Raw genomic sequence first — 72,089 nt, forward strand, 5'->3', positions numbered from 1 at the left:
AAGCAAAGGGACAAAAAATAACTGGAAGCAACTCAAAACACAACCGAGCATAAAGACCACAACAGGGTAACTGGCTAGAGCACTTCCTGACTTTTAAATCTGGCGCCAGAACCTAACCCCGCCCCAAGATGACGTCACCGCTGAAGCTCCAGTCGGCCATCCAAACCACGCCTCCAATTGCGCGGCAATGAAATGCTCCTGCCGCGAGGAAGGGACCGAGTACGGGTAAGTCTCTGACTCCGGGGGTCTCCACTGCTGCAGACAGGCTGCTGCAGCTTGGTAGGATGATCCCCGGAGGACGCCCTATATGCCCCGGAGCTCGGTGGATCACAGGCATCAGCTTGCCTGTGTCTGCCGGGATCCGAGTCTGTGTCACTTGACTTCGGCGCCCGGCGTTCACAGGCATCGGCTTGCCTGTGTTTGCCGGGATCCGAGTCTGTGTCACTTCACTTCGGCGCCCGGCGTTCACAGGCATCGGCTTGCCTGTGTCTGCCGGGATCCGAGTCTGTGTCACTTGACTTCGGCGCCCGGCGTTCACAGGCATCGGCTTGCCTGTGTCTGCCGGGATCCGAGTCTGTGTCACTTGACTTCGGCGCCCGGCGTTCACAGGCATCGGCTTGCCTGTGTTTGCCGGGATCCGAGACCGTGACCCGCGACCCCGGAACCCGGCATTCACAGGCATCAACTTGCCTGTGTCCGCCGGGACCTGAGGGTGCAGCCCGGGATCCCGGAGTTTGCCGCGTACGGGCAAAGGCTTTTATGGGTTTGCTTGGGCAGCAGGTCTTAAAGGAGGCTGCCGGTTGTTCTGCCCTTAATAGACTCCCTTGCATCCTCTTAACCCATGCCAGGCAAACAATCTAGGTCATGTGACCATGCGTAGATTTATGAAGGACACACAATATGATTTGTTGCTGCTGTAGGAGCTATTTCCAGTTGTTGTTGTGTGATCAAAAGTTGTCTGCCCTTAGCGAAGAGGAGTGCCCCCTCCTATTTTGGACTTAACCCCTTAATGACAAAGGCCGTACATGTAAGGGCTCAAAATGCATTATTTTCAATGGGTTTAGGGACCGCCCATTGACCTTAAGGGGTTAATAGGGCCAGGACAAAGGTTCATAAAGTGGTTTTGAGATTTGTAAATGAGGGAGGTTTGATCATGAATCGCCAGGAGCTAGAAAGAGATTCTGCGGGTCTGTTTCCGGTTGATGGCGTTCACCTGTCCGATGTTGTGGTGGAGATTAAGGATGTGGTGTCAAGGGGGCTACATTGTTAAGGTCATCAAGCTCGTAGCCTGTGGTGCCGGGGGATAAGTTGTGAAGGATTTGTTTTGTTTAGTTGGGGCTAGCCTGTTGAGAGATAGCCTGTGTCCACTCATACATCTGACTGGACACAGATAGGACACCCCGATCATTTCCAAAACGCAACTAAAAGCATCTGTCTTCATGCATTACCAAAGAACCTGGATTATCAGGGCCGCCTCATACATCTGGCTGGACACACGTAGGACACCCCGATCACTTCCAAAGACACAGACAATCCATCACAATTTTTATCTGTTTTAGAGTACCAAACCGCCAGGGATAAGCTTGTTTCTGCCATAACAACATCATTAAACTGCAAGCCTCCTGAAACCACTTGACTCACACTGACCAGTTTGCCCACCCAGAACTACCCTGATGTTATTGTTATATGCATCATCTTGAGGGGTGAGGAGATAACCCTACCTGGTTGGTGGTCTATGAGCCAAATCAAGGGGATCTTCTCTGACCCACTGTGTTGATGATAATGCCTCATGAAAGGAGTTGGTGAAAAAAGATTTTCTTAGGCCAAGAGGCCTCCTGGAGTTGCATGGAAGTAATGAGAGGCAGTTCTGGCATCTGGAAGGGGAAAGATAGAAGCTAGGTTTTGACAAGAAAAGGTGGTCTTGGGTTATTTAAGCTAGGTGTTGCCTACTTCAAGTTATTGCTGCTAAAGGTGCTTCTACAAGCTATTCAATAATAAGGTATACTTAGTTTTTCACACATGGCTTCTCCATTTTGCCTTTATTTCTGTTGAATAAATCATGTAATACATAATATGTCAATATGTTAAGGGACGATTGCTATTATGTTCTGATATGTAAAACCATAGAATTCAAATAGGGTGTAAGTTCTTTTTCACACAACTGTATGAATAATACACAGGTACAAATTTATCTTAAGTTTTTAGGGGGGGAAAAGTACGTGTGTATAATACGTATTGATAAGTTCGGCTACACAGGTAGCTTCATATAAAAACGTTTACAAATACTCACACTCACATATATTGACATTTGTACACACGCATACAAACTCACTTCATAGATCACACACGCAGACTGGATGGGCTGAATGGTTCTATGTCGCTTTCTATGTTAACCAACTGTCACAATTTTCAGAAAAGAGATAAGGAAAATATGGGCAGAAGGAGAAAGGAAAACATTACCTCTAACTAATTGATACAAATTTAAGGCTAGCCATTGCCTCTGTGCTCCATTTGAACTTCAACCCAATTGCTTATTGAAAAAACCCAGATAACAATTATGTATATTAAAGTACCATTAATAAATAGGGACATTACACATTCATATTATTCACCCCTCTGAAGCTGAAAGGTGAAACATGTTAGGGTAACTGTTTTATTTAAGAAATCTTGATAATAACAAAAATAGGATTTCTATAGTGTTTTTCATTTATCCTATTTATTGTATCATATTTATTGCAAAATTGCAATTTTATAACCTGTGTTTGACGCTGACACATACTGTACCAACTCAAACTAACACAACCAGACACTCAACGTTATCACAGATGTACACACTGAGGCACACACACTAATATACTCTGACACTAACGCACACACATCCAGAAACTCATACTTGCAGAACTAGACATTCAAAACTAACACACTCACAACCAGACACTCATGCTAATATGCCTAGATAATCACACAAACACACACATCCAGACACTAACACAATCAAATCTTAACACAACTAGACACACATGCACATTGACACTCACACTAACATATACAGGCACACATACACTTAGATACCCAGATGCACACAAATGCAAAAGGTAACATCCCTAGACAAACACTAACATACCCAGACACACTAACATAACCAATCACACACACACTAACATAACTAGACACATGCAGGTGCTGAAATACCCAGAGACACAAACATACCAAGACACACTTGACAACATAAACAGACACACACCCAGACACACACACAGACGTATAGGATAAATCCCAAAAAAGGACACCTGGCTATTGAAAGCCCTCAAGTAGGGCTGTGTGGGCCTCTTGTTGGTGAACTATATTGGCCTATCCAAAGCATTTTTTTTAAAGCATATCTTCGGCTCTGCCATTATGCCTTGTATTTTCTCTTCGGTACACCACGGATTCTTATATTTTGATTTCATACCCCAGATTCATGAGGGAGACAAGGTTAGAAATCCATAGCCTTCTTTTTTAAACGTTCATGAGTGGCATCTATCTACAATGAAAGCCTTAGATGTACATTTTTATAAAATATATACAATATATACAAGGATTAAGTGCTGCACAGCCAGCTAAATAATCCAACCATGCTACGGAAAAGTAACACTTATAATTTTTGGGGGCTTAGAGTGTCATCACATATGAGAAATGTTATTTGTATTTTGAGTCCAATTTGCTCACCATGTCTTATAAGTCATTGGTGCTCTTAGGGTTAATTGTCCACTAGCAACATCTCCATAATGTACATTCCCCTGTCTATGTGTCCATGATTACCTTGTGTTTCTGTATGTTGTCTTGTTCTTTTTGTATCCAGCCTCCACCAGGCATGCTTATCTCTGGTCTTTTTCTACTCCTGCACTTTATTTATTGCAAGACTGTAGAGCAGGTGAAATTGTGCTGTTAGCATTTTGCTTCCTGCTGCAAACATGGTCCCATACAGGCTACAAACCTTAAGAACAACCTTTGTGTGAATGCTGTGATGGGGCTAAATACAACCAAAGTGCGACCATATACCTACATCTCCAAGCACTCCAAGTCGAATCTAACCATTCTGCTCCGCAGCTCAGGAATAATTTGGTGTTCAGCAGGGAAAAGCTTTCATGGGTATGCATCCAGCTTCAGAAAACCATATATAGTAGATAGTTTGTGGGTGAAACTACAAAGAAACTCATGCCCCCAATTGTCCTGATTTAGGCTGGACAGTCCCAATTGTGGGTCTCTGTCCCGCTGTCCCGTCTATCCCTTCCTCTGTCCCTCTAGTCGGCTCAACATTAGGGAGCACGAGGTCTGTCACATCATCTCGTGAGTCTGAAGTGACAGACCTTGCGCTCCCACCACAGGATGCAGGATACAGGATGGAGGCAGAAGGATAGAGGAAGAGGTAAGAGATGGGGAGAAAGGGATGTAACGGCAGTGTATGTGTATGTAGGTGTTTGTAAGCTTGTGTGTGTGTGTATGGGCCGGTGTGTGTAAAAGCAGTGTAGGTATTTGTTAGCTGGTGTGTAAGGGCAGTGTATGTGTATAAGTGCGTGTGAGGGTACTGTATGTGTATATGTGTGTGTAAGAGCAGTGTACATGTATGTGTGTGTAAGCACAGTGTACATGTATATGTGTGTGTAAGGGCAGTGTATGTGTAAAGGCAGTGTGTAAGGGTCCTGGGAGGGAGGCTAACATTAGCCTTTTTTAATAAAAAAAAATCTCTGCTGCTGTGGACTACTCTTCCCGTGATTCTCAGCCAGCATCATGGAAGTAGTATGTCTGGCTGAGCCTCATGGGAATTCAATTCAATGTGTTGCTTATTTTTAATATGCATGACTGTGCTGACAAAAATGAAGCGTGTTTAAAGTGCAATTGCTTGTATCGGTGAGTTCCGCGAGATTTAAAAAAAAAGTGTTCCTCCTTCACATTTTGAAATGTGGGGAGGTATGGAAACTTCATGAAAACTTAAACCACAAGTCAGATATTTGATCATATGAAGTGTATTAATAGCCTAAACACTTTTAATACATTGGCAGACAAGGCAGATTTAACCACTTTACCATTAAAACAAGATGTTAACATAGGCTCCAGTCCTATGTTTAACATAAAAGTTTTAAAAATACATAAGTAGAAAAAAAGACAGAAGAAATCATTGACAGTGCCAGTTACTTCATGTATCCATTAAATTTGGCTCTTCTAAATCAAGGTGTGGCTTTGCCATGTAACCTCACTAATACATATCTTCCTCAGACAACAAAAGAGTTCAAAATATAATGTAAACAGTGTTTTAAAACAAATTTTACACTAGAAGTATAATTGAAGAGGAAACAATAGGTTTTAATACACAAGATTATCCTTTTAAATTCAAGATTTTAGCTAATCTGCAACAAAATGATCATGACCAGATGCAATGGGCTTTTGCACATGAGATTGGCTGCATCCTTGGTTATATTAAAAGATTAATTGTAGTATTGCTATACATTTCAGTTATACATCCATTTCTTGCAAAGTTTCATTTACAATCTATACATAGTTTTCCCTGCCTTACTTAATTTTATCTAGTCCAAAATTATAAAATGGGAATACATACCATACTAAATAAATTAACAGAGATGTAATGTCCTGTGCAGCTATAGGATAAACACTGCTATGGCTCCCTCTCTGCAGCTCCAATAATCCAATGAGGGAAACACAAAGAATCCAAGCTCGATAATGTGCAATGGTGAGACACTCACCTATTTATTGTAAAGTGAGCAAGAGCTGCAAACAACACAAATGTTAAGGGGGAAGGATCCTTAACACCATTGTACATTATCATGTTTGTGCTTGGATTATTTTCATTTTTTCCCTTATTGGATTTAACTTTGTGTTCTCTGTTTGCAACAAAGCCAGACACATTGTGACTTCTGACTACTGCATACCTAGTTGATCATAACTTCATTATAACATACAGGAAAAACATGGATGTTGTATCTAAGCATTCTTTTACAGTCATGGAAAGGGCAAGGTGGGCAGTAATTCCCAATTCAGTTTTCTGAGGACTGAATTCTGTTTCTTGGCAGTGGTCTTGGTGGTGGCATCTTCAAAGATAAATCGTTGTCAACTGCAGTTGCACTGGCACCCTTGTCTGGCAGTGGTGGTTGCGGTGGAGCAACATTTGGTACTCTGACACTACCCCCTATATTTCTTCGTGGGGTAGGTTTGGGGCTTTGATAGTCTTCTATATTATCAGTGGTAGAGGGAGCTCGAGGCTGTATAGGGGGTGGGCCACTCGGTCTCTGAGGAGCTGGTCTCTTGACTACATGAGAAGAAATAGAGAATGATTCAAAATATTTCTTAAAATGTCACTTAAACTCTAGTTTGGGCATCCTAGTATTCACCTGACCTCTTTGTCCTGAATGGATACCAAGTTTCAGTGGTGTCCTAGGTTAACTCAGAATGTGCCTGTTTCTGCTTGTGTATAATTCATAAACACCCTTATAAATCACATGACATTTTACTTTTTGCATTTGTTATTGATTTCACAGAGTTACTGAGGAAACAAGTGACAAAGCCACTTATTGATGCAATCTCCCATCTCTGTTCCCTATTCATACAGTTTTTGTTTTTTTTGTTTTTTTTTCAATTCTCAGTTTATTGCACGTATGTTAACATAGACATGGCACAAAGTATCGAGTACAGAGTCGCATCATCTGACCAGTTTACAAATACAGCATAGGAGGATACTGCACATGAAAAAATAAAATACAGAGAATAACATATCATACCGCCATGGGCCGGTAAGTGGGTAAACCGGGATCATATCAAGACCATAACCAGTGGGCGACGCGAGGCCAGCCTATTCATACAGTTTTTGACTAATGTACTTATTCTTGTGGTTAAGGGGCAGCTAATTTTTATTAGAAATAAGTGACCCAAATTATAGTTCCTTAGGTTATGCGCATGCAATGTTTGATCTGCTGCCTGCCAAAATAATACTGCTAGAAAATGAATATTGTTACTGGCTGTTTTAATGTTGAAATCTTCCCAGACAATTGAAAGCCAATTCACTGATTGAACTGGTGTGGGGAAGCTTACAGTATTATGTGATGTATTCAGATACTTTCCATTAAAAAAAAGAAATAAAGATTCATTGCAACCTTTTTATGTTCCTCATTACTCTTTTTAATATTCAAGATTTGTTTTAGGGATACCATCTTTCAGAGTAATAAACATTTGAGGTCCACTAATTGTTAAAGTGTGATGCACATAATGTGCAATGTAAATGTATTGTTGGTGCTCTTAAATACATACATGTTGCTTAACATGTTCAATTAATTTGTTAGTTTCAAAAAGAGTGGTGCCCTTCCTGGAATGCAAAGGTGTGATGCAACTTACTATCCACTTACAGTGTGTTTATTCCAGATTTAGTAGTTGATTAAGTTCCTTGGTTGCCTAAGGGTCCCTTTGGGGGACAAAGAGGACACAGAGATCTTTAAACCCGAAATATTATACTCTACTTAATGATTATTTTTATTAATTGACTATAGTCAATTATATTACCATTGGGTCATGATACATCTTTTTACTTAGGGTCTGTATAAAGATAGAGCCACCCCTGGTTTACCCTTACTTTATCGTTAGAAAAAGCTCTAGAAAATGTACAATTCTCATTTATTATTTTGTGGATGCTAATATAGTGTTCTCACCTTTGCGTGAAGTGTTGGGGCTGGCTTCTGCAGGGCTACCAAAGGGACTGATCTCTTCAATTGATGCAAGAGGCTTTAGTGGTGCTGGTTTTTCTGGAGCTAACACTGCAGGTCCAATTACACAATCAGCCTCTCTGAAGTAGATGGTATAAGAAATAAAAAATGTTATATAAATGGTGTCATAAGTTATACATTTAGTCAATTGCCAGCTCCTGACATATCCTATAGAACATATTATTGTTATTTCTAAAACTTATTATCGCATGATGTCTTAGATTTTCCTGCTGTCAGTAGACATATATATTTGAAAAGCTGAACAGCAATACAACTCTTAAGAATGCTGGCTACATGTACATTGTAAATTAAACTATTCACAGATGACAGATGATCTTTTCTGTTTTTTTGCTAGTATCTAGTAAAATATATATTTTTATCTAAATATGATGACTATGATTTTAATGCTACCTCATATATTGGTTTTTAAATGATTTAAACAGACAAAACCATTATATAGTGGTAAGAAAAAGGCCATTCTACCGATGCATCACCCAACTTCTACTGAACTTCATCTGGTGCACAGCCACCCTTACATTATCTTGTATGATACCTTGATAAACTTGTGAATTCATTGTCCCCATGATAATGGGATGCTGTCCAGGACTCCAGGCAGCAAAAGGAAACCCAAATCATGATCCTCCCTCCACCATTGGGATGACATTTTCATGTTGGTACGTGGTACCCATTTTAAATTCCTAAACATTTTTTTTTTTTTTTTTTTTTCGTTTGTAACCAACATTTATTTTGATCATTTATTTCATCAATATTGAGCAACTTCAAAATTGTTTGATACACTATTTGAGATTGTTCCCTCTGTAATGGCACACGAGATACAATTTTAGACTTTCCCAAGAAGGGTTTACCATAGGTCAAACTATATACATGTCTATAATATGAAATATAATTATGTTAATTATTATTATTATTATTATTATTTTTTTTTTATCAATCTTTATTAAGAGTATTTTTCAAAAAAAAATTAAACAAATAACAAATAACCATGTTGGAAGAGTCAAATTTCTCCAACTCCTAGCTAAGCAGATTTTAACTGCCACTAGGATATTTAGCCAGAGAGTTAGGTCATTTCTGTTCATATCGGGTAGATCTAAATGGAGAAGAAACCCCTGAGGAGAAAGTATTAAATTAAATCCAAATAACGTTAAAAAGAGATTAGTTAATTGAGTTTTAGTCTGAATTAAACCCGAGCACTCCCACCAAATATGTTTATGAGTACCTGTTTCAGTATGACATCGCCAACAAAGAGCACTTTTGGATGGTTGAAATTTAACAAGGCGGACTGGTACCATATACCATCTATGCATGAGTTTATAAAACTGTTCGTGGAGGTTCAAACAGTGGGACGCTTTTCGAGTAACTTGCCATGCTTTGTTCCAGTTAGATAAGGAAATAGGTAAATCAAAATCCTTCTCCCATTGTTTTTGTGCCTTACTCTTCTCGTAATTTTTGTTAACCTTAAAGATTTTCAAAATTTTAGAAATTAAATTCTTAGGGGTGCTAGAAGTAACAAATTTAAACCAAGGGGTAGACTCAACTGGCAAATGAATAGTAAGGAAATGCTTGAGTCTAATATACTTGAAAATGTCTTTAGCTGGTATATCATATACATCAATCAATGAAGGGAAAGGGGCCATTTGGGATCCAATAAAAAGATCGCCTATCTTTTCCACACCCAATAATCTCCAGCTCTCCAGCAAGAGTTCAGGGATGAAAAAAGACAGTACATCAATCGGACAACACTTAGTAAATATAATCCCATCTTCCAAGCGTTTCTTAATTTTAAAGAAAGTAGATAATACATCATTGATAATAAGACTAGAAATTTTTTCCTTTTTGAATTGAGTTTGAGGCATCCAAAAAAATAGGAAAGGATCAGATTTTTTGCACACATGGTTCTCTATATCGTACCAACCTGGGACATTTTTCTCATTTGTCAAGTTCCAGGCTAACATGAAAGATATTTGTGAGGCTTCGTATAACTCGTTTAAGTCCGGGTAGCCAACACCACCAAAATCCGTACTCCTTTTAAGGAGATCTGTTGGGAGTCTGGTCAATTTGGCTGCCCATACAAATCGCGAAAACAAATTATCCCAATCTGTTATAATCTGCTTCAGGAATTAATCTAAAAAGATAAAGAATTTTTGGTACAATGTAGGCCTTAAGAATGTTTATGCGCCCCATCCATGAAGTCTCTAATTTTGCCAAAATTCGATACTCCCTCTAGCAGAGCAGGAATAGATACCAAAGGGAAAGAGAATGTTAAGAGAACGTCGTCGACATAAAGAGTAATCCGATATTCAAAATCCCCGATTTTTATGCCTTCGATATTTCTAGAGCATCTAATATACGCCGCGAGAGGTTCAATTGAAAAGGCATAAAGCAGAGGAGCCAATGGGCATCCTTGTCGAGTGCCGTTCTTAATAGAAAAATAATCTGACTCTAGCGCAGGGCCCTTTATTTTGGCCGTAGGAACTGTATAAAGAGCCATAGTTAAATTGGAAAAGGGCCCATAAATACCAAAAGCACGAAGAGTTTCAGCCATAAATCTCCAATTCACCCTATCAAATGCTTTTTGAGCATCTAGGGCCATTAACACTGAGGGGATTTTGTTTTTATGGATAAATTCAATTATATTAAAAGTTCTACGCGTGTTTTCGTCCCCGGCCCTTCCTGGCATAAAGCCTGCTTGATCAGGGTGAATAAGATCTCTAATCGCACAGGCCAATCTCAAAGCCCTAGGAAATTCTTTACCTAAACCAATTGCATTGAATGATCTCAATAAAATAGGGGAGATCACTGGATCCAAGATTTGATAGAATAAGGCTGAATAGCCATCTGGGCCTGGGGCCAACTTTAAGCTCTTGAATTACTTTAGAGATCTCTTGTAAAGTGAACGGTTGGTTCAACTCTATCCTTTTTTGTTCTGTGATTTTTGGAAGAGATAATGACTCTAAAAATCGAGTCATATCCAGAGTAGAAATTGTGGATTCAGGTAGATTATATAAGGATCCATAATAGTCCTTAAAAGCATTGCCTATTTGTCTAGGTGATATACAAGTTTCCCCTTTATAAATAATTTTTTTGATTCTAGATTGTAGATTTTGCGCTTTAAGTCTATTAGAGGTCATTACACACTCTGTTATTGTTAGTATACCAGCGCGCTTTCAGTCTCTCCATCATTAATTCGGACTTAGTTTTAAGTTTAATCAATATTGATTTTTGGATACTCTCTATCTGCCTGCAAAGATCCATAGAGGGATTGTATTTATTTTGTCTCTCGAGTAGAGCTAACTCAATATAAAGATCTGCCAGTTTCTTTCCCCTCTTATTTTTTACCCAGGTCCCTTTTTTTATTAAGTAACCTCTCAAGACACATTTAAGGGTACACCAAAGATTCAAATCTGAGTTCTCTTCATTATCATTTTGATGCAAAAATAACTTTGTCTGTTCTAACAAATCAGCCCTATCAGCTTCACTTTTTATGATAGCTTCATTAAGGGTCCATCTATTTCTCATCTTAAAATGAGGATTATCATTCAAGGAGATATAAATTGGAGCATGGTCGGACCATATAATATTTCCTACACAAGAATTGATACAATAATCCAAATTATGGCTCGACATGAGAAAGAAGTCTATACGTGAATAAGAATTATGTACCTTTGAGAAAAAGGAGTAATCTCTTTCATTTGGGTGTTGAACCCTCCATACATCATAGAGACCATGTTTAGAAAGACACGCAGAGAATGCTTCAGCTTTAGTTTTCAAGCAAACTTCTGTTTTGCGTCTCTTAGAGGTTTTGGTATCCAACTCTATATCCACTATACAGTTCATATCACCTGCCATAATTAATATCCCTTTAGAAACTTTCTCTATTATTTCCATCGTTTTATTTAGAAATCTAGTTGAAGCTTCTGATGGGGCGTATAAACTAACAAACATATATACGACGTCATTTATACTACAAATAAGTATGATCCTCCTACCCTCATGATCGTTATCGTGAAAAATATATTCAAATTTATTTTTAGATGCAATCAATATAGCCACACTTTTTTTTTATCTGGTAGAGAAGATGAATACACCTCCCGGTATTTACGATATTTCCAAATTGAATCACCCTTAGCTCCTTTCCAATGTGTCTCTTGGATAAATGCGACATCTACCCTGTCCTTAATTAGCGTATCGTATAGATAGGATCTTTTATAGGGGGAGTTTAACCCCTGTGCATTGATAGACAAAAATTTAAGTGGCATCAAAATAATATATCTCCATGACACCCATAATAGAACTCCCTTCCAGATATCTCTCCTTCATTTGAACCTCTAACACGAAAGCTTCTCTCCACAGTCATAGCCACATAAAACAATCAACCTCTTTATGCCATGAGGGGGAAACAATTTCTCCGTCATTGGCATAAAAAAACCTTCCTGAACAATCTCCGGTGGGCAGAGGAAGAGCGAGAAAAAAATAAAAAATAAAAAATAAAAAAATATATATATATAAACAAATTCTTACATGCTCATTCATATATTCGATAATAATTGGAAGTCCCTACTAGACTGTCAGTCACGTACGACTAATTGAATTAAAGTTTTTCCAGAGTAACTGACTCCCCTAGAATTAATAGTTATCTAATTTTATTCCTATTCTATCTATATTTACCATATATCCAACAGTATAAATAATTTATGCTTTACGAAAGCCAGTGAAGTTAGTATAAGGAAAGTTTAATAAATGTGTATGTATATGTATGTGTAAAAGTATATATATGTATTGTGTACGCATATCATAAATAATAAAAATTTAAGAATAGCCCTTTCCCTTTCAATCGTGTGTAATTTAGACATATCAATACAAATATTTAATATTGTCTTTCTTTTAATGTGTAACAGTGTAATTATCAAGTTTATATATAAACTAAGTGATTTAATTCCAATATATTTTATAATTGTAATAATTCGTGTGCATAGGAATCCCATAATACTTGATAGAATGAAATCAGTGACTGTATGCATATAGATATATAATGAATAGTGCTTAACCTTATCATATGTATAAGAATTTAGGAAAGACTCAATAGTCATTAAAGTAAATAAAATTCGATCAGTGTAGGTATATATATATGTGTAGATATATGATAAATATATACCCATATTCCGAGTATAAGCAATTTAAGAATAATCCTTCTCCTTTTCAACCATGTGTAAATTATTTGATAACAAACTCATTCTAGGGGAGGAAATTAATACTAACTATTACCGAGAAATAATATATTTGCCAAAAAGAAAACATATAAGACAATGGACTAAAGCCTAAATTCAAATTAAATTGAGTTAGTCTGGTGATTTATATACTTAATATTCATGTCAAATTTTTTCAATCACACAAAAAAAAAACAACAAAAAAAAAAAAAATAAGTGAGGGAAGATTAGGGATTGAAATTAGTTAGATTCCACTCAGATAAATAATCTTAAACTTGTGTATAATCATTACAAACATAGTTTTTTCCCTTATATGCAATTCGTAGTTTTGTAGGAAAACCCCAAGAGTAGGTGATATTATTCTCTCGAAGACATGCAGTAATATTTCTTTCTGTGAAGTCTAGTTGCACGTGAAAGGTCTGGGAATGTTAGAAGAGAAGCATATTTATCTGATTTAGTAGGATTTTTTCTAATTTCTTTAGTCAAAATATCCTTTATCCGGTAGTCATTAAAACAAACCATAACGTCTCTTGGGGAATTACTTTGGATCCAAGAGGACGGACATGCAAGTCTATACGATCTTCCAATTGGTGCAGAACCTTGTTTATCATGCTCCACAAATGTAAATAGAAGATCCTTTAAGTAAGCATCTAGATCTTTAACTTCCTCTAGAATACCACGAATTTTCAGGTTTTGTCTACGCGATCTGTCCTCGAATTCTGCTACATGTTTTGTAAATTCTGTCTTGAGATGTTCATTTTGGAAAGAAAGATCCTTACATTTAAATTGAAGAGACATAATTTTCCTTGGATTGTAACGCTAATGAAGTTTTCAAAAGGATAATTTTTTCTCTGTAATCCTTAAAATGTTGATCCAAATCAGCTTTAATTCTATTATATAAAGAATCTAAGGCAGTAGTTAAATTGGCATTTGTAATATACTCCAACGAGTTGCTAATACTAGTTTTGTATATCGGATCTTATCTCCTTTACCAGTCTAATCCTTTAGGAGGCATTGATATAGATTTTGTATATAGCTAATCTTCAGATTAGTCTTCAAAATAGTTAAATGTATTTATTTTTCTTCCTTTTTTTCTATCCTTTATCTCTTTTCTTTTTCCTTTCCCCTTCTTTTCTTATTCTTTCCTTCTCCTTTTGCTTCCTATATGTTAAATTTGGATATTATTCAGGTCAATATTCAAGATGTTATTCAAGTCAATCAGGACAGTCAAATTCATAGAAAAATTAATAGAATGATTGTCTTTAATGAGCCATGATTGTCTTTAGTGAGCCGTAAATGTCTTTAATGAGCCATGATTGTCCTTTTTTCTATTTTATGATTAGATGTTGTTTAAATCAGTCAGAATTCATTAGGAAAAAAAATTAAAATAAATAAAGGGTAACATTTGAATTGATTTGATTACAAGTTTCAACAAAGTCCCATTATTATCAAAAATTTTAAATATGATTGAATAAATAATTGAATAAATATATGGCTACTTTCCAGTTAATTTTCAAACATGATCTTTAAATAGCAGTCCAAGCTAAAAAAAAAAAAAATCAGTATCCCAATCTTCTTCTTCTTTAAATTAATATATAAAATTCAAATGAGAAAGTGCAGAAGTGCTAAAGATCATTATAGATGATCAATATAGGTGAATAATGGTGCCGGGGTTATTTTGCTGGAACAGCCGCTCTCTGTTCACTCTCTGTTCGTCACCGCATACGGCGTGGGTTGATTTTCTGCGTGGCTGCATCCTTACTCTCAGCTCGGCGCTCTTATGAGAGAAAGAAACGGTCACGGCAAACCGCCCTCACAATAGCATGGTAGCTGCGGGATCTTCAGCCACGAGGAAACCGCAGCACATGAAGTGAAGGCGATCAAAAAGCCAGAATCAGCAACCGAACCGAGCATCAGGAGTACCGAGACCCCCCACACCGAAAACCTGCATTAAGGTCAGCACCCTTCTCTTCACGGCACGCTCTCTACTCCACACATCGGCCCGTAGGCCCGCCCCAAACACACGTACTACGTGGCTACGTCATCGTACCCCCCCCAATTCCTAAACATTTTAACCTTAGTTTCATCAGTCCACAAAACATTTTCTCAGTAGCACTGTGGAGTGCCAAGGTGCTCTTTAGCAAACTTCAGGTGCGCAGCAACTTTTTAATTATTTTTTTGGAGAGTAGCAGCTTCTTGTGTGGTGGCCTGCCAGGGACTCTATGTCTGTTCAATGTTTTGCGTATAGTAGACTAATGAACAGAGATGTTAACCAGTTCCAATGATTCCTGCAAGCCTTTAGCTCTAGGGTTCTTTTTTAACCTCCTTAAGCATTCTCTGTTTTGCCCTTGTAGTTATCTTGGCTGGGCGCCCACTTCTAGGGAGAGAAGCCACATCACAAAATTGTTTCCATATATAAACAATTTGTCTAACTGTGGACTGATGAATATGTAAACTCTTCAGAATTACTTTGTAACCCTTTCCAGCTTTATGCAAATCAACATTTTTTTAAACTGTTTTAATTTTTTTAAAGTAGCTCTAAAACCCCTTTTCATTAATTAGACTCCATGTTTGCTAACTTCTGACTCCAATTAGCTTTTCTTTAAGTCATTAGTTTAGGGGTTCACATACTTGACACTGTTACTATGCTATTCCACATCTAGTGTCTAAGCACCCAAGCACCACTGCATTGCTTACATTTCTGTGCTTGTAGGTGGAGGGGATGAAGGAAGAGGTTCTTCTTCAGGTTGTTGGTCATTTTGGTCTTGTGTTGGCTTTTCTAGAATGTGTAAGGACATTGCTGTTGATACTGTGGCAGATGCCTCTGGAATTCCAAAATCTGCATCTGTAATAAACAAATCATTGCAAAGAGTTGCTATAATGACGAGTCAAAAAGCGTTTGAACATTAAGCTTAAAAGCTTTTGTACATTATTTGATCTGTACTCTATCTTCCTGCTGCAAACTCACAACTCTCTCTCATTACTGCTGCTAGACTGCTGGCAGACTTCATTTTTTTGTAAATTCACTACCTTAACATATGGACTGGTTAGTTTATTTTCTAAATGATCTCACCTTCTGGAAACACATCTGCAGCACAGTTAATCAGCCCTTCAACGACATTCACTACCAGGATTGGGCTAGCTGATGCCATATTCATCAATGAGGGTTCTCTGAAGGAAATAAAAATATTAGTATAAAAGGTAAAATGCTTAGGCCTTAGCTAACATGAAAAGTAATACAGTAAACCCGACCTTTAAGAAGTAGCCAGTAACTTGAGTGGTAATGCAGAATAAGCCATGGGCTACTAACAGAGTAGCCTTATTGATATTAAGACATGTTTCATGTAAAACTAATTACAGTGACCCGAGTATCACCTGACATTAAAGCTTCACTCCATAAATCAACTGAATGCTTTTGTATGTGATCTTACCCATCAGTTTTGGCCCACAATAGGTTGGGACCAAGTACAATTGCAATGTTGCTGGGCGTCATCTTGTTTGTATCTTGGTGCTCTGCCAATTTTGCCAAAAATTTTATTAGATACCTAGAAAATAACAGGACAGCATTACCTGAATTCCAAACAGTCTATGAGGTATCTTGAGAAAGATTTAAACTATACAATCATTCCAGCTCTAATATACAATACTACATTTAGTTATTTTGAAGAAACACACTGTATGAATATAGCTTGTTCTAGTTTACGTATATATCGAATTAGTTTTGGATGCCACTGTACTGGCCTAATCAAATACAACATATCTATAGCTAGTTCCAGTATTGTGATGGCTCAGATATGTATCTTTATACATAAAATAGTCTTGACATCATGGGAATTGTCAGTCATGATGGGTAGAGTCCAGTGTGACTGATAATTCACACTAACAAAGCTCTGATGTATAAGGATAAGAGGGGCTGCTGGAAATTGTGTGTTGATGCTGTCGCAGTAGTAAGCAATAAGAATCCAGTTCCCTGTATGTCTGTAAGTGCCTTACACTATATTTCTCTGTTCTTTGTATTTAACCTGCCCCACTCTGTCCCTCTGTTTTCTACCTGCTACAGATAAGCACCTTGGTTTTGTTTCCTCTGTTTTAGTTTTGGTATTTTGCTTTCAGTTTAGGGTTAGTGTTAGGGTTTGCCTGTAGTGAAGTACTATGAAATGGTAGCAAGCTTATATTTTATGACCATACTAAAATGTTGCATGTCTTTGCATTAGTTTTAGGTCCTAGAGCTAGTCTGTATGTTTCCCTTCTTTGTTTTTTGTTTTATGCTTGCCACCTGGATCTGCCTGGGCTCCTGTACAATCAGACCAGGCCTGGTATGGCTAAATTTCCACTACTGCATATCCCTCTGCATATTAGTCTCCCTCTCACAACACCAGAAGCCCCTGTGGGTCATTACAGAAAGACAGACTTGGAGAAGGCAGAGACATGAGAAATAGTAAGAGAAGAAGAAAGAAACGGAAGGACAGAAGAAAGTGAAAGAGGGATAGGAGAGAAATATAAATGGCAATAGCATTTAATGATTGCACATATGCTAGTGACACACTGTATAATACCACAGAGAATGTGTATAACCATACTGTAAGAAATTTGCTAGTTTTTATAACGCTATTGTATTCCTGTGCATACCGGAGATTGTTAAAATTTCCAGGTGGTAGCTTCTTACAGACCTCTCTGTAGCATTCTGTGCGTTTCTCAGGCTCTTTGGTGCTAAAGAAAACAAAGCAAAAAACAAGTTAAGGATTCTAGAAATATTTTTGGTTAGTCTCTCAACTCAAATAACAGTTTATCTCTACTACCAAGCAGCCTTCATCCACTCATCAAAGAGTTCAGAGGTCATTAGAGGTTCAGGAAGCTCTCGCAGGTATGACTTCAGTGCACCTAGAATGAGTGAATAATACAGTTCATATGGTTCTTTATACCTCTATGCAAATTAAGGTCTAAATGATGGTAGAGAAGCAGCTAATTAGGACATAACATGAAATATAAATTACTCTATTGAGATATTTCCCATGGCCAAAACAGAGATAATTCTACTACTGCTAGAAACTTCAATGAACAATGTGAGGACTTTTATAAGCATTCTTTAAAAGGCAAATAAACCCAAAACAAAACATAACACATCACCAAAATGTAACACCAGGCTGTTTTATTATTTGTTGAATCCTTTGTGACCAAGGCTGTTTTAACACTTTTGCAGTGCTCGCGTTAATTTGTAATATTCTCCTTTCCCACCGTATTGGCCTGATTATAGTCCGCACCGATTATAGGCCACTACCTTAAAGTTTGGTGCTATTGTAGGAAAAGGCAGAAATTCTAAATGCCTTTTTTTCATCTGTAAGTAACAAAGAAGAGCCACTACCTGCTGATTAGCAATTCAGCACTACAGAAACCTTAAATCAAATGTGGCTGACTCCAGATAAAGTGAATGGCTGACTCCAGATAAAGTTCTTAAACATTTAAGTAAACTTAAAGTAGACAAAGCTGGGATGGGATACACCCAAGGATACTACGGGAAGTTAGTCAAGAAATAGCCAGACCACTGTTTTTGATTTTCAAAGATTCTTCCCAGTCGGGAATGGTACCAAAGGATTGGCGGATGTATAGATCAGGGTGTTGCTGTAGATGTTGTAGATGTTGTCTATTTAGATTTTGCAAAAGCATTTGAAACTGTTCCAATAGTTATTGTATAAGCTATGTGTATATGTGTGTGTAAGCACAATGCACGTGTATATGTGTGTGTAAGGGCAGGATATGTTTATATGTGTGTGTGTAAGGGCAGTGTATGTGTGTTTATGAGCATGTGTGTGTAAGGGCAGTGTATGTGTATATGTCACGTACGTACCGGCACGCAGGGTCGGCGCCGGCTTTCTACCGGATCCCTGGTGCCGGCGTCGTCTCGGCCGGCGGCTTCTTCACTCCCCACATCCACGTGGGGAGCTGGGGAAGATGGCGACGGAGCGGCGTCGGGTACCAAGAGAGGGGCGGCGCTTCTTCATGCCGCCCCGGTACCTCCTCCTTCTGCCGCCTGTGTGCAGGAGAGGGTGGGAGGTGAAGCCGAGGAGGCTGTTGCTAGAGGGGCGGCGCTTCCAGCGCCGTCTCCCTCTAGAGTTCACATAGAGGGCGGTAATAGGGCGGGATCCACAGGCGTGACGTCATACAGCACACCTGTGATCCCTATAAAAGCCCCAAGCACCCTCTCAGCAGTGCTCAGATATTCTGAGACGCTCTGTATGTTACATAGCGTCCCAAGTGCTGTGCTCCTTGCCCTATTTTGAACCTGTGCCTGAACCTGTGCCTGAACCTGTGCCTGAACCTGTGCCCGAACCTGTGCCCGAACCTGTGCCCGAACCTGTGCCTACACCTGTGCCTACACCTGTGCCTGCACCTGTGCCTACACCTGTGCCTACTCCTGTGCCTGAACCGGTATCGTTATCCATACCTGTACCTGTACCTGCACCTGTATTGCTACCGTGCCTGTACCTGCACCAGTACCGTTACCTGTGCCTATACCTGCACCTGTGCCTTTACCTGTGCCTGCGCCTATACCTGTACCTTTGCCTGCGCCTATACCTGTGCCAGTACCGTCACCTGCACCTGTGCCTGCGCCTGTACTGTCACCTGTACCTGTGCTGGATCCAGACCCTGGACTTTACCTAGTAAAGTGAGTCTGCACTACACCTGTTTTTGCGTCCCTATTCCTTTGGTCGTCCTGCATATTGGGCTCCTTCTCTGAACTGAACACAGACACCCAGTGGTGTCTGACAGTATATGTGTGTGTGTGTAAGGGCACTGTAAGTGTATATGTATGTTTATGGGCAGTGCGAATGGAGAGGCGTGTGTAAGTGCAGTGTATGTGTATATGTGTGTGTGTTTATGAGCAGGTGTGTGTATGGACAGGTGTGTAAGCGCAGTGTATGTATATGTGTGTGTAAGGGCAGTGTATGTATATGTGTGTGTGTAAGGACAGTGTATATGTATATTTGTGTTTATGGGCAGGTGTGTGTAAAGCCAGTGTGTAAGGGTCCTGGGAGGAAGGCTAACATTAGCCTTTTTTAATGGAAAAAAATATCTGCTATATATATATATATATATATATATAAATATGCCCAGGAGACATGAGAGATACATATTCATACCAGGAGTGCCTGCTGATGTCACGGGAAACACCCCAATTTAAGGGAAAAATGGGCAGGGGAGTGGGATGTGTCAGGACCCCAACCCCCACCACCTACTGGATTTGGGTGTCAACCCAGAGAACTGGGGATTCTCCCAGAGTCTCTGGGTTTCCCAGGTATGTACATATTTTGTATCTTTCTTTCCTCCCGGTAGCTCAGCATGCAGAACTCATCCTCAAATATGCCTGATACATGTTAATTGGTACATGTTAAGAAAACAATAATTTTTGGGGAGATTCATGGTTGCTGTGGGCAATATATAGCTTGTGGGTGTTATTTTGATGTTTAGGTGTGAACTTTTTGCTCAACAGTGAAAATATGCTGTCTGGAAAACACTGTGCAATCATGATTTGGAGTAGACCTGTGGTATGTAGATTAATTGTTACTGTATTATTTCTTTGCTTGTGACTCATTGTATTAATTTAAGAAAGATAAACTTGTGCTTGTGTTATTGGCCAAATGTATGCTTTCAGGAAATAAATCCTTTTGTTTATTTTTTCTGACATTTTATACTAGTTTGACCATGGAATTTATCACTTTTTTAAAAATCATAAAAGACAATTTTGTGATATCTGGCCCCCTCGACCAGTCTGCCAAAGTTCAAGAAAGAAGAATGAAATGGATTGAGGCCAATCAGTCCAGTATCAAAAAAATGAATAGTAAACACTAAATGCAGATTACTAGTGTTCATTTTCTAAAATGTAAATTATAATATGTTCTCTTTATACAGTAGAGTAGCAGATAGTCTACCACTTTTTTTTTTATTTTCTGTGTCAAGTGGACAATAGTTTACCTGCCACAGCATGAGGTTCAGAAGTAAATTCAGCCAGGTCACTTGTGCCTGCACCCAGACTGGCCTTAAGCTTCTTCAGAACTGAGGCCCCAGCAGCTAATCGAAAGAGGCCCTGGTAGAAGAACAGATTAGTGTCACATGCCTTCAAGGAAATGTCACAATAAAATATTCCAAATTCTTTACTGACCCATAAGAAATAACAAATCTGAATGATTTGTTGACAATTTGTTATGCATCCATACTGAGATTCAGTGAACATAGAAAGAAAAACCCCTTCCCAAATAAGATTGCTCAAGTCATTAAACCACCACCACCCTTTTACACACCTTAGCAGCAATCACACACACATGCACAAGAAAATATTTTTGAACGGACCTCTTCCTGCATTCCATGCGTCAGGAGCATTTTAACACAGGCAGATATGGGCACAGCAATCTCGCAGTCAAACCTAGACAGATGTGTCTCCAGTGGTACACCATAAACAGTAGCCGGTGTCTGCTCTCCTGGGGAGTGGGCTGTGAACAGAGAGAATGGGTGAAAGCATGACTGAGGATACACAGAGGAGAGTTGTTATACGATACAACAACTTTTCTCTGTCAGTGAGGATATCAGTAATATAGATATCGGTTTTAAAGCCATGGCTGACAGATGTTTTACCAATAGTCCGCCGCAATTATTTATGCAGAAGCATGCATCAAAAATGTGTGTTTATGTTGTCAATCGTAGGTTGATTTTTCTGTTGAGTAATGGTATCCAGGGATCTGGATGGAGCAAAATCAATCCATAATTCATATTTATATGTGGACTAGAGATGGATATAATCTCCAGTTGTTCCACAGATCTTGTAGGATCTATTTGATGCCGAGGGGTATATTCTATGAATGGGGTATTATTACTTTGCAGGATGCTTCTTGTACAAGAGAGCAAGTTGTACATTGTTTCATATTTTCAAATATTTCTGTTTATTGGGCCAACTCATCCTAGGTCTCTCTCCCACTGTACTGTAAAGGAGTTGAAATGTTGTCTGGGTTTCTGGGAGAATATGAACACAAATGTTTGTAGAGTGTACGGTGGGGAAATAGCAAAATTACATTACATTATATTTATTTATAAAGCGCTGGCCGATTCCGCAGACCTTTGTTACAAGATGTTGAATTCAGCCTGCCTGTGGAAGCTTACACAGTTCTCTAATTTGTTGATAAGTGAACTACACAGTCATAGGTAACTACAGTGCGCAGAGCTACAGTTAGAGATTGTGGATGATATGTATCCATAGAATAACTGACAAGAGGGCTTGAGATATGTATACCCTGCCTAGTTTCACCTAGTATGCATCATGTAGGAGGAGATCATCTGAGTTAGTCAACCACATCTTAGCGTGTTTTGTGTACTTTATGTTTACTAGGAAATGGGTGTGTAATGGAATGAGAATAGTGTGGACTAAGCATAACAGCTGTGAACAATATTCATCTAAGTAAAGTTCTTAACTGATACAATGAGTTATAAAAATGCATCCAAAATGCATTAGGCTTTATATTTTGACAAAGTCTCCAAGGCTCCTTTTGTAAAGTGAGGTGAGCTAGAGAGCAAAACGCTTAAGTAGCAGATGTGGGAAAGTTGCTACTTGATGTTGAAATTCATGATGAGAAGCTTCATTGACTGCATCGTATCCATTTCTTGGCAAAGAACAGAATGTCTTTTTTCCTCTAATAGATGATCCAATGACATGATGACATTTGTTAGAGGAATTTAGTCCTTATGTGAGTACCTTAAATGCTAGAGTCTTTGAAACTGGGCAGGCCATCTCATCTGTTGAGGGTGAACAGCATACATGCTTTTTATTCTGACCTTTTGATTTTTGTAGCAATCATTAAGGAAGGTACCTGGGCCTGGGAAAATATAGGCATAAAGACAGAGGAGAGGAACAAAAGCAGGGTATAAAAAAGGAAAGTGTATGACAGACAAAAGATTTTGTAGGTGCCATAATTACAAAAACAAAAGTTGGTCCTATGCTGCAGGTCATAATTGAGCAATGAGGGTGGGTTTGGGTTGAAAATAAACTCCACCTATACACAGTATAGGACAGGGGGTGGCTTCAATAAGAGAGGACATTGCAACAAGGAATGTCCAGACAAGGAGGCAAAAAAGGGCAAAGGAAGATGCACAACCTGCAGTTAAATACAGTATACTGTACAACATTGCTTATCTTGAAATCTAGATTGAGCCATTTTACAGCTATTGTCTGCTTGATTTCTGTAGCTTTGATTGTGGTCCGTGTTGGTATAATAAGCAAGATAGCATTGCTTATGAAGGATATGTGACTCATCTGCACATGGACTAGACGTGGCGTGTTGCTACACATCTGGAGGATGATGAAAGAACTTTGAGTCATATGGTATAGTGCATTTCCATGCTACGGCTCTGAAAAATGCTGTAGTTTGTAGTGTATGAAAGTCTTGAGTATTTTACTTTTTTAGCATGTTCACCATAGATCCACAGCTAAGAATTCCAGCTTATTTCTGCCATCTATAACAATTGTTACTTGTCAGTGTCATTAAAAAATAGGGAAAAGAAGCAATCAGTAAATACTTCATAAAAAAACTGAAGAATCTTGTGTGAAAAGTTCTGCTTCACGTGTGTTTGCTAAAAAGGAAAAAATTCTTAAGATGACAAAGTGTGCAAGTTCATGCAGCAAGGGCTTGGACAAATTACCATATATTTGTAGAGGAAGCAGCCTTAGTCAGTGGTTTAGCCCCTGATGAAGAGAGACCCTGTGCAAGGTCAAGCTATATAGTAGTCAAAAACCTTCCTATCAGTCCCTGATGGAGTATCACCATTTCACGATGGTTGTAAATAGCATGGAAAGGCCCATTGTTCGTTCATGACCAGCTATAGAGTTGTGTTGAAGGGCAGCAAAGCTTTTAAAAAGAAATGTCTTAAAAAATCACTGTGGTCTTAAAGCGCTGTAAATTTGCTGTATTGGATTAGAGTGGAGGTTTTGGTACTGCTCTGCTACCTAAGTAAACCTAGGTCTACTTTCACCTCTGCTAAGCCTCCTGAAGAGATGATTGGATGTTTGTCTGGATGCTTAGAACCATGCCTGCTAGTTCTGACATGGATACTTAAGTGCATAAAGCTTCCAATTCCATTTGTGCGAAAGTCTGTTGCTCTAAGCCTGGTTGAATCTGTATTAGAGTGGTCTGAAATAACCCTGATTTCATTTTCAAATTAAGAGTAGATGGGCACATTTTTGGGGTCCATTTTGATGAAGAGATGTCTTCTCTGCCTAAATCTGCTTAGAGGTCTTTGGTGTGTTACATCCTAAATATTCACCCAATTTTTGCTGTGATACTAACAGGAGAAAAGCACTCCAAAATATATTTAATTCTTCTGGTTTTGGCAACACCTCATCTGCCATTTTTCAACTTGTATATGCTAAACTAAACTTCAATTCTCGTCATAGACTGCAGATATTTATTTTTAAATATATTTCTATAAATATGGTATCTCATCCTGGCAGATCTGAGGCAGATGCCTGATGTATTTCTTTACTTGTTTAATTTGGGCGGAAACTGCACTTATTGTAAGGTAATTTTGGCAGTCATATGAAAGAAATTCACAGGTATGCTGTAAAACCACGATTTTAGGTTACTTGTAATTAAGTCATAGTATACATGTAACAGGCTACTGCACAGTGTATCCTAGTGGCCAAAAGAGTTACAGCACATGGCAGCGCACATCCTCACAAAAAACCAAAAACTTTATTTAACATGGAGGATGTTAAATAAAGTAAAAAAAAAAAACCCCGATGTTTTAATTTAAACCCTGTGCGGCCGCAGGCCCGTAAGGCCTGCCCTGGTGGGGGCTTCCCGACCCCTTAGAGTGGCGGACCCGGTCGCAGTTGCGGCGGGCTTAAGGGGCAGGTGCCCCTTATGCCCTGCGTTAATGAGGCCGCATAGGCCCAGTCAGTTCGGTCCTGACTGGGCCTATTTTAAGGTAGGTGCAGCTCCATCAGCCCCTAAATCAATCTGGCCTGGCCCACCGGGCAAACGGGTCTGGTCCCTAATGTAGTTTAAAGGTAGGTTAAAAGTTACGTACTTTGCAAGCATGCAAAGTATGGGGTCAAGTTTTACAAGCTACATGAGCAAGTACACATTCTCCTTTCACATTTTTGAGGAGAAGGACATTTAGTTTTCTCCTTCAGAACTGCCCTTGGGGCATGATTAGACTGATATGTTAAGTCAGTTAAGAAAGCTAAAACTTGAGATGCTCCCAAGCTGTTCTTGGTGGAGCATCTCATAGTTGTTTTTAATAATATTTTACGCTTTGGGGGTCCTTTGGGCTTCACCTTAAGTGGGATACAATGGAAAAAATAGTGTGACCTCACCTTATTTTATCCCAATAAATTATACCATCTCTGTGTGGACAATTATTATTACAGCATCACTTTATGCATATCTTTAAATCCCTGGCCTGTGTGAGTAAGAAAAATAGGAATCTGCAAGGAACAGGTACATCCCAGGCAAATGTGCAGCAGTACCATCGCTTTGGGCAGCACTAAATTATTGGCACTAAGGTACACAGACTGAAAAGTTGTGTACACATTGTCAACCGTACACAACGAGTCTGCGGTGCCATTACCTTAGAGTTAGAAGAGGAAATGCACAAATATCTAAACAGTGTCTAATTGATTACAACAGGCATTTGTGGGTTGACCCAGCTGACAAGCCCCTGAAACTACATTTACTGAACAGAAAGAAATGGTGTAAAAATGTGCCATTAACTCAATACAAACACCAGTGTTTATTTAATACATGCTATACAAAGGGGAAACAACATACGGTACATCTCTGGAGTATCAGCTCAATGTTATCACAGATTTTCTGCACAGACAAACCCCTATGCGTGAACAGTTACACCATATTTCCATATTTCTGTTATCTAGATGTATAGCTTTTGCTGGATTTCACTGCAGTTGAACTTAACCCCTTAATGACAAAGCCCGTACGGGCTCAAAATGCATTGTTTTCAATGGGTTTAGGGGCCGCCCATTGTCTTTAAGGGGATAACCTGCAGATTACCGACAGATTGGCTGCATGGCAGGCATCCAAGTATGGTACTTCTAGACAAATATCTTGGGTTGTCTGCTTTTATTAAATATATAATTGTGTGGTTTCTTTGTTCGCTAAAACGAAGAAACAGCAATGTACAACTTCTAATAATGGCTCTGTAATTTCTAGAAATGCATAGAAATGATCAGACAGATGCCCTTTTTTTATTACCTATCATTTTTTAAAAATAAATCCTACTTGTCCTGACAAAAACAATATATAATTGGTTTGGGTACACAAAACATGAAAAATGAATAATTGATTTAGATCAAGGAGTTAATTGACCTTGCAATAACTAAGCTATCTTAACTATCCTTTTTGAAACTAGCATGCTCCCATACTGACCTGTCTGCTTCAAAGTGTCCCTGAGCTCTCCAAGCGCTTCTATCAGGTGTTGCAGGGACTTTTTATGATACTCAGCCTGCAGTTCCAGGAGCTGTGAAAGATATACAGGTGACAATGGAAAGTAGTGGGGTCAGTAAAAAAAATGTGATTTTAAGTCATCCTAAATATTATTCATTATAACAGGACTGTCAGTTTGAAAGCTTGTAGTCTGGATAGGTGCATAGAAGCATCTTCATGATTGTGTACCTAATTTTCAACACGCCTTATTGTGCCAAATATATATATAACGCTACACAGATTAGAGTTATCTGATAACATTGCTTTTTGCAATCTATTTTACCATTCTAAATATGTCAAATGTTGCCAGTGTGAATTATGTGAGCATTAATCTGTGTTTCCAGTGCAGGAGCATGTGTGTTCAGTGTGTATAGTTGCTCAACTCACCCTGATAAAGTATTTTTCATATTCCTCCTCCTTGGTCATGAATTGATAAAGGTCTGACAAATATTCATCCTGGAACCAAACCAGGGAGGGTATTAATACAAGACTTCTGTGCAAACTAACAAAGCTTATAGTTATATCAACAACTACCATACCTGGGAACTCTCCGGGTTTGACCCGGAGATTGCCGGGTGAGCACTGCTTCTCCGGTTCTCTGAGTCAAGCCCCGAATCCTCCGGGTCGCAGGAGCGGGGCCTTGACACGTCCCGCTCCCCGCCCATTTTCCTTTAAATGCAAGTGTTTCCAGCCTCCGTCAACGCCCACTGGCCCCACTGACGTCAGTCTGCAATCCTGGCCGTGTCCCTCAAGGGAAGGCTCCAGGTAGCCAGAGCCCAGACGTTCCCAGGTATGACAACTACATATACTGTTTTATTATCGTTATGATTATAGACATAACATATTGCATAATGTTATCGATCTACGATCGCTTTCTTCAACATAAACGGTGTTGCTGTAATGTCTCAATGTCAAGGCATTAAGCAACACCGAGGTCAGCATCAGGGCCTAGGTTTCAAAAATATAAAGTTTGATGGGGTAAATTGCATTGGCCAGCTTAAAAGATACCCGAAATAGCACATGACAACAGAATGACCAGATTTGGAACAAAATGGTTTTGAAATCGTGAAATGCTACTTATACTTATTGCCCAATAACTTGCAGGAAAAAAGCAAAAAAACCCCAAAACATTAAAACATTTAGTATTTCTAAACTTAGGACAAATTGAAGCCTTTTTGTCCTGAAAAAACAATATATATATATATATATATATAACATGTGTGAGTACAGTAAATGGAAGAGGAGAAAATTACAGCTAAACTTGTGCACCGCAAAAGTGTTAAAACAGTCTTGGTTACAAAAAATAAAAAAACAGCCTGGTCCTTAAGGGGTTAACCATTTTTTTGACATTGTTATTACGATGATTATTATTTACTTCTAAGGTCTCAGTGCTCATATGTAAAGTTTTCCCATTGATTTCAATAGGATCCCTTTCCTGCCACTAATCAGCTGCGCAAGCTGTCAAGAATCCTCCCACTGTTTTTATTGGAAGCACTGTCCTGCTAGTGATTGACAGCATAAGCATCCAATCAGTTGCAAGAAGTTTTGGATCCTGGAAGAAGAAAGATGATTTTGTAGAATGGCTGTAAATTATGTGTCAGATTATTGCTTTATCTCATTTACTGTACCACACAAGATATATATTTTTTTTCAGGACAATAAGGGCTTTCTTTAGATACCATTATTTTGATCGTATTATATAATTTACTATAAACAAAAGGATAAAGTAGAAGACTTTTCCTGACTTTTACTTGAATTTTTTTTTACACAAGGTAATCACTATTACCGTATTTGCTCGATTATAAGACGACCCTGATTATAAGACGACCCCCCAAATCTGAATATTAATTTAGGAAAAAAAGAAAAAGCCTGACTATAAGACGACCCTATAGGAAAAAAGTTTTACCAGTAAATGTTAATTCATGTAAACTATTTTTTTTTCAATAAAAGCTATGATTGAGAAAAATATTTTGGTTTTATTTCCTTGCCTTATACTCCTATATGCCACTCTGGCATTGAGAGGGTTAAAAGGCATATTATGGGGTAGAGTGGCATATAGGGAGGTTTAAGGCATTTCAGGAGGCAGAGTGGCGTATAGAGGGTTAAAAAGGCATTTCTGGAGGCAGAGTGGCATTAAGGGGGTTAAAAGGCATTTCATAGAGCACTCTGCCTCCAGAAATGCCTTATGCCCCCCATTTAACACTCCCTCCTCCAAACTTACCGGTACTTCTGAGTCCCCTGTCGTGTAGCTGGGGCAGCGTGTAGATGTCTACGCGATCCGCGTAGACACCTTCCGCTGCAGCCTTATGGAGGTGTGGCTAGCAGCGGGGGTTGTCTGCGTCCGTCGTGCAGACGGTCCTCGACTGTCAGAGATCAGAGTTCCCGGCGCCGGTGCACTCTGATCTCTGACAGCCGGGGAAGGTCTGCGCAATGGACGCAGACAACCCCCGCTGCTAGCCACGCCTCCTTCCTGCTGCAGCGGAAGTTGTCTACCCCCGGCTACACACCGGGGACTCAGAAGTACCGGTAAGTGGGGCGGGGGGGGGAGACAGGAGGATCCAGGTCCCCTGCAGCTGCGGGGGATCTGGATCTTAGTCGTCTCATAGTCAGACCTATTTGAGGTCTGATTATAAGACAACCCCGATTATATGACGAGGGGTATTTTTCAGAGCATTTGCTCTGAAAAAAACCTCGTCTTATAATCGAGCAAATACGGTAAATAGATTCTACTGTTTCTCCTGAGATTAGAAATACCCATTTTTTTTATGTTGTTTTTTTTAAAAAACGTTTTCCTGCAAGTTATTGAGCAATAAGTACAAGTAGGGTTTCACTATCTTAAAATTTGGTCATTCTGCCGCCATGTGCTATTTCGGGTATGTTTTAAGCTGGCCAATGAAATTTGTATGGTTTTTTTTTTGCTTTTTTGCACATTATAGGGCAATAAGTACAAGTAGCATATTGCTGTTTTAAACCTTTTTTTTTCCAAATATGACCATTATGCCTCCATATCCTATTTGGGCCATCTTTGAAGCCGGCCAATTTCATTTACCCCTATCAAGCTATATATTTGGTTGACAACTAAACATTTCAGGGTATTTCAAATGCAACATCCCTTCAGTACAGTGATACCACCCATGCATGGGTTTGTCAGGTTACTTGTAAGTAAAAGGCCACATTTCGGAAGTGTGCATTTTTCTGTCCCCTTGTCCTATTTGGGAGATATTTGTAGCTGGTTAGTTCAATTTACCCCATCAGATCATTGATTTACCTCAGGGTAATTTAAATGCTATTATTTAAACTCTTTCCATGCACACATTTTTCTACCAGCCTTTATCAAAGTTTGCAGTAACATTTTTTGTGTGGTTTTTTTCCCACACACATTCTACATTAGCTATGAATTTATAGCTCCTGGTATATACCACAGCCAAACAACACGATAATATGTGTTCAGCAACATCTCCTGAGTACAGTGATAACACCAATGCATGGGTTTGTCGAGTTATTGGGGGGGGGGTAAAAGGCCACCTTTGCGAGGTGTGCATTTTTGGGGAGAATTTAGACATCTGGACAGTCTGTGTCCATGTCCTTTTTTGGGATATATTTGGACCCGGCTAATTTGATTTACCCCATCAAATCATACATTTTTTTAAAAAGACACCTTATGGGCATTTAAAATACCAGTATTTGAACTCATACCATGCGAGACTTCATGCGAACGTATAGCGCTAATTTTAGGACTTGCTCACAAAAATACACTTTTTAATATATATATATATATATATATATATTATATATATTTGGCGTTTTTTGCATTTTGTTGGAACTCAATGGTTCCCCTGATGGTGACATCAACCCATTTTTATTTTTTTATTTATTTTACTAACTGTGATTAGTAAGCTGGGCTCCATTGACTTGCATGGTTAGATACAGTACCTGTATTCAACCTACAGAGGGAGCCCAGAGTTCTCAGGAGGGTCTGGAGAGACTGTAATCAGCAAAAATATTTTTACTGCGCATGTATTTATATTTAGATGACATATTTCAGTGTACTGATGTTATTCTTTGGGTTTCAGATTTGAGAAATTTCAATAATGGTATTATTCAACACAGGTTTTAGAGATTTGTTCAATCTGAGTAATTTGCCATATGTGCAAAAGTGGAAACATACCCATTATTGTTTCCATACTTGACAGTTCCATAGTTTTGCAGAGTCTCTGTCTTAATTGGGGCTGCTTACCATCCCACCAGTTCGAAATACAAAACTATGTATTTCTGGAAAGTGGACAACCCACAACTCTTACGAGCATTTGGATAGTCATCTGTACACACAATTAATTTTTTAACCCCTTCTTTACTTGGACTCAAACCTGGAAATGTTTTCAATCATGATATAGATATAAGGATATTTATGTGAAAGTAAACATAAAAAAAAAGTTCTAATTTGTAATAGGTTGGGGGTACATATTATGGCACAATGCAAATGATCAAACTATTTTTCCTGCACGCTGACCAGCTGATCTTACCGTAAATGATTTGGTAACATGCAATTAGCTTAAATGTGAGGCTATAATATGCCAGACTTCAGTCACCTGCCTTGGGTGCAGACTTTTTTTTATCATGTTTTCACATTATGTTCCATGTCATTATGGCATAAAGCCCACTATGTTTACGACAGCATACAATGACATAAAGGATGGAAGGAGTTAAAAATCAGGAGGCAACGCACACTATACTGTGATTATGAGTGTTCGTAGCTTTGAGCAGACAGTGATTGTATTTTGGATTTGCGCCATGGGAGCTGAATCTCTTTCTAGTCAGAATACATTTATGGGGTGATCCGCTATTGCATGAAAACTCTACGAAGCTTGGAAAACACAGGCCATGATCACACCAAGCTCTTCCTGGAAAGTTATGTAATACGGGGCATGTATGACTTAAAAGACATAGACATTTCCAATGTAATAGACAATATGTTTACACATAAATACTGATTAAAGGATTGATTACACATAAATCTATATGATGTCAACAAACCTTGCTTTGTTCAAGTCGTCTTCTTAGCTCTTCCTCCTCCTCCTTAAGACTTTCCAGTTTGGCTGGTGTCCCTGTGCTGACACCTCCTTGCCCCCCAGAAATATTCTTCTGGGCCTGAGATAATCTATAAGCAAAAGAGTTTCTGTACTTTGCTCATAGTTATGTGTAGCTATATGCACATATAACACAGTGCACATATCTACACATGCAACATGTACATGTTACATGTAACTGTGTACATTCTTAATATACAGGGTGATTTGTACACCTATGCACATTTTGCACACAAAACCATGTAAGTTTTGAGATGCATCATTCCTACAAAATTGTATCCTACAAATATTTAGTGCTTTCCGGTATATATCCCTGTAAAAACACATCTATACAGACCTACCAAAAAGCTTCAGTTTACTTATAATAGAATATTACATATCAATACTGACATATACATAGCACTGCATGTACCTGTATACATAAGAGGAAGCCATGTATGTTGTGTAACGCACTGTTAGATGAAGTTGTATATTTATTTTGTGAATACTTTTTATGTATCACACACATATACATATATATTATATATCTATAATTACCTGTTCCTTATATTGTTCCAGTCTGTAATCAGCTTCTGGAGTTGTTTCCTGTGTTTTAGGATACCAGGTAATTCATCCTGAGAGAAGAGATTGGAGGAACAGCTTTTTGTCAGGGAGTACTTTATTGTGCTATAGTTTTGTGGCACTATATATGAAGATGAAGAGTTGTAATATCAGAAGACAACAGTGGTAGGGAGTTTTTAAAATGTCAGTATCTTGGTCTCTGTTGAGTCATGGTCAACTGCCAACATTTAACGAGACCGAAAAAATAGTATTAGGCAGAAATGATAAGACAAGTGATAAGAGTAGGAGGAATATTTATGGAATGTAAATGGAAGTGGTAGATAAAATGGGAAAGAAAAGTTACAGTACCTCACTTAGTCTGTTTAAGGGCTGTATTACATCTCGCTCCATGATCATTTCAAATTCTACCAGGTCTTGAGCCAAGGAGTTCTCCACACAGCAGCTCATTTCCAGTGTTCTCCTATAAGAGACTTTATATTGGTTTGCTATAATTCACTTTATTGTCCATGTGATGGTCTAGGTTTCCAACAGCTTTTAATTTGATTTTTTAATTTGTTTAGCGCAATTATTTATTTTGTCTTTCTTTACTCGAGTATGGTTGCCAGCTTTTACAAGAGCACCTTTATAGACAGGGGTGGTACTAGACCCAGTCCCACCCTGGGCAAAAATACCCCTCATATCTATAATTTTAAAGCCTAGCAGCATCAACAGTAAAGATGTTATACAGAGTAGGTTGCAGAGAAATTATTTCTTATGCAGGGGCAGCTGAGCCAGGTAAATAATTGATCTGCCCCTTCACTGATTATTATCCTGTACATTGACACCCAGACACACTGATTATAACAGAGATAGACATGTACATGGTTCATGACAGACATTTTCACAGTTGCTGGACTCGGTGAAGGACACTATGGATTTTTAAAAAACCCAATACAAAATATTGCCCCTGGGTTAAAAATATGTTGGAGGGAATCATCTTATCCCCGTACACCCAAAAAAGCAATAGTTATGGATGAACTATCAAAATACACACATATACACTGCCCTTACAAAAGCCTGCCCATACACACGCAAGCCTGCCTATACCCACATACACACGTGATTCCCGTGGTAGGAGATTAAGTGCTCCCTTGCAGTGCATGCAGCTTCAGTGCAGAGCAACGAGATATGACATTATATCCAAGTATTGGGCATCAATGGTCAAAGTGAGGGGGCACAGAATCAGCCGTCTGTATAAACACTCCCTTCATTTTGGTCTGGTTAGAAGGAAATCTATGATCTCTCCAACCAGCCCTGCTCCTCCAGCAGTGGGCACATCCATGATTAAGGCATCCCAGACAGCTGTCTTGGCCCCTGGTACTAAGACAGGGCCCTGTTTATAGACTTTTTTATGGTTGAGATCATTTAGAAGGGGTTGATTTATTGAGGTATAAGTAAGAGGAAACAACATGATCATGATGGTGAGGTTAGTAATCCATATTTAAGTAAAAAGTTTTTTGTCATTTTCTAGAATACATCACCTTATATTTGCTCACCTTAGGCTTGACTCACAGTCAATCTCTTTGATACAATCAGCCATTGCCATAGATAGAGACATTAGTGCAAGCTTTTTCTACAGAAGAGAGACAAACATAGCCATTATTAATGGCTGCAGTGTTTTCTGCATTGTGTTACATTTTCTCTGATGGACCATAATACTCACCAGCCTTTTCTCTATGTCAGAGCCAATGGGGCTCTGCATACAACTAGCAAGACGTTTTCCAACAAGATGAGCCACTTTTTTCACTGGTTCTACCTGCTGGTCTGCCTGGAAGGCATAAAAGGGAGATTGAGGCATTAAGATGGTGGGGTTACTTATTTTAATACCCAATGGAACACTGGAACAATAATAAATGTAAAAGTGGTAATATTACACAATGGCATTTGTCTTGAACATGAAAACATGTTTGCTTCAGTCCCTCTCTTTGTCTAGGATAACAGGAACTTTTACAAAATCTAGTTCCAAAGATGTCCCATATTGCATGTATTACTCATTGACACATCAAACATGCACACACACACACACATATATATATATATATATATATATATATATATATATATATATATTAGCAGAATCTGATTATTTCAATGTGTTGTTCTGTTAATATACACCTGTTATTGAATTACTGTTGCATTTTATGCATAGTTATAATGTACTGTATTATTATAGCCCTGTTTGCAGTTGTGCCCTATAGCCATCCTGATACTACTGCGTGTCTCCCTGATCCTAATGTGATCACATACATGTTCCTCTAGTTAAATAGTAGGCACCTTTCTGTTTGGGACTAAAGGGACCTTTGCCTATCCTATTCTCTGCTTAATTGTTCATAGATAATAACAATTGAACCGATTCCCAGTGGAGCACAATTTCTTCAGAAACTGGAACGCTACCCACCTTAATAACTTTATTAACAAGTAAAAAATAGTTCCAAAAGTATTGGTACTAATTTAAACTGTTACATTACTGAATGCATATGGAGTCTGGCAAACAGCCGTATTTTCTAGCAATATGCTCCAGATTTTATTATCCTTTTTATAAGTTCTGTAAACAGGACGCATAAGTAAGAGGTGGAAACTCTAACTGTTTTACATAATATTAACCTAGTAATGGGACTGTGCAATCAGGAAGTAAGCTTCATTTGATATATTGTCAACATTGTCAACATGAGTGAAATGCTTGCACTAGTATGCGGTTACATAAATGTGTCAAAGTATATGTAAGAAAATAAACTTTATAAGTTTGAGTCCGATGCAAAGGTGTGCTGAGTTTTTTTTTCCGAGATAACTCTCACACAATAATGATAATAATAATAATAATAAAAATCTAACATTAAAAGCTGTTATTAGAGTATATTTGTGCTCTTTTTTTAGAATCTTCAAAATAACTCAAAGACTGTTTACTCCATCTGCCATGCACTTAACCTCTTTTTTAATAGACAAGATGTAAGTGTGGTACTGTAATGAACAAAGTTAATCAGAGTCCAATTGGTGAGTAACAGATATAGGAAACAGAAACAAAAAGCAATTTCAACATTAACCGAGAGTATGCCCTCATATCAGCATAATGATATGTTTTAAATGCCTAGGCCATTTTTGACTGATTGGTGTTTGCATCCCCATGGCAGCTCTGTCATTGGGGCTCCAGTGATCACGCATTTCTAAATATCAGTTTAAGTTCTGGAGTTCCAAGCAAACCATGTCTATAACATCAACAACAAAAAATTACATTTGCAAAAACAACCACAGAACTTTCCTCTGGTAACATGAACAGTGCAGCACCCTTAGCATAGGGCTTTCAACATCACACAACCATTACATACAGCCAGAGCTGATACAATCTTTCACTAACCTTGTCTAACAGCCATATGATACAACTGGCTACTATACAGCAGTGCTCTCTTACACCACAGATATTACTCTAGAGATAGCTTTAACTGCCAAATTTATCTATCTTTTCACTCTGTGCTTAATAGGTCACTTAACTGATAAGTTGGTCATTACTAGGTTTTTTCCTACATTGGCAAGCAAGCACATGCAGAAGGGGGGTGCTAGAGACACAAGTTGCCTCGGGCCATAAAACCCTAATGCCTTTTCATATGATCAATTGCAAGTGCTGTGGTAGTGTTATGGGTCTAGTTGCTTCACAAGGCCGGAATTGGTAGACCACTGGTACTCGCCTAGGACCAGCCCTGTGCATGTTCTATTATCCTGCTCCCTTGTGTGTATTAATTCTCATGCCTCAATGAGTGTGTCTATTTTCAGTTCACTCTCATCCTCATGCCTTTATATCCATGATCTAACCATTGTCTCACCTAAATTTTTCTACCGTTGCAAAGCATCCAAAACTTTGTCTCATTCTTCTTGTTGCCAGGCACATGCCTACACAAAAAGCACGCAGTAAATTGACCATTTGCAAAGGGGTCCAGTACAACGCTGCCAAATGATTTTAAAGTCAGCACTGTGTCTGTCACAAGGTTGAACAACCCTAGTTTGAAATTAAACAACACTGATTTACAAGGGGATGTGAAAACTTGTATTGGTGCAAAAAATCAGGATATTTGCCAAAACTGACAGACCACCATTGTGGTGACTTTGTAAGCACAATATTATGTTTATCAAAATAGGCATTGTGTGTGTGTGGGGGGGTATGACATGATAACGGTGACATGTAATGTAGGCAGAGCATCATATGATATCACAACTCCACTTACTCATAATCGTAAAAAATAGTGACAAATATGAGATATGTATAGATTTTGAAACTTCTTTACCTGCAGCAAATCCTCAGTCAGCATGTCTGTTACATCCTGGGACCTGAGGTAGGAGAAGAAAGAGGAAAAGGTGAGACTGGGAAAACTGGAAAGTTGAAAGAAAGCAGTGCATCAAAAGAGACCAGTAATAGACTAGAAGACCAAAACAGGTATAGGCAGTGAGGAAAACAATTTAACTAAGGTGTTGACAACATGTAACATGAGCTGTAACTCACATTGAAGCTATAGCCCACAGCCCAAAGCTGGAGTGATATAATTAGCTATCTTATGCTGATGAAGATGTGGGTGGAAATGATGTGTGGGATATTAGCTGTGTAAACAAGAGAGACTAACTACAGCATGAGATGGAATCAGACAAAAGTACAAAGAACAAAACAAAAGAGTGAAATATACTGAATATATTACAGATAATGTCACGCTGGATTTATGCAGTGTATGACTGTATACAGTATATGACAACGAAATATCAGAGGGGTTTATTACGTAAAATGAGAGTTTGCAGGACAGTTGAAGATTTAACTCATTGACTTAAGGCTAAGCATTACAAGGAGCCAAGCCTGGCATATTCCTTCATCAAGAACTTGCCCTGCCATAGTGAATGCAAAAGCGAATCACTAATCCACCTAACTTTAAATTACAACAAGATCAACCCTTTTTAAAGAAGAAACTGACTGGGACTGAAGCTCTCCTGTTCATTCTTTCCTTCAGAGGATGGACTGTTTTTTCCAGCCCCATGTCAACATGCACTTGTTATCTTGCACATGTATAAAAATTGCTTCCCTGTATTTAGCATCTGTATTTTGATGGCAGGGACAAATGAATCAATCACAGCCATGATTATACGGTTGACTTTTCTTTTGTCAGCATACAGATAGTACTGTACATACAGCTAGACAACATTTTTAATTTGTGAGAAAATAATAATATGGAGAACTAAAGAAAAAATAGCCAAAAAGTTAAAATGAATAACTAGAAGGAAGCATTGGGTAAGTCTGATTAGCCCAAGCAATAAGGGTAATTCTAAAAGTTTGTTGTGGGTCTCCACTTTTTTAGTTAGGGGGCTGGCGGCAACTTTGTTGATGATACGGAGAAAACAGAAGGATAAAGAATTGAATGAAACAGAGGATCAAAGCAGCGGATTGATTTTTTAGCATTCAGAACAAAAAATAAGAAAGAATCTCAAACAAAAATAGAATGCAATATAAGGAAATATGTGAAACAAAGTTGAATGCAAAACAAGGAAGTGTGACAAAATAAATGGTGAAGGGCAGAGAGAAAGTAAGAGAAATATAAGGAAGGGTGGCAGAAGCCAGACAGGGGTGGAGAAAGTACTTCTTAATGTAAAATAAATAAATGAATGCAGCTAAATCAGCCACTGATCACAGATAAAACCTTTAAACCTCTAGTTCTGAAGCACCATCCTATTAGTTGGTATTGCAGACAAAAGATTAAACATGGAACGGAAATCTAGCAACACCAATGGATAGAGAGACCTGTGTTAAAAGTGGATATAAGATCCCATTGTTTTTCTGCGAAAAAAGGCAGCGGTCATCAGCACAGCTTTTTTTGGAGCCCAGCAACGCCCAGCATGTACAAGGGAAGGTACAAGTGAAGTGGCTGGCTACCAAAGGGCGAAGGAAGCGGTGGCATGAGGCTGTTATGGGAAACTAGAGAACTTAAACCCAGGAAAAAAAGGAAACGTCATAAAACTAATTTGTTGTAGCAGAATGTGGTATTAGTAAGGCTTACCAGCACCTTCCTCCTCTTGATCCTCAGGAAGGGACAACAAGCACAGCCAAGAGGGGAAAAGCTCCAGAAAGGAAAGGCTAAAGAACATTCTATGACGTGGGTCGTGTTATATCTGAGTAATGTGTGATAATAAACAGCTTGTTTAAACATGAACTATCTGGGAAAAGTGACTTTATCTCCAACAAATCATTTGAAAAAAAAATTATATATAATGATAGAAAATGACAAATAGATTTCATTATTACGTCACATGAACACAAGTAGTTCAGCTGATTTCACAGACCCACTTGTGCCTCGTTGAAGAACTGCAAGCCTTAAAAGGCCCTTCCTTCTAACTAATGAATTTAGTTATGCTAAAAGCTATGATGCTGACAGTTTCCTCCAGTGTGTGCATGGAGGGGTTCTCTTAACAAATGTAGATTTGACTCTTTGATTAATTTAGCATTTTGCTCTTTCTTAAAGAGGTCATTTCTTTGCGATAGGATTTACTAAGTAACTGGGCTATATCCCTTGTTTAAATAGTAAGCTGTGGATTTGCATTTTTGGGAATAATTGGAAGTTGCATTTAAACCGTTTTCCTTCTATACAGGGTTGAAATATGTCATGCATGCTGATAGAGACAGGCACAGTTCTATTACATTCTACATACACAAGCACAGCTTACACAGGAAACTCTGTTGGTTGGGCAATCCTGCATGTCCTGACACTTATTTTGAGATGTGGAGACTATCACACCCCCATCGTATTAAGGCAAGTCAGAATTCAAGATGCCTTAGTGTAGGAGACTTGGCGATAACTAGGAGTGCCCACAGGTAGTGACAGGCAAAGGACGTGTTTGGCACAGCCTCAAGAGTGAAATAGAAGAGGCACCCCATGAACTTTAATCATTACTTGTGTTCTACATTGAATCTGGTATAACACGCAACTTGGTCAACAACAAAACTAATTGTTATTTTCGCATATTTTGAATATTGCAGGCAAACAAAAGTTGGTCTGTGTAATAATACCCTTCATTTATGACTTTATCTATAACACTGCGTATAAAACACACTTTGTGCGTGTTTTTGCACAATCCATACGTAAGCATGCATGTCTGTTTATGAGACTAAACTAATTTGGCAACTAATTCTGAAAGTAGTGAATGTGTTTGAGTGTTTGTGTAAGAATATCAGAAAAATGTACACAGATTACTCTGTACTTTGCCCTCATAAACTTAACACAATTATTCAAGGTTAAAGGTAGCTGAGTATCTACTCTGGAGCATTTACATGAGGAATCTAACAAAGAGCTCAAAAGAATCAAAGGGCCTACTTACAGCAACCTTTATAATAGGGCTGTGCATCTCTGCCTATCCAGTTCTATACAAACATCTATATGTACATCCTTTTACTGAACATAACAGTATACAATCAGCTTTAAATTAAGTTTAACAACAATTAACTGAAGTGGTTACGTGTAATAAGCAAACTTATTAGTTATTACAAATTGGAATCATAGGGAGGATGGCTGTAGTTGTTGCAGGAAATGCAGATCTACTGCTTCTCTGTCCTTGGTGGTCTAGTACAAAGGAACTTTAATATCTACGTCTATCATGACATGCCTCTTGACGCCCGTTTCTTGACTAACCGAGGGCCTTGACATATATAATATGCAAGCATCTTCATTCATGGGGAATATGGTCTAAACCTCCCATGCAACCAAAAGAGGTGTTGAAAACAGTGTAAGGTAGAGGTAACATGCATGAGCCTTGAAATAATTTCTAACATGGCTGTCCACCTTTATGAATTATAAAAATGTAGGGACTCATGTTGCAGGTGCATGGGGAAAGGGCTGAATTACATGTACATATTTAATAAAGCAGCAAGGATTTATAGGAGAGACGTTCAGTAATGGAAATATATCTATAGCGAGAATCCCAGTAGAACAGAGGAGTTAGAAGCTATGAAGTTATAAGGTGCAACGAAACCTAATAAATTGATTTTAAACATTACGTTTATAGAGTGCATGGAACTATGGTTAATTTGTAAGGGAGGATAATATGACTACCTTATAGAGGCAGAAAGCAGCTTTTTTCCAATTTTGCAATGAGTTACATAAGAAGTTAAATGTCTCAACAGTAGAAGGTCCTATATGTAACATGTATATCGTGATTGCAGCGCATCTGAATGCAGAGCGCTCTCAGGAGTTTATAACGCTTTCAAACTATAAACTAAAACTGTGTTCAGAAGCAATGGAAAGATATGTAATTTCTTACAATGTTTACAAGCTGTTTCAATCTAGTGGCTGTAGTTATAGAAGTAAGTTCCCTCTAATATCAAGCAGCAATGTGATAGACTATAGGGCATTCTGTTAATGCTGAATGGAGCGTTGTTACTACACCTGTTAGAGTGAGTGGATGTACTCACCTTCCTGGGCCATAGTTGGCCAGCTGTCTCATTTTGTTGAGGTGCCTTTGAATCATGTTGCAGGTGTCACTAGCCTTGCACTCTTCTTGTCTCTCCTGCTTCTCTGAGCCAGTGGGTGAGGCTGTCTCCTCCTCCTTTCTTAGTCTGCGGAAGGACTGCTTTTCTTCAGATACTGGATTTTTCTCTTCTCAAACCCTTTTTTTTTGTTCTGTGTGTTCTTTTAATTTCACACAGCCGTTATAAACAGTTTATCGCAAGCTATCACAAAATGTGTTATAGTTTTAGCTGGTATGTCCCATACATTCAATTTCATTCAAAGTTTCCCTGTTGCCCCTTGACTCTGATTATTAGTCTTGTAAGACTATTTAATGTAGTTGCTTGGTATTTCTCTCATTTTTTGTGCACTTTACCTGTCTCATGCACATTATCTGAATGCCTCTATTTAGGGAACTTCACGTATTATGTGCCTGATACTTTGTAAACTTGCAGATGTGTGTGGTCACATGTCTGTTATACTTTCTGTTCTGTTCCTGCTTATGATTAACCATCATAAAGAGGAAATATTGTTAACTGAACACATACAGGAAGGCAGTGCTAGCACGAAGTCACAAAAAACCCTAATCCATTATTTCCGCAGATACATGGAGGTGCATACACTAATTCCAGAGTTGCAGCGTGTCCTGCCTTATTCTTTGAATTGATACCTTTGCCCCACATAGTCATCTCAGGACAGGCGGGAATGCAGTAGGGTCACATAATGTGTTGTGCGCAACCAGAGTCTAAAAAAGGTTTCCGAATAGTTAAGGGGTTAGACAGTATATATGTATGTATGTTAGAGTGAGTGTGTGTATATACTGTGTTAGCATGAATGTGTATGTGGAAGTGTGTATTAGAGTAAGTGTGTGTGTGTTAGAATGAGTGTGAAAGTGTGTATTAGTATGAGAGTAAATGTGTAACTGTTTGTGTGTGCATATTTTAATTATGGGGAAATTACTTGTGCAAATGGAATTTGATGGTGCTATATAAAACAATAAATAATAATAATGATAATAATTGACCAAAAAAAACAATTTGGACTATTTTTATTTTTGCTTTTGTTCCATGGCTCTGCTCTTTTGCAGAAGTAATCCAAGGAGCAGTGGCGGAACTACCGGGGTCGCAGGAGTCCGAACTGTGACCGGGCCCTGGAGTTCTGCCAGCCAGGGGGCCCAAGGGGTGCCGAGCGGTCGTTTTCAGTAACCACTCGGCACACTTCTGTCTCCTCTGCTCCCTGCCGCCGCCTGCCTCAGCGCTGTCCCGACTCCAGTGGTGGGAGCGTGAGGCGTCTGACTCGGGTGCCGGCGCTTCACGCTAAACGCCGGCATATGACCCCACCGCAGAACTGCCCAGTAAGTGACCTACTAAGGGGGGGGTAGGGAGAGGGTAGATAGTGAGAAGGGGGGGGTAGGGAGAGGGTAGATAGTGAGAAGGGGGGTAGGGAGAGGGTAGATAGTGAGAAGGGGGGTAGGGAGAGGGTAGATAGTGAGAAGGGGGGTAGGGAGAGGGTAGATAGTGAGAGGGGGTAGGGAGAGGGTAGATAGTGAGAAGGGGGGCGTAGGGAGAGGGTAGATAGCCTGAGAAGGGGGGTACATAGTGTGAGAAGGGGGTAGATGGTGTGAGAAGGGGTAGATTGGGTTGGGGTGGGGGGGCCCTTAACAGATTCTCGCACCGAGGCTTCTAGTTACACCCCTGCCAAGGAGCCAGAATAATGCAGGCATATTAGCAGCGAAAGAGAGGCAGTTGGCATACTGGGCTGGTATGGACACCATTTGGAGGACCTGGGGCAAAGCACCTTAATTGTGTTCACCACTAGGCAGTCCCTTGCTATATTCTACTCAGACTGAAATCGGCTGGACTGTTAATGGCGTGAAGGGGCAGCTACGGCCAGGCTTTATGTGTTATATTTTTGTTATCACCAACAATATTAAGCAGCGGTTTCTTACACTCCAAGTAGAGGTGACCCTACTATATAAATTTGATTAAGCTGCTGCTTAGGGGGCCCCATTGGTTTAAGAGGATATGGGTAATGTGAGACAAAAAATCCACAAAAAAATTACATCACTGTATTGATCAGAATTGTGTTGCTTAGTTTGTATAGAATTACTCTTATAATATGTGTTTGACATGAGATAACTATAAACTTCCTTAATAACCCCGAAAACCCAGTGCCACTCCTAAAACCAAGTCAGGAATGGATATGGCCCATCAACATATTGTTGAGGCAGAAATGCACAGCTTGCACAGAAATAATTGGTTAAATGCAATGAGCACTTGCACAAATCTGTATTTGCAGACTATCTGAGGCAGACTTGCAGCGGAGAGGCTTATGTTGCTAAATAAGCCGCATTTCCTGGTGGTTTACTTGATTTGTGACCTGACATGTTTAAAATCTCAAATACATCTAGAATGCATTCCTTGGTTGTACCTAAACCCGGTGATACCTCTAGCAATTTAGTGAATCCTCTGTCAAATATCTTTTTTTAATGGATATTTGCATTATGGTAACCAACATAGTAACAAAGACATGCCATCATATATATATATATATATATATATATATATATATATATATACACACACACACACATATGGACAAGGATTCTTGCAGATGCTATACCTAACTTTTAGTTCCCATAACAGTAGTGAGTAAAGAGTTAAAAAATATATATTTATTTACTATATATGGAGTATAAGGACAAAAATATTGGGACACCTGACCATTACACCAACAGAGACTTTTATTATATCGCATTCTTAATACATAGACGTTAAAATGTAGTTGGTACCCTTTTGCAATAACAGTTTCCACTCTTCTGGGAAGGCTTTCCACAAGATTTGTGCTTCTGTGGGAATTTTTGCTCATTCATCCAGTAGAGCATTTGTGAGGTCAGGCACTGATGTTGGATGAGAAGGCCTGGCTCACAATTGGCATTCTAGCTCATCCCAAAGATCTTCAATGGGGTTGAGGTCAGGGCGTCTGTGCGGGCTAGTCAAGTTCTTCCATACTGGACACATCCAACCATGTCTTTATGGACCTTGCTTTGTGAACTGGGGCACAGTCATGCTGGAGTAGAAAAAGGAAAAGTAGAAAGCATAGCATTGTCCAAAATGTCTTGGAATGTCTTGATATTTAAATTTTTTTTTTTTTTGTATAAACTTGTGTTGTGTTTGATATCCATGACAGCATCTATGAGTATTTTTGTGTATTATTTGCAGAAAAGATCAAAACGTTAAACAATAAAGACATTTTTTCACAGACCTCTTTGCTCATATTTACCAAGGGTGCCAATATTTGTGAAGGGTATTGTGTGTTAGACATGTGCACAGCAAGCAAAATAAATTCAGAGGAAATTTTTGGGTAACTAATTTTGTTTCCCGCTTGTTCGTTTCAGACTTAATTCAGAGGTCTTTTTGGAACGACATTCATGACACCCTGACACGTTCTGGACTTACCTTTCATGATAGAATTTAAAGGATGGTCAAGTGGTCCAGCAGCAGTAGTAGAGCACTGGGCCTTGGGAGGCAGACACTGGCACATCATGGGCACATGCACCCGTGGAGCAGGAGTGGATTTCTGGATTTCACCTTTTGTTTTTATTTTTTTTAAAAAGGTTCCCACAAAGTTAGGATGGTCAAAGAAGAGCAGCAGCAGCAGCAGAGCACTGGGCCTGGGCAGGCAGACACTGGCATATGATAGGCACATGCAGCCCCGTGGAGCAGGACTGGATTTCCCCAATAATGTATTTTATAATGTCTGGTTTTGTCACCAATATATATATATTTATCAATAAAGAATAATAGAGGATATGATAGAAAGATAAAAATACTTGTCCACAAATTAGAGCTTTGGCTAGTAGTATAAATGGGCAACTGTCTTAATCAACTAAAATCTACTCAGGAACAGGGGGAAAATGTCTGCTGCAGTCCCTGTAATATACCGCAGTAGCCACTACAGCTTCTCCAATCTACCCCACAACCGTACATTTTCTGTACTAAAATAAATTATTAATGTACAAGCAGTATTGTATAATGAGCACTAATCTCAGCCTCTACTAAACTGTCACTGTCTCACACTCCAACTCCCATCAGTCTGTAACTGCTGCTAGTGACAAGTTAAAATCGCGTCAGCACACTTATGTATCTAATGCTCGTCCCCTCCCCTTGTAAATGCTGATCGGCCAGAGTGACAAAACTGACAGTTTTGTTAAAAATAAAATGCACAAGTCTCTAAGCCATTATTTAAGGCCTTCTGTTTCGGGCTGTACAGCTTTTTGGATGCCCTACTGCAATAGCCTTGCCAGTATTTTGGATACAGCATCCTGTTGGCTGGATTGTCTTGTCTGCTCAAGTTTGACATTTTATTTTCTGTGACTACTACATTTATTTCTGTTTTGTAGCATGTCCTCAGATAAGCCTGAGCTATCTGTAGAATCTACTGTTCCTAAGAAGACAACATTTACCTCCAAACACCCATCCTTTTGAATGTGTAAAGCAACATTATCTAACCCCAGTAGGAAGCTATGTTCTGCCGGTGTAAGAGCCAATGAAAAATCAGCCGTGTACGTTAAAAAGTGGATGCTGACTTACAGGCCACCCTTAAATAATTTAATAGCAGCTTCTGCATTTCCAAGAGCAGAAGAGGGTCAGTCTGTTTCAGACATCTGTTCGATTCTCCTTGCCATTCCCAGCAGGACACACAGACAGAGGTAGCAAGACTGGGTGGGAATGGTCAAACAACTGATTGAAGGACCTGTGTTACAAATTTGGTCTTTGATCTAATCGGGTTCAGCCTGTAGGGCCTGGTAAACGTATGAATAATTTTTCCAGGCTTTCCAGGCTTTACAGGATACAGTCTGGATATACGCTGGCTGCTTCGGCCCACGAGGAAGAGATGGCTCTGGTAGAATGGGCCTTTAGAGCAACCCAGAGATTCTTACGTGCTGCAATATAAGCTTTTGACATTGCTTCCCTAATCTATCGGCCAACAAAGATCCCATGTATGTAACCTCTCTTGCATCTCATTCTTGGGCTCAGGACAAAATACTGGCAAAAAGACCTCCTGAGATCTATGAAAATCAGACACCACTGTGGGCATAGATTCGGGAGGGATCTTTAGTATAACCATGTCATCACAGAATTTCATAAAAAGATCCAAGATAGAGAGAGACCCTGGAGCTCACTCGTCCTCCTAGCTGAACAACCGAAAGTAAAATCACTTTTAATGTGAGGAACTTAGGAGGGACCTCCTCCAATGGCTCAAAGGGCAGAACGGACAGGTCTTGTAGAACTAGGTTCAGGTCCCAAGAGGGATACAGCCAGAACAGGATATACATACTTGTCCTTAGACTGGCGAATGCATCCCAGGCCCTGTCGGTAACTGGTATTTTCCCAGCATGCCCTCAACAAAAACGGCGACTGGAAGCACCTTTCCAGCAAACTGGAAGCGTTTGCATAGTGCTTGTGGAGATGTGAGTGCGGGGAGGATCCAAGCTGAGCTAGTCCAACAGATTTGCCTGCTCTCTCTCTCCCAGTAAACCCACTCAAGGGTTGAAGGAATTTAAGGTAATCAAAAAGGTACCTACCAAGGACCCAGTAACTCTGAGTTGTACCTTGGGTCCCCCCCTGGACCTCACACCCATGAGGTAAGCACTTGTTCCCAAAGCGCTTCCCCCAAAGTACTTTACTGGTGCAAAAAGATAGAATTCCCCCTTCCAGGGATCTATAAAATAAAAATAAAATAAACTTTCTTGGAAAAAATCTAACATGTCCCTACCTGAGTAGGGCAGGAACACTGGGGAGGGGTAACTATGTCATAGTGAACAAACTTGGCATATCCTAAAATTCAGGAGCACTTTATAACCATTATATAAGGAGCTTCTTTCAGTTACACACATACAACATTTCAGACTTCTGAAATAAAGCTTTTATTTCTCATTAAATTACAGACTGAATTTCGCTGCCGGACCTGGCTCCCCTTAAACACCAAAATAGATTATACATAAACACAGAAAAATAAACCTGACTGAAATTGAAGTTCAGAGACAAGATGAGGTCAAACTGTGATAAATGGGGACTTATGTATAAAGCAATTCTGGTGCCTAGTGGCAAAAAGTGGAGCAATCATCATAGCAACCAATGGGACGTTACACTTATCAGTAGTACCGATAACCCAAATTCAGTTATGAGTGTTCTGCATTAAGTATTGTTTTTCACACTGGAGGGACAAGTAGGTATTTTAACAGGAGCTTGCGAAGCACAATTAAGAGGTCTTATCAATGTATCTGTCATATTCTTGCAGCTTTAATGGCTTTTTGTGAAAACACATTGCAAACCCACTCAATCTAACCCCACTACTTCCAACAAAAGCTTCTAAAGTTATGCTGGGCAAAATGGCCTTTTATAATCCAACAAGAAATTAGTTTCAAAGGGGTTGAAGCAAGAGAAACGGGAAATAATTTAAGCAGCAAATATGTTTAGAAACACAGCAGAAACCTACAAATTGTATGCGTAGTGCAACTTCCTGTTTTCATAGTAAAATAGTCTCATTTCGAAAATGAAGAATTATAAGTGGCTTTCCACATTGAATTATGTTACTCTTAGGAGATTTTCTTTAGATTCATTTTAATTCTGACCAACCTCTATATTACCTTTGATGTAAGTCATGGAAACGTTCAAGAATGGCACACTTGCTCCTTGGTTCTAGGCGGACAATAACGCAAACAAAAGAAACAATCGGGATTTCCACGTATAAAACGCATGTTTGGGACAATGACCTATGGCCACACAAGTTATTTTCATTCCAAGCAAATGGGTTACTAGTACTTCTGTAATATATGAGATAAATAGAAAGAAAAAGGCGGCTTGGGTTACATATATTAAACTGTAACAAACTGCAGTTAGAGAACACGGAATAAGTACCATCTTCCTAAAAGAATGCTTTAGTTTTCAAATATAGCCCTCACCTACAGTGTGCTCATAATAAATTCCTTAACTTTTTGCATCTATTGCTTTGCCTCCTAACGCTGAACATGATGAATGCTTATCCCATCTGAAACACGGCAGCTTTGAATTTTAAGTGTTAGAACATTTTATGTAATTGACACCTAAACAGTACATGCAATTTACAATTTAACTATTGTAAATATGACAAACCACTGGTGGTGAAATATGCTGTAGCTCACAACCGTTTCTCTACCCTCAACTAGAAGTAGCATTAAGTCAGCTGAAAAGAAGCAGTTTGTGTTAGCGTGGGAGCGTGAATGCTAAAGGTGTGTGACTCAGAAAGAGATGTGGTCAATACATGGAGCTTGGTTTAAGTCACACAAATCCCTCTTAGACCTGTGCTAACTAGTCTTTGTACATATGTTTTGTGTGTAGGGGAAGCCTGATCTTAGCACACGGCAGAGCCTGTTTTAGAAAAGAATGTGAGCAGTGAAGAGTAGCGCTTAGAGATCTTATTGAAAAGATGTCACAAAAAAATGACTGCAAGTTGTCTAAGGTGCCCCCCCCCCAAAAAAAACAACCAACTAGTTTAACACAGGAAGCATCACCATATAGTACAGAATACTCTTCATTAAAACAGAATGTGTGGCGCGGATACAGAAAACAGTACAGTCTGCTTTGTGTGAATTCACATATTATATTGCAGTTGCAAATGGGAGGCAGGTATTGAAGCACTACTGCCCATGAGGCAAACAATGAATATATCGGGTGATTTTAGTCTGCCACTTCATGACTTTTGCTGTATATGTAGACATGAGTGTGTACACAACAGACCCTCCCACAGAATATACAGTATATATATATATATATATATAAAGTATACTGCCAAAGACTGACATTAACACATTTTCATGGCTCAGTACATCTAATCAATGACAAGTTATAGAAACATTCTTGCCACTGTCTGCCTGAAGGGGAAATAATTAAATAATTCATTAGGATTGATTTACTAAATGATGAGTGACTTTACTGTGAAGTTTTCTACAAAAAGGGCTGGGGAGGCTGCAAACAGTTAAGAGTTAAGATTTCCTTAAAGACTGCAGTATGTAGGGAAGAATCAGTCCTTCTTGTAGGAAAACTATACCAGGGCTGGCCATAAATGAATTTTAAGAAAGCTTGTGGAAATATTTTTGACACACCTTTTATTAAATACCTTATTCTGTAAACTAATCTTGTAACCAAGACAGACTTTTTGATATGCAGAACCGTATTTCCAAAACTGGAGAAACATCTGAGACAAAGTATTAATATAGAGTAACCATCCCAAAAACAAATGCAATGTTACCGTCGACTGCTATAGCACTGTCCAGGTTTTAGCTTGAAAACTATGGACAATAATATAGTTACGTGGTAATTAGTTTTTTCTGTATATCTGTATCTAGAAATATACTATGAATCACAGTAGGTGATATTCGTCCAGGTCGTATTTAGTAGAGTCACTGTAAAAATTTTATGTGCCTGTGCCAATATTAATTTGGAGAAAGTATAATGAAATGATTAGAGGGACTTCTATCACAATAGGACACACAATAGAGACTGAGAAATCATGTTTATGTGCAGAGAAAGAAAAGAGAAAACAAGCAGGAAGTGAAAACAAGTTAAGTCTTATGCTTTATGTACTACCGACAATATTTGGTGAGTACTTCTTCTGAGGTAAAAGGACAGGTTTCAGGAAAGGCCCCACTGGAGGTACTAGACCATCAAAATATAACTAGAAAGGATGGGTAGAGCAAAAGCCTCATATAAAAAGTATGGGGCACTGTTAAAAAGTGGATTTTCTTTCCTTAGAGTAACCTACCAATTACTCTGGTACCAGGTTGCAATTCATGTACCCCCAGGGGTATCCATTAACAGCAGAAAGTAAGACAGTTCTGGATAAACATAAAAGAATCTCACTGAAGAGCAGCCACATTAATTCATGATGATGTATCTACTGCAGTTCAAGGTGTGCCCATCATAGTCATTTCTGCACTACATTTGCTGGACGCCACCTATGGGAGTGGATCTTCCAAATAAAGTGAGGAGGCGCAGTCACTTAATGCCAGTAAAGTTTCTGCCCCGCTTGCCATCAGCTTTTCTTGGCCATGCTCTAGAAGTTCCCCCACTTGTCAACTGGTGGGAAGTCTTCTACGTCTCCCATCTCATCAAAGGCTTGCTCCCCCTGGGTGTAGGTCAGTTTGTATCGTAGACGCACCTTCTCCTATGAGCAGGGAAAACACAGGACAGGGTAATGAAACAAGCACCAAACAAGACAAATGCAGGTGTATGTAGAAAAAGGCACATTAACAATACAAGAGGTGGGTAAATACAATAGGAAGTCTGTTCAATAAACTATGAGCAGAGATTATATTTATATAGCTCCATTATAAATTGTAACAGTACTATGTAGTGAAATAACTTAAAGTCACACACAATAACGGACAGGTACAAAATGAAAGAAAGAGGACCCTGCTCTTGCGAGCTTACAATCTAGTTGATAGTTGAGGCTGGCATCCAAAACCAAGAACGGAAATCCTTCAAGCCTTTTGAGTGCTGTCAAGATTATTTCTGAATAAACGAGCAGAATATACACTACAGAGTTCAGTTGAAAAAGTATTCATAAGAGTTATGGCAAATCATCGGGCGTTACTTCAAACTCTAGCCATCATATGCACTTTAACACACAGTTGGGAGGGCCCTCTTAATTTCCAAGGGGTTCCTTTTATAAATACACGTTAGGATTCTGCAGAAGTCTTACACTGCTCTGCTATTTTCCATGCAAGAGAACACATCTCCTTGCTCGTTGTGATATACTTACTGGCAGTTAGCTGGCTCAGCAAATGCAGCAAGCTGTTTGAGACCAAAGTGTGCTTCCATTGATTTCTATCATAGTACTTTCCTGTCGCTGCTTCAAGCAGCCGATCAGTAACCAGAATAATCGGACCACAAAGTGTGTACTTTGTATTTATTACCGTTGTGCATATTTACATGTCGTATTCTTTGAATCTTACCTTGGTGGGATTAGCCAGCAGCAGCACTTGAGTGACCGCAGATGGAGGCAGTATGGGATTGAATGGTGGGAGCTCATTCCCAGACGCTGGTTGCAACTTCACCTTCATGGTCTTAAAGAGAATCAACAATAGAGGACACATAATGAGGGAGTGCAAAGCAAAGTTTTAAGAAATAACAGAGTATCCTGTAATTGATATTCTATTCAAATAATGGCCAGGCATCCAATTTAGTGACAGGAGACTGGCAATGCACCGAAAAGGTTTACTTTCTACAAATAAGAAGGAGAAATCGGAATTACACAGTTAAGTAAGGCTTACTTGCAACAAAAGTAAGGTTTACAGAATGGTTTACTTAGTTTAGAAGGGGGAACAAAGCCAGTTTACTTTCCTACTGATGCTCACATCCCCCTGTTGCCAGTCTTCACTGCAGAAGCCAGCCTCTGACCGTACAGGAGCCGGCAGTGTCCAAAAAGAACGCTCAACGCCAGTACAGTCAGAGAAAGGTTTCTGCTTTGAAGGCCAAGGGGTAAAAAAAACAAACAAAAAAAAACACATCAGGTGGAAGTGAGCATCGGCAGGTAAGTAAAACTTCTTTTTCTTAAGCACAATTCTGCTAACCCTACTTTTAATAAAACTAAGGTTTACTCAACTTACTCTTCTTAACGCTCAAAAAACTGTTTAATGCCACTTCAACTGAGTTTTATCATGTGACATGTTACTTTTAAGCTGACAAAAACATGTTTCTGAGATCATAGCTGGGTAGTAAAAGTTGAGAAGAGTAATTTCCAAGTAAAACCATATGATACGCTTTGCTTACCTTAGGCACAGCAGCCTGGAAGCTGATTCCAGTGACAGGGAGGGGGGCTGTACTTAACATGGAAATCACAACCACAAGGATGTCCGGCCTCCCCGCAGGGGGATCCTGAGCAAAGTGAAAAAGTACCCGAAAACTTTGCTGATCATATACGGTTACTGGGAGTATACTACCTGGGGAAAGCAAAATGATAAAAGGAAATCATTGATCAATTAAAGCAGGCCTGGACTGGAAGGCCCAGTGTGAGAATCATGTTCAGCTCATATCTTTGAAACATACTGGGTTTAATGGAATCCAGAGGCACATGGACATTTGCCAGAGAAATTTCTGTCTTCACAGGGGAATGTGCAAGCTGCTCTCCACCAAGTGGCTGAAGGGTCCCAAGTACAGCTGCAGGCTGTGCGACAGGAACAGTTTTACACTGAAGATCTCGCAGTGTTGGTTTATGCTGGGGTTTTTCCCTATTTAGGGACAGACAGCATTAAGTAGCCAATGGTAAATACAATGTTAAGAAGAATCTACTAGTAATTTACGTTACTACTCAAGACAATAGAATTTTTGGTATTCTGTTCAAATTGCTCTGTGAGCAAGAGGATCATTAAGATGACAACAGTCTTCACATTTTTATTTTAACACATAAACTACATGACATTTGTACACATAGAAGCCCAAAACATTCTATTGAGGAACACATTTAACCCCTTCCGTACCGGCGTTCGCGTACTGGGTCTTCCCTTGAAGACCACAGTATTATTTAAATATTTTTGAGGAGGAGTGGCTGTTACGGATCGCTGGGATACCTGGTACGTCCCGGTCTGTGGGCGACACCCAACCAGGAAGTACTAGGTACGTCATCCGTACGGAAGGGGTTAAAATACACACTTTAAGTATACTCAAACAGTATTATACAAAGTGTAATATAGAAAAATGTTTGTTTCTAAAACATTCACCCATGTACACGAGACAGTTTCTGCTTTCCTTTGATTTGATAAAGCAAGAATAAGAAAGACTAACCATGAAGGGGAAAATTAGAAGATACGTGCAAGGTGCTCTCACCATCGTACTTGGGGGCCACTGGGCGGCAAGGACTGTTGTAGAAGGGTTTTTCCTAGTAGATCTAAATCCTCCAGGGCTTTAATACCCTGTGGGCACTGTTGTGGAAGTGAGGAAGCTCCTTTTTCATTTAAAGCAGGATTCGTACTTTCTGAAGACTGGAAGTGATAATGTTGGTTCATATCTGTGTATGTCATTTATGTGCACACACATCATTACGTTGAACAGCTACTACTGAGACACAACCTTTAAAACCTTATGTTATATCAGGCTATTTTTAAAAATGTGTTTCATGAGAAGCCCTTGAAAAATAGAACATATTCAGATTTCTTTCACACATTCAGTATTACAATCAGTCAGTTTCAAGTATAAAAAGCTACAAAATCAGTCACAGTATGCTAGTATACTTGGGATTATGCTAGCATGGTCTTTTTTTTTTTTTAACTATTAAATTATGTCCATGTTGGTCTGCCTTGCTTCTTGTATACTATCAGCACCATCGGGAAATTTAGTAATGCAGAAAATACAACATTTGACGGATATGCACCTACAATATTTTATGTAAGAACTGAACAGCGTATTTTGTATATCACACTTCATATAAATAACACCTCAAATTCTACGTATTAGACAACTTGATCTGCAAGTATAGACTTATTGCTGTCCTTCATTAAGCCTTTGAACAGAAATCAATGGATACATGTATGCTATGGCTGCTAGAAATACGCGTCAACCCCTTTAAGTCTCATCAAAGTCTATTCATATTTTCTGACACACTGATAAAGACAAAATAACTGAATTCTAATGTTACATTTGTGGACGCTTATCGCATATAAACGATACTAACCGTTTGTATGGAAAGTTAAGTCAAGGCATAAAGAAGCTACTATTTATCACTGCTAATCTGCAAGAAAACATGGACTGAACTCGGGTTACCTGGAAAATAGTCCATGTGGATGACTCTAAAGGTTGTGTGGAGGGAGCAGGATCATTTAAACCTGGGGGAGACAAAAGAAATGCTTATTACAATGCAGTTTCTGTTAAATGTACCTGGAAACATAGAATTTTACAGTAGATAATAAGAACCACTTCGCCCCTTCTAGCCTGTCCTTCAAATTTAAAGCAACAGTTTTAAAAATGTACCTTTTGAAATAAAGTGGGGTATTATTTTGCTCTTAATAGTACTGCTATAAGTACTACCTTTTATTTAAATAAAACTTTTAAAATGAATGATGTTCTAAAGAAGTACTTGGCAGAGTGGCTTGTAGTTTTCATCATGCAGACCTAGTTTTCACCAAACATTGGGTCACTCGGGTTCAAAACCCAGAAGAAAAGACCACTAAAACAGGAGCTGGTCAGTTAGACAATGTAAACAGAGACTGAAAACATTTGTTACCAAGGGACATGAGCTCATCATCAAGTAATGATATGGACGTGGATGCGGTGTGCTGTAAAGGGGGACCAGAAGAAGGCTGCAAGGGCATGGCTGGAACAGAAGGATATGAAGGAGCACCAGCAAAGGCCATGTCCAGTCCTGAAAGATCCAGCAATGCAGAGGAGCTGGCTAAGTGGAAAGAGGAGAGAACACAAAATGACATTCCAGACATTGACAAGATGAGTTTACAAGGCATTTTAATAACTTAGAATAATACAGTACTGTGTCTGTGGAGAATAGTGCTCCGTCTAACCTGGCATGCTGTTGGATGCAGTATCACCATTGATCTCCTCTCCTTTCACCAGCTCCCTGTACGTATTGATCACCTGTGTCAAACTGTCATTAGCTTGCAAGATTTCCGCTAGATGCAAGAAAGAAAAGTCTGGTGTTAAAAGTATGCTACAAATGCTACCAAGAAGAAAACTATATGCATGTCTCAAATAGGCACTGGTAGAATAGAAGTGCTTTATCTGAAGGCACTGGCAGAATAGGATAACTTGCATGCTTTTTTAAAAAGACGACAATACCTATTCAAGCTAATAGCTCATATGAGTATATCACTGGAACCTGCCCACGTTTGTTTGGTTTATAGGAGTCATTCATCTTACCCAAGGCCTCATCGTTGTCTTCTGTGTCACTGGCCAGACGGAATAGTGTGGGCCTCATTTTTTCACAGCGCTGATACAGCTCCTATGGGTAAATTGAGATTGATTAAACTCTAAACGAAGAACAATAGGGCAATATAGCTCCAACCCATCCTTTATAATTCATTTAAAATAAACACTATGTAAATCAGATACCAGTGATAATCAGTGTACCCTAATTCACGACACTAGCTGGTCGGTCCCTATTGAACACAGATACCTTCATTAAGTCCTCGCTTCCCTCCGATGTTTGCCCTGATTTATACGTGCTCAGCATGTCACTCAGTAGCTTCACATTGTTGTTCACTTCCTCGATAGCGTTAACCCTTTTAGAGATTTTTTCCATACGTTTCTGATCCTAACAGGGATGTGGAAACAGCAAGAGAAAGAAATGTTAAGACACAATAGACAGCGAGAGTAGGAAAATCCAGAAAATGTGATCTCTGGGTATGCTTTTAATGCTTTGGAAAGAATGAGAAATATTACCGGTTTAAGGCATTTTAGGTGTTTTACACTTTAAGTGGGCTATAGCAGGTTAATTACATTCTAAGCTACAAGATTTGGATTTTCAGTAACAGGCAATACTGATTCCTTATAGAATACGCAAAAATACCCATGACACAGTCACAAGAAATATTTTTTCCTTGTAGCATAAACCTATAAAATGTTATTTTTGTATGGTTTGGGAATGTACACTGGCATGCATTCAATGGGTTAATATAATAAGTATTCCAAACACTCGCGTCAATGAGCAGAAATTTTAAGCAAAAAGCACATCTTAATGCACTTTTGTGAAACGTCTTTAAGATGGTTACAGGCTGGTTGTTTCAACTTTGGAAATGCCTTACCTCTTGGACCATTTCCTTAATCAATTTATTAGCAGCTCGCAGATCTTCTGGGTGGGAACTTTTCAGTAGTCGGGCTAACATCTGTCAGAGAGAGTTTGTCAAGTTTATGAATTAATAGATATGCAGCGCATGGCTTATAAGCACTTTGATCTGTGAATTACATATGAGACTGAATACGATTCTGTGCAAACACAATAGGTTTAGTTAATTGATATTTTATTTTGCATTGCATGACAGTTTAAAAGTCAAACAAAAATCCCTTTAACGTAAAACCGAACAACATGCTTAAGGCAACTATGTACAAATATGTTATGTTAACAGGCCTAAAATACGTATAATTTTGCATACAAACTGCCCTATCTTATTTGCAAACAGGATTTAAAAGAAACATGGGATATTTCAGTAGGGCTAAGGCTTGTATAAATTTGTTTTCATGTGTTAAAAGTTACAAGGGCAATTAGGAAAATTCACTCACTGAGCAAACAAAAGTCTATACATACTAACATCCCACAGAGATGAAAGGTATTTGAGTGTAAATTAAAAGCGTGATAAGGAGCACTGGAGTAGTACAGCTCAGAAGAAATATTTTGCACTCACTTTACCTTAGACTTATCATCATCATCAAATATGGCATTCTTAGGTCTAGGAGGGGGAGGGGGGATCATTGCATCAGTTGGTAGCTTGGGATCTTCTTTCAATATACCTGTGAAGAGAAAGTTCCATGTAAATAAAAGAATAGTGTACAAGTGAAATACAAGCAAAAACTATAACTCTTAACTCTAACTATAACTCTAAAACTCTAGCCAAAAATATATCGAATCATATCTACACTCACCTTGTTTCTTTAGCATCTGATAAGCCTCCGATATCTTTACTTCATCTGGAAGTCCTAGGGTCCAGCTGTACAACAGTTCCAGAATCTTCAGCTTTACCTTTTCTGGAGAACGAGTGCCTAGGTACTATAGAAAAAAACCAAGCTCAAATACCCATTCCAAATTATAGTTATCCACAACATTTTGGAGTGTTTCTGTGGGAAATTGTGCCCATTCATCCAGTAGAGCATTTGTTGAGTCAGGCACTGGTGGTGGAAGAGAAGGCTGGGGTGTTTGATGGGGTTGAGGTCACAACTCCGTGCAGGTCAGTCAAGTTCTTCTACATCAAACTCTTTCAACCATGTCTTTTATTGACCTTGCTTTGTGCGCTGGGGTAGTAATACTGGAAAGGGGGGGGGGGGACTACATATTAATGTATATGTATTTAGAATGCAATGTCATAAAAGTTGATCTTGATGTAGAGAAGTGATCTCATTCTGCTGAAGAAAACTAGTGCATCACTTAAGGTGTATGCACAGGAAAAAAATGCTCACACATTTAATATATAGAATAACTGATGTAGGAACAAATACTTCCTAATAATAAGCATCACTTTTGATATCCACATACTATACAAATGTATAAAGATCAGTTGAAAATACATAGATCGATGATTAGGTTTGTTCTACGATGTCACCAACCCATTCCAATAATTCTTCTGCACTGCAGTAGGTTTTGGCAGACAGTCAATGGTCACAAAGAAGCAGGGCAATGGAATTTAAAATGAAAGCAACGTTACAACAAAAATATTGCTACAATCATCTCTGCTGAGTAAAGTTAAAATTCTCTCAAATTATCTAAAAAGACTTGCTAGAAAGGGGACTCTGTTAACACACTTGAGTTGCTGGATAAACCGTGTTGAAAAGCCCACTTCAATGAAATTTCTCCATTTCACATGACAAATACCAATAGAAAGACTATTGCTTAATAAAAGCTACTCCACTTGACAATCAGCACAAAAGTTACCACATACATTTTGGGATCTTGAATGGCGCAAAACAGCAAAATTCAGCACAGGAAATGCGTTAAATATGATCCTGGTATAATGCTGACATGGGAATTGGGTGGCTTTCTAACACACGTCTAGCGTATTTTTATCTGTAAAATACACTATGTGTGTTAAACTTAAAATGCAGAAAGCGAGTAAGGTGTGTTTGCCACAGCATTCCAGACGTCATAAAAAGCTTCAAATCTCACCTTTGGAGAAACTACTTTTATCAGCTCATTCAGAAACCGGAATTTTCCAACCTCGCTGTGAAAACGCTTGCCACAGTTTTTCATGCATGCCTCTAGGACCTATCATATAATAAGTGAGAAATATGGGCATAAAAATTATTAAAACAACGTAAAAACATGGTGCGGTGAATTTCCATCAAACATTTTAGGAAAAATAAACATTCTACCTTTGATTGTTATGAATGATAAGACATTTTACTAGTCTAGTTAAGCCTAGCGTTACACGCAGTGGTAGATTATGCAAATGTGGAATTTGCATAATTTAAAAAATAAAAACTATATAATAAAAAATTTTAATATAGAATTATACATACATAGACGAAATTACAGGAATTGGTCACGTTAAAATAATTAGAAGACTTATTTGACTTATTACCGTCAAAGCTTGCATGGCCTCCCATTCCTGTGGAGATTGTATCTTGTGGGCTAAAAGCCTGGTTGCAAGCTGGGGCCTGGAAGTCAGAAAAAAAGATCATTATATAGTATGGTTTTACACATGCAGCCGTATAAAGCTATGGTCTATCCTTTTCTCCATCTGGAGCTCCGTGGAAATCGTCTCCTGGGTTTGTGAATTCATAAAAAGACCACGTGATTTGACACATACATGCACAATGTTTCTACAGATCTCAAGAGACGCTACTCACAGCGTCGCTTCACCAGGGCTTGAGTTTTCACACTCAGTAAAGTGATAAAGTTAAACAACGGAAAAAGCTTTATGTGAACCATTACATAAATATAGCAGTTTTTAAAATACATAGAACATGAAGACGGTAGAAACCAGGGAAGAATCCATGCATAAAAGTACATAAGTCTGATCTAAAAATTTCTATACCTTTCAGGACCTTTACTGTAGGGCTGCAACTAACGACTATTTTCATATTTTCGATTAATCGGATAAAAAAATAAATATAAATTTTTCATTTATTTAAAATAACTGGATGTTAAAAACAAAACGGCAGAAAAAAAAAAAAAAACTGATAAAAATGCATTTCTTGTTTTTATTTCCCAACCTGCCCCACCAGATATGCACATCTGAGCTCAGGCTTGCCACACTACCTCCCAGATATGCCACTCTGCCCTCCCAACATATGCCATATACCACCAGATATGCCACACTGCCTCCCAGATATACCACTCTGCCCTACCCACATATGCCTTATACCCCCAGATATCCCATAGTGCCCTCATAGATTCGCAAGTACTGGGTTAATCTTCACTGCCACAGGATTTAGATTCCCCTTAGTTTACCCCCCATTACCTCTAACTGCACCTTAAGTTAACCTTATTAAATTAACCCTCAGTCCTCAGCATTAAATTAATCCTAAAAACCCCATCAACCATAACTGCCCCTAAATTAACCCCAATGACCCCATCAACCATAACTGCCCCTAAATTAACCCTAATGACCCCATCAACCATAACTGCTCCTAAGTTAACCCTGAAGACCTCATTAATCAAACTACCTCTAAATTAACCCTAAACACCCCAAACATAATTGCCCCTAAATTAACCCTGAACACCCCATTAATCATAACTGCCCCTAAATTAATCCTAAACACCCCAGTAATCATAACTTCCCCTAAATTAACCCCCACATCCCCTAACTTTCAGCAACCCAAATATTAATTCTATTGTTAGATGAATTGCTGGGCCATGTGGATGCTATAGGAAATGGGCGTGGCCAATCATCAGTGTGACTGCAGAGAGGGGCTGTAAGTAGTAACTCCTGTGAGTCACACTGAATGAAAAGGATTGTAAAACGAGGGGTATTTTTCAGAGCATTTGCGCTAAAAAACCCCAAAAAACCCTCATTTTATAATCAATAAAAAAATCGTTTGCAACGATTTTCATTATCGATTTTATCGATTAGTTGTTGCAGCTCTACTTTACTGTATTTTATATTTTGTAAGAAATTGTGAAATATGAGTATAGTTTTGTGCCCTAGATGTTTTATTCAAATTAGCTGAAATGTATAAAGCAAAATAATATGAAACTGATAACTGTAACAGATTCTATGTTGCCTTACATATATTTTTCAGGACCTGGTAAAAGTTCCAGACAACATTGGAAATGGTGGCAAAAGTCTTACTCAAAGTTAACAAAAACTATTCAGTGCTTTCTGTTCCTTCCAACACGACTCTTATGATTTGGAACAATCAATTGTCCCTTGCTAGTTTTTTCTCTCAAGGTTTTCGCCTCTACTTACCGACTTCCACTTCAGGCAATGATTTAAATGGGAATTCAGCACTTATCAACTAGAATGGGAGTTTACTAAGTAAGTGCAAGAAGTGTACTAAGAAATGCTCCCTGCTTTAAGAAGAGGCAGCTAAGGAAGTTGTTAAATGAGACAGAAGTTTTAAATTTATGAACGCCAATAACAATGGTACCTGCATTGTCTTAAATGCAGTAAAATTTGCATTTAACGTGAAAATAGTTTTAGTTTAGTGCTTTTGTTAGCCTGATGTCAGAGGTTTCTGTAACTCTGCACTGACCAGATTCATGTTTACATATTCCTGGCACGTAGGTTAGTTCAGGGGTAATATCTAACAGACAAGAAAAGGTATAAAGAGTATTTGGAATTTAGTTCTAAAAGAGATGTCAAATAAGCACAATTCCAGCTTTGGGAAGGCTGAGATCATTCATACATCACATTAAAAAAATTGTGACGCAAACAGACCAGTATTCATGCCATACTTTAATAAATAGTAGTGCCGTATCCTGTAAAAACACGGTTTTGAACTTAATAAATAGCTTTCATGACATCATAGCTGTATAGGTTTTTTTATGGGTGTTTACACTTAAAGGGGATTTTTCCATAAAATATCATGTTTATTCAGACACATGCAGTCACGCACACACAACTTAGACATGATACAGAATAGCCACACTTGAAAGGTAGAACTAACAAGATTTAAACAAACAGTATCAGTGTAGAAAACTGACATAAGGTTCATCTAAAACAGGTTCATTCATAATTCCAAAAGCTTTTAGAAACTACCACCATTCTCAATGCTAGTTAGTCACAGGGATATAGGATGATCGATATACTTTGACCATTGGTACAAAAATCCTCACCCTTCAAGCTCTCGATTCAACTGATCACAGAAAGCCTGAACATCTTCCCAGTCTTGTTCCTTGTTTAGAGGGTTTGTGGCCCGGTCTGCATAAGAAGAATGAAAACAGGAACAGTCACATGATGGTGCATAGACTTGCCAACAAACTACCACCGGTGGATGACCATGCAATAGGGACAATACAAGTATAACAGCATTGCAACTGGCAGAACCCGCGTGTCAAATCCATTTAATGCTTAGGAGTGACACATCTGAGCGGCGCTACACGGAGAAGCAATGGGACCTAACATCATATCACAGAATAATCACACGTACTGCATTATCACCAGGACAAAACCAATGGCCAAAAGTATTTTAATATGAACGGTAACGTCATATACTGAAGTCATGGTAGATACCTGCAACACAGAGAAACTTAGAAAACACGTCACGGGTGCCGGTGGGAGACAGAGAGCCATTTTACGTCACTGGTATCATACGGAAGTAGCGGCCTTGCCTGTCACTTTGGCTATAACACGCAACATGCAGGCTACCTCACTACAAAGTCAAACACGTGCAACTCATCCCTTCTCAATACTCACTAATACGGGCTTCTAAGCTTTCCTCGTCCATCCTTTGAACGAAACAGCTCACTCGCCACTTCCGGCTGTGTCCGCGCCACTTCCGCCAGGTTCTGAAGCCGACCTTACCTCACTTCCGCCAGTGATACCTGTGTCGCGCTTTTTCTGCTCTGCCTTGTTTGGAGTACGCCCAATTGCTGGAATGCACCTTGCGCTACTGTAGCGTTAGTTATTTTTTTATTATATAAAAATTCGCTAACATTTAACTTTTGTTTTATGGGTGGGATTCGAGGAGTGTTTTAATTTACATTATCGCGACTTTAGAAGGGACAAGCCTCTCCCTTAATGTGTAGCAGTTGCACCTGTTATCTTTACCTCCTATGTGTCCTTCTTTTGTGACCCAAATCCCTATATCACACTTTCCTTCTCATATCCCGCCATGGTGTCCCTCTTTGGGACATATTACATTTATAAAGCCAAACTCCTTGGTTAGGTACATAGCTATAAGGTATATTAGGCTACAAAATCGTATTAAAAAGTGTTCCTCTAAAGCATTTTGACATGTTAGGAGGTATACAAAGTGTTTTTTCCCCATATACCTTAGTAACTTGAAGCGACTTAACTCGTTCGTACCCCTTAGGATGTATGCCTCTCAACTGTCCTGCTTTGCGCGGGACAGCCTCGCTTTGGCCACGCCCGCTTTGGCGCCAAGGTGTACCTCTGTCCCGCTTTCCGGTGCAAAGGTAGATCAACGCAAGATTTGGGACCACAACCTGTTGTCCTGATTTCATTCTACAGTTTCTAGGACACAGGAGAATGTATACCGCACTTGCAAAAAAATGAAAAAGAAAAATACTATTTACTGGGAGCTCAGTGATGTCACCATGACATCACTTACATAAAAAATGAATGAGCCGTCTCCAAGGGGATCTCAAGCCATACTGCGCTGGCAACAGTGCAAAGAAAAAGGAAAAGGAAAATAATAAAAAAAATAAAAATTTATAAAGCAAAATTGCACCTTAGTCCTACCACTACAAGTAAAAAATTATACAGGAAAAATCAGTACCCCAAATCCCTTAAACCAATAGTATTAAAAATTATGTAAGGACTGTAATTAGGAAGTGTTGCGTTTTATTATTACCAATAGTTACTATGTTTCATTTATTTCTATCATTTTAAAAGAACGTCTCCTGAACAAACTTATGTATACTGTATTTGCTCGATTATAAGACGACCCAGATTATAAGACGACCCCCCCAAAATCTAAATATTAATTTAGGAAAAAAACAAAAAGCCTGAATGTAAGACTACCCTATAGGAAAAAAAGTTTTACTAGTAAATATTAATTCATGTAAACAATTTTTTCATATTTAATAAAAGCTATGATTGAGAAAAATATATATTTTTGTATTTCCTTTTATATGCCAACCTGCCCCCCCAGTTATGCACATCTACCCCCAAGGTTGCCACTCTGCCTCCAGAAATGTCTTATACCCTCCTATATGCCACTCTGCCCCATGATATGCCTTTTTCCCAGAGTGGCATATAGAGGGTTAAAAGGCATTTCTGGAGGTATATATATATATAACTGCTAACAGCAATCACAATCCTATCAAGCCAAGGCAGCCAGTACATGCTGGAACCTGGGGATGATAGGAGTGTGAGTACAGCCTCCCTATGCCATGCTACCACCACCACCCCCTTACACATCCATGCTATCACACACACACTCATTCACAAACATTTAAATACTCATTCATTCCATTAATCACACATACTTGCTCAAAAACCCTCCCCCACCGCCTTACCTGAACTGCAGATCTCTCACTCGAAGACTTCTGCAGAGGCCCGGCTGTGCGAGCAACTTCTCTGGTCCCGTCCCCAGAGGAAGGAATGGGAGGCGGAATTATGTGACACTTTGCTAGCTTCCTGTTCTCCTGCTGCTAGTAGAAGGGACGCTGCTCGCGACCAAAGCACCGGTAAGCAGCCTGGCCCCAGCGCAGGGGCGTACCTAGAGTATTTGGCACCTGGGGCGGATCCTGTATGTGGCACCCCCTCACACACACACACTTTAAAACTGCATAGCTACCGTTATATACCGGCGCAGACACTGAAGGTGGTACAGCATAACACTTACTGTTATTATTTACTGAGGCAGACATTGACGGTGGTACAGCATAACACTTATCACTATATACTGAGGCAGAAATTGACGGTGGTACAGCATAACACCTATCACTATATACTGAGGCAGACATTGACGGTTGTACAGCATAACACCTACCACTATATACTGAGGCAGACAATGACGGTGGTACAACATAACACCTATCACTATATACTGAGGCACACATTGACGGTGGTACAGCATAATCCCTATCACTATACATTGAGCCAGACATTGACAATAGTCCAGCATAACTCCTATCACTATATACTAAGCCAAACATTGATGTGGTGTAGGCCTACCACTTCATTAGTAGTAGGGATGCACCGAAACGAATTCTGGACTGAAACCGAAAATGCAGCATTTACCTGGCCGAAACCGAATATGGCCCCCCCACACACCATAAAAAAAAATCTAACACTTTTATTTCAAGTGAGTAACACACCAAAATAGGACAAAACAATTAAATAACAATATTAATATATATATATATATATGATTGTTAACAGCAATCACATTTCTATCATGCCCAGGCATACCCAGATTCCAGGATGTACTCGCAGACTTGGCATGATAGGAGTATGATTCCCCTATCTACCCCTTCTCACTCCCTTTTGTCCTACCTACCCCTTCTCACTCCCTTCTCCCTATCTACCCCCTATCCCCCCGTCTCACTCCCTTCTCCCTATCTACCCCCTCCTAACTATCTACCCTCTCCCACTTTGAAGTTCACTTACCTTTCAGGAGTCACTCCATTTTGTATGGAACAGTATAGAGTGATGGGAGTTATGATGTACTAGAGCATAATTATATAATGAAAAATACATTGGAAATGGTACAGCATAACACCCATCACTCTCACACACTTACCAATCCGCACACATACCAATCCACACATATACCAATCCACACATATACCAATCCACACGCATACCAACCCACACGCATACCAACCCACACGCATACCAATCCACACGCATACCAATCCACACACATACCAATCCACACACATACACCAATCCACACACATACACCAATCCACACACATACACCAATCCACACACATACACCAATCCACACATACACCAATCAACTCTCACTCACTGAATGCTTTCCTACCTTTCCTCTTTTCTCCTTACAGCTTCTTTTCCTCCTCTTCGCTCCTCTTCTTCAGTTCTTCTGTCTTCTTCCGGGTCAGAGGGCACGGACGGCAGTGGGCGCGGCTTCAGTGTTGTGCGCCGGGATCTGACAACAAATCCCGGCGCACAGCAGCTGTTGCCGCGCGGATCGCAAGGGAGCGGTATCGGAAGTCTTTAACAGACCTCCGGCTCCCTTAAGGGTTGAACCCGGCTTAAAATCACTCAAGGGAGCCGGAGGTCTGCTAAAGACCTCCGATACCGCTCCCTTGCGAGCCTGCTCCTCCAGCGGCGGACATTGCTGTCCGTCTGTGGAGGGGTGCCGGGTGCCAGCAAGTTGGCACCCCCCTGATGAGCGGCACCCGGTGCGGACCGCCCCCCCAGCCCCCTGCTAGGTACGCTACTGCCCCAGCGGACATTTTTTTGAGGTCTGATTAGAAGACGACCTCGATTATAAGACGAGGGGTATTTTTCAGAGCATTTGCTCTGAAAAAAACCTTGTCTTATAATCGAGCAAATACGGTAATTTGTGCAGGTTCATCAAATACTGAAAAGGGAAATCACGGGTTAACAAACATGGTAAAAATTACAAAAACTCTCTGGTCTTTAGGTTATGAAGAAGCCCCGGTCCCCAAGGAGTTAAGGGTGTTGCATAAATAACAAAGAATGTGTCACAAAGTGTCACAAGGTCACATAAAAGGTCCTGCTTAAGCAACTCTTCTAAACATTCCTGTAGATATTTTGGCTCGCCCAGTTTGGTTTGATGGCTTGACCTGGAAATCGAAGGTGTTTCTGGGCTGCTTGATATCAGGTATCTGCCACTGGATCATCAGTGACAGCTGTCAGAAAGAGAGGGGTCATGCTGTAAAATAAAAATTATTAGTAAAAATAAACATTTTATTAATTATATAACAGATTACTAGCTGATCACTGGTTGGAGACATTTTAGGTTACCAATCATTGATTGGTCTCACTCATCAGCATCCTAAACTTGTTACTTACAAGTGATTAGATTGGAGTACGCCCAATTGCTGGAATGCTCGAAATGTATTTCTAGCTGGTTTCTCAGATGTGAAATATGTTTCTAAAAATTGTCCTCAAACCCAGGAAGGAGAGACACCAAAAAAGTTTTTTTTCAGGTGAAACCTATGCTATGTCCAAGAAGTGTGTGACATTCGTCGTGGTATATACAAGAAATGTTAAAAGGTAGAAAAAAACCTCAAATCCTAGTTTCCTTAGTGAGTGGGGTGTCTCATAGGGAAATGTGCTTTCAGACAACAGTTTTTTTTTAATTAATTATTCATTATTGATTTTATAAATTATGCATCATTAATAGAAAAAAATAATTTGAAAAGGCAAAGTATCCTGTCTTCTGGAGGTACACCACAGGAAACACTGAGATGGGGAGGGGTTTGGCAGTGCTAGCATTTGCACCCCAATTGACAGGAGCCCTCGCAATGCAAGAGCTACGGTGAGCATTTTTACGCAACGTAAACTCTGGATAGATAGAAGGCATTGTTTGTCAATAACAGAGTACCTAGCGTCTCAGGGAAATCATGTCCATATGAACACAATGGCATCACGCAGTTGCTGAAGATTTGTCGGCTGCACATCCGTGATGCGAATCTCCCATTCCACCACATCCCAAAGGTGCTGTATTGGATTGATATCTGATATTGGTGACTGTGGATGACATTGGAGTACAGTGAACTCATTGTTATGTTCAAGAAACCAGTTTGAGATGATGTGAGCTTTGTGACATGGTGCATTACCCTGCTGGAAGTAGCCATCAGAAGCTGGGTACGAAGAGATAGACATGGTCAGCAACAATACAGGTAGGCTTTCACGTTTAAACGATGCTTAATTGGTAATAAGGGGCACAAAGTGTGCCAAGGAAATGTCCCTCACACCATTACAACACCACCACAAGCCTGAACTGTTGATATAGGATGGATCCATGCTTTCATGTTTACGCCAAAGCCTGACCCTGCCATCTGAATGTTGCAGCTGGAATTGAGACTCATCAGGCCAGGCAATGTTCTTACATTCTTCAATTGACCAGTTTTGTTAAGCTGACAGGACTGGCACCTAGGGTGGGCTCTGCTGCTGTAGCCGGGTCTGCTTCAAGGTTCGACATGTGGGTTCTACATACCTTGGTTGTAACTAGTGGTTAGTTGAGTTACTGTTGCCTTTCTGTCATCTCGAACCAGTCTGCCCATTCTTCTCTGACATCAACAAGGCATTTTCGACCAACTGCTGCTCACTTGATATTTTCTCTTTTGTTATGCATGAAAATCCCAGTGGTTGTGCATGAAAATCCCAGTTGATCAGCAGTTTTTGAAATACTCATACCAACCCGTCTGGCACCAACAACCATGCCACGTTCAAAGTCACTTAAATCCCCTTTATTCCCCATTCTTATGCTCAGTTTGAAATTCAGCAAGTTGTCTTGACCATGTCTATGTGCCTAAATGCATTGAGTTGCTGCCATGTGATTGGCTGATTAGCTATTTGTGTTAACAAGCAATTGAACTGGTGTTCCTAAAAAAGTGGACATTGAGTGTACAGTTGTCAGGCATTACCCAGAGTCCTTCAGACAGCAAGACATGGCCACCCCTTTAAGAGACCTGGCTGGACTTGAGCTCACAACTCCAGTATTCCAGTCAGGTTCTCTAACCTGTGGTCCACTGGAGTTCTATACATCTTTGATTCTTGCTGTGTGGTCACCTAGTTCTGCTATGGACCGAATCCCGCCTCCCTCACCTGAAGCCATGGTTATCGGCACACCTGGCCTCGTTAACAGGCTTTAAAGGTCAGCCTCACCTCTAGCCCAGGCTCTTGTTGTGTGTTTTTCCTGCTGGATGGGCTGTAATTCTACCCCTGGTTCCTGGACTTTGACCTCTGCTTTGATACACTGTTTATGAACCCTGTCTGCCAGCCCTGACCTCTGCATTATGTTTGACATGTGATACAATTACCACTCCCTTGTGTCCACGCAGACTCAGAGAGAGAGAGAGAGAGAGAGCTAGTAGGACTTTATAAACACAATAAGTCTCCCTGCTTCTGCTGGACACTCCCATGGACCATGGTGATAGAAAAGGACAATCTGCCCTCTGCATGGGAGGGCAGGGCAACATGGGAAGAATTGGTGAAATTCAGCCGAAGAAACTAGGAGAAACAGTATGCAGGAGGAGCAGAGAAAGATCCTGGCCTGGCTACTTGGTTTCTTGCTATCCGTAACTGCAGAGCATCAGACAATAGCCTGGAACATCTGCTACCAGTCTACAAGTGACAATAAATACACCTCCATCTGCATGTCAAAGAGACTTTCTGCATCTTGGGACAGTATAGATTATAGAAATACGTGATGCGAGAGACTGTGCCCCCCATCTAGGAAAGGGCTGACGGTTTTTCGTACTAGACACTGATAACCTGACTAAAGCCAAGCCATAAGCATGTTTGGGGAGGGGAGGAGTTGGGGGTTTCTGCTACTCTTGTTGTGTTTAGATGCCTTTGGAGTTTCTCAACGGGGTGGGGCTGACTCATGGGGAATGCTAAATGGCTAATTAACAATGTCATTGAAGGCTCTGTAAGTCTAGGGACTTATTACCCCAGTACACATCCACCCAGAGGGCCCCTTCCTCCTCCTACCACCTCCCTTCTCCTTTCCTTTCCCTATTTTTTCCCATACTGCTTCCATTCGAAGAAGACATAGAGTGCTGTATGGAGAAATTCCTAGACAAGACTCCCATGATGTCTGGGAAACTGCAGACTAGTCAGAAGAACAGACTACAGACACTAGAAGGTGAGATGGAGGATACAGGTTCGGTCTCCTCTGCCCCTTCACTACTACAGGCCCAGGATCAGATAGCAGAGACCATGGTAGACCGTTTATCTTATATCCTGGAGAGCAACCTGGGAGAAATTAATTTTGCAATAAAAGCAACGAGACAAGATGTCAAATCTACCAATGAAAGACTGGATGAGGTGGAACACCAGATATAAGCATAAGAAACACAGACTCATTAATCTGCCAAAGTATCTAACATGAAAATATCTCATGTCATTTATATCAACAACACTCCACACTCTCCTATACCTTAAGATGTGCCCAGCACTTCCTCACCCCAATGAGAGTTGGGAGGCCCAGTGAGAATGAAGTCACTACAAATAAACTTAAGTTCCCTTTTTTTTGTTTTCTGCAGAGTCATGAGGCAGTGGCGTTCCCTTTCTCATTTTGTTCTCAAATTCTTGACAGCCTTTGAGGATGCCTTGGGTTTTATGATAAACCTAAATAAATTGTAGACCTTGTGGTTAACAGGTCAGCTTCTCCCAGACATAAAACATGCATGTCCCTGGCACATTTTAACACTTGGGGATCCTTTTTCCGAGGGACCCAGATGAGCTGTATATACCTAGAAACAGCTTGTGGGAGATGGAAAGCCTCCCAAGGACTACCATGGAGAACGTTTTGTCATTGTGCGCATTTGGAATGCTTTCATGGATTGTCTGGTAGCACCTGCTCTGGCAACCTGTGCACTACTCACGGTGTTAGTGTAAAGAAAAAACCTTGGCTTTGCTTGGTTGACTGGGAGTCCAAAAGTACCTTTAACTCTTATTCTTTAGGGGATACAGGCAAAAGATGCCACAGGTAGATTAGTCACCCTCAAAGGCTTTGTCCAATGAGATGAGAGTTAGACCCTAAATAGGAGTTCTATGTCTTCTTTAAAATTATCTTTTCGGTCTCCCCTGGTCAAAGAGGATGACATGGTTCTAAGATCTCACAAATGAATGTACCAGAGAGGCCAAAAACGATTTGGACAATTTTTTGGGGAAAGAAGTACATTACATATTGCCCTGAGTTCAAGTTAGGGCAAAATGGCGGCGCTTTTGGTAACATCCTCTCCCCCTATTGGAGGATATGGGAGAGAAATTCACCAGAGGTGTTGTTATTGCCTTGAGTTCAAGTTAGGGCAAAACGACGGCGGTTTGGTGATATCCCCTCCCCAGACCGCACAAAGAAAGGTTGGTTAAGTCACATTTTCCCCATGTTAAAATCTGACGGTTCAGTTTGTCCTGTCTTCAAGCTTCAACTCTTTCAAACCAATTTAAATTGAGGGCCTTCAGGATCTCCCAATTATTTTACCTCAGGAGTCCTGGATGGTAAAGATTGACCTTCAGGACGCTTTCCACTCCATTCTACTTTATCCTCCTCATCTAAGGTTATTATGATTCTGCTGGAAAGACTGGATCTTCTAGTGCACAGTTACTACACTTGTGCATTCAGATTCGTAAGAATTAAAATTTTACCAAAATTTGCCAATTCCAGCAATTCGTACAAATATCCTTAAATGAGGAAGGACCTCCAACGAAACAAACAAAATTGAGGCAAAGAGCTCCGTAATTGAGGATGTGCCCAGAAGTTCCGCCCTTTTGTGAAAGTTTACTAGGAGGAATAATGAAGATAGATTCACTGAGAAAGAGCAGCATTTCTGCACCTCCCTTTCTCCGTGAATCTATGTGCACTATTCTGGCAGAAAAGGGTGGAGCTATAGGGATAGCCTCTCCCCCGTTCCACCAATCCCGGAAGCACTGCCCTTTTACAGAAATTCAGCGGGAGGCTGTGCCCACGGAGCTTTGGCCCAAACTAACAGGACACATGGTGCCCCAGTCGAAGAAAGAAGACAGAAGAACAAGAGAAGAAGCGAAGCTGTGCAGCAAAGAGAATAAATGAGAGTGTAAGAGAACGTAAAAGATGTCTCCTTGAACTGCCAGCACCGGTTACGCACTTCCAAGATTGATACAGAGTCCCCTCTTTCATCAGTAGCCTTCTGCGTGGACAACAGGACTGCAGTTTCCTACATAAATGGAAGAAATGAGCTTCAAGCCTTTTTTCCAGGAGGCTCTGGTCCTCCATATATATATGAGATATATCTAACTATACTGTGTATGTGTGTGTGTATATATAAATATAGATCTATATCCACATGCAGATTATTTGTTGCCTACCAACACAAAATTATTAAAAATATGTTTAGTTTATAAGAGGGTGTTTAGCCCCAAAAATATATATAAAATATATATATATATATATATATATATATATATATATATATGCGGGTATTTGTGTGCTGTGCCAAATATTCTGTAGAAGGAAACCAAAGTTAAATTGCAGAAAGAAATTGTACATTGTATGTATTAAACAATAACATATAATTGATTTCATTATATGTTGAATAATATTTTATTTTTCCTTTTAAAGTACTGTATGTTGTAGGTGGTAGTGGTTCATTATTAACTAGTGCAATATTCCAAAAAGGCAATAGAGGTCTCTACAGGATCAAGAAATTAAACTGAATCATTGTTACTCCATTGATGTGATCTCTGTGATGTAATATCTGTCTTGCATGAAATTACCAGGAAATACATTGACTTTTTTTACATGAAAATGTTTGTGTGATTACTGTTTTTCTAAGTGAGTATGCTTGTCAATCAGATCACCTGCTTTAAAAATTATCCTTAGGTTTATCTATGGTAAAATAGGGGGTAAAACAATTCAAAGAGAAGTGTCAGGGAATGGTGCTTGTTTAACTTGAGTTGTAAATACTGGTTTATAAAGAGCACATTTTCGAACCTATGGACTACAGGAAGGATGGTGTTCCATCTACTCTTTTTAATAACTTAATGTCCGATTACGGACATTATTAATACCACTATTGGATATCTAAACCATTCACACAATTAATCATTTAATCAATGGTGCTAACAGTGATTCTTAATAACTTTTCAGGAGGTAAATATATAATAAGGTCATCTGTGTTTAAGCAAGGTTTTTAGCTGTGGCATCCCAGGGGCACCTGACAAATTCAGGACCACTGGCAGTTGTGCAGTGAAAGGGGAGTCAGACACAAAGCATAGTTTCTTTGATATACAGAAAGATGGGAATTCAAATATTTTTTTCTTTGTCAGATACACTATATGGCCAAAAGTTTGCGGACACTGGCTTGCTGGACATCCCATTCCAAAACCATTGATATTCCATTAATATGGAATTATCTCCACTATTTTGGGAAGGGTTTCCACAAAATGTCAGTGTGTGTATGTGTGTGTGTGGGGGGAATTTATGCCCAATAAACCAAAAGAGAATTCATCCACTTATGTGGAAGAGGCCTGGCTTGCAATTGGTGTTCCAAATCACCAAATCATGGATCTTGCTTTGTACACAAGAGGGCACAGAAGGGCCACATATATGTAAATGCTGCAGTAAGATCTAAAGACAGCCTGCACTTTCCACATTCAATGGAATTCAGCAAAACCAATGCTGGTACATTGTTACTATGTACATGCCCAATCATGTTATCATGCATTCTCTTCTGGCTGGCGTGAATGCTGACACACACTAATGGGACCCAGCAGGACAGACCCAGGAGGATCAGCCCAGACCCTGCTGGAATCTCTGATTGCACACATTATGATCAGCAATGCAGGACTACAGAGCCTTGCGTGCAGGTCACATTAACAATAAAGTGTTGCACCTACCACGTCCGCCGGGTCCTGCGTCATGTAGCCGCTGCTCATCTGCAGCGTTCGCAACCCTATGAGTCTCAGCTCTCGCGCACACGGTACATCAGTAGAATGACGTGCACA

The 72,089-nt window shown here is 39.5% G+C and overlaps 2 protein-coding genes across 2 annotated transcripts; both read right to left on the reverse strand.

Annotated features, from left to right (window-relative positions):
* Window positions 1-6,032: 6,032 nt before the first annotated feature.
* LOC149281069 (SH3 domain-binding protein 1-like) lies at window positions 6,033-40,628 on the reverse strand. The gene is made up of 18 exons (XM_089499763.1): window positions 40,573-40,628; window positions 36,419-36,461; window positions 33,808-33,912; window positions 33,641-33,717; window positions 32,454-32,565; window positions 32,082-32,158; window positions 31,492-31,615; window positions 26,845-26,913; window positions 26,401-26,491; window positions 21,320-21,459; window positions 20,945-21,056; window positions 17,773-17,854; window positions 17,603-17,683; window positions 16,405-16,518; window positions 16,047-16,144; window positions 15,671-15,848; window positions 7,695-7,828; window positions 6,033-6,304 (listed from the first exon to the last, which is right to left on the reverse strand). Exons 1-18 carry the CDS (start codon window positions 40,626-40,628, stop codon window positions 6,033-6,035), a joined length of 1,965 nt encoding a protein of 654 aa, XP_089355889.1.
* A 9,074-nt stretch (window positions 40,629-49,702) lies between these two features.
* LOC149281070 (ADP-ribosylation factor-binding protein GGA1-like) lies at window positions 49,703-61,191 on the reverse strand. Its single transcript, XM_089499764.1, has 17 exons — window positions 61,161-61,191; window positions 60,581-60,665; window positions 57,882-57,957; window positions 57,467-57,565; window positions 56,233-56,356; window positions 56,000-56,100; window positions 55,398-55,478; window positions 54,770-54,907; window positions 54,514-54,595; window positions 54,159-54,266; window positions 53,867-54,034; window positions 53,407-53,468; window positions 52,474-52,628; window positions 51,697-51,878; window positions 51,421-51,590; window positions 50,604-50,714; window positions 49,703-49,813 (listed from the first exon to the last, which is right to left on the reverse strand). Exons 1-17 carry the CDS (start codon window positions 61,189-61,191, stop codon window positions 49,703-49,705), a joined length of 1,884 nt encoding a protein of 627 aa, XP_089355890.1.
* Window positions 61,192-72,089: the final 10,898 nt, after the last annotated feature.

This window comes from Sceloporus occidentalis, unplaced genomic scaffold (genome assembly GCF_023333645.1).
Source record: "Sceloporus occidentalis isolate IW3139 unplaced genomic scaffold, rSceOcc1.0.p SCAF_139, whole genome shotgun sequence".
Taxonomy (NCBI): domain Eukaryota; kingdom Metazoa; phylum Chordata; class Lepidosauria; order Squamata; family Phrynosomatidae; genus Sceloporus; species Sceloporus occidentalis.

Excerpts from the sequence above, each read along its gene's own strand:
- LOC149281069 (XM_089499763.1), bottom strand. The coding sequence starts at position 40,628 with ATGATTCAAAGGCACCTCAACAAAATGAGACAGCTGGCCAACTATGGC. Across the intron at positions 26,492-26,844 it reads ATGAAAAATACTTTATCAGG|CTCCTGGAACTGCAGGCTGA; the intron begins GTGAGTTGAGCA and ends TATCTTTCACAG. Across the intron at positions 15,849-16,046 it reads TGCAGATGTGTTTCCAGAAG|CAACTCTTTGCAATGATTTG; the intron begins GTGAGATCATTT and ends TCGTCATTATAG.
- LOC149281070 (XM_089499764.1), bottom strand. The coding sequence starts at position 61,191 with ATGGACGAGGAAAGCTTAGAAGCCCGTATTA. Across the intron at positions 57,958-60,580 it reads TTGAATCGAGAGCTTGAAGG|GCCCCAGCTTGCAACCAGGC; the intron begins GTGAGGATTTTT and ends TCTGACTTCCAG. Across the intron at positions 54,267-54,513 it reads AGACAACGATGAGGCCTTGG|CGGAAATCTTGCAAGCTAAT; the intron begins GTAAGATGAATG and ends TCTTGCATCTAG.